The sequence below is a fragment of the Taudactylus pleione genome, unplaced genomic scaffold (assembly GCF_031769625.1).
Source record: "Taudactylus pleione unplaced genomic scaffold, aTauple2 ptg000451l, whole genome shotgun sequence".
Lineage (NCBI taxonomy): Eukaryota > Metazoa > Chordata > Amphibia > Anura > Myobatrachidae > Taudactylus > Taudactylus pleione.
Genome location: NW_028284853.1, coordinates 5,212,961 through 5,285,049, shown reverse-complemented (window position 1 = coordinate 5,285,049; position 72,089 = coordinate 5,212,961). Strand labels below are relative to the sequence as shown.

Sequence of the window (72,089 nt, the reverse complement as noted above, 5' to 3'; positions counted from 1 at the left end):
CAGCTGCTCACACCTCCTCTGTCAACGTGTTTCTTCTCATAGGAATTTTTGTCAAGAACTCCTACTACTGTGGGCCCTCTACCCACCAATTGCGTCCTCTGTTGAATCACCCTCTATGAAAAGTTCCTTCGCAGTCTACAGCCATTTTGAAACAGCTGTCCCGAAACCTTCTCTCTTCCAAATGCTAAGCCCTGTTTTTATTACCTCATACGGTCCATTTCCCCCCCTATAGTAATGCACTTATTTTATTGTAGCAGTATGAGAACATTGTAAGAGATAAAGGTACAGTAGCATAGATAAGATTCTGAGGTAAATATATTTAAGTTAAATTACTTCCTGTCTACTGTTTTGCATTATTCTTTACAATCAAATGCGATCTGTATCTGTACCCCAAGCCGAACAGAGCAGCGACATACTCCCCTGCTGTCTTCCCGGCACCTGGCGCTGGCTCCGCCCCCTTTTCCCAGCGTCCATTGCAGCAAGTCTGACCTGACCTGCTGCTCTTGCAAGCCGGTGTGTGCGCAGGGCTCCTTATATGTCTGTATTCTCACTGCGTCCAGGGATCACGGAGGTGCCGGACAGCGCCCCAAAGACGCCGGACGGGTAAGTGTACATTAATGGATACTAAACATCGTTGTGATGTGATAAATAGTGATGTTTATAGTGAGCCACTTCATGTTCTTTATGAATAGACCCCATACTCTCTTACTTTCAGATACATGTGTTACTATTTGTTGAAAATTAAATCAACATGGACATTAAAAATACTTTGTTTGAATAGGTTAGTGTGCTTAAACTATGGTAAAAAGTACTGCTGTTTCCTAAATTCACACTGGTAGCTATAACTGTAAAGGCACCTATCCACTACACAATTAAAATGAACGATTGAACAGTTACGACACCGTTATCATTCAGTTGTTCATTTATCGTGCAGTAATAATGCCGGCAACGACCAGCGATGCGCGCTTCTGCTGGTCGCTGTCAGCATCTGTGATCGCCTGAACATGCAGGCCAGTCTGCCGATATCGACAGGTTGTGCATGTTCGGGGATGAGGGAGGGTGCCTGCACTGACCAACATATCGTTCAGTGCTGATACATTATCCACTGCACAGGATGATGAACGATTATGATCTTGTAATCGTACAGTCATTCTACACTTGTGTAGTGGATATGCACCTTAACACATAGCACCAATTATGGCGCTGCTGTTTGTTAGTTATTAAACTACAATCTTTCTTATTACATTCAGTGACTACCTGAAATCCCCACCACCAAACATGCTTAGTATGCTCCCCTGGTGAAGCCTACTCACACACACCTCCTATACATCTCTGTTTAAATACAACTCTTTACTGTGTTATAAACTTAGGGGAAGATTTACTAAAGCTTCTAAAAATGAGAATTGGTGGTGTTGCCCATAGCAACCCATCAGATCCTGTCTATCATTTTCTAGGATGCAATAGATAAATGATAGCTATAAGTTGATTGGTTGTTATGGGCAACACCACCACTTGTCTGTTTTAGACGCTTTAGTAATTCTGCGTCTTAGGCCTCTATTTACTACAATCCGCGTTTAAAATGCAGTTGTAGTGTGATATTTTCGACTAAATTCGCATTGCAAATTTAGGAAATATCACATGGATGTACTAACATCCGCCTGCAGGGACAGAGCCTGCGATATAGCTCTGTCCCTGCGAATCCCATCCGCACACTTCTCCCTGTATTTATGTGTCTGCGCATGTGCCGCTGCCGGGATACCGCAACCATAAGTGCCCTCCCCCCGCGACTGCCCCCTCCATGGCCACTGTGTACTGTTTTCAGCTCTGTTGCCTCTGGACTATTCTTTTGAACAGCAGAGTCTGAGATGCCTCACGGTGTGGCAACACTGCCTACCATCTCCTTCCCACGTGTAAGACCTAGACTGACTTATGCTAGGGATGGCCATTGGTGTGTTCTCCATTGATGGTTACCATAGATGGTAAAACTGTAAGGAATCATCAATGGTAGTAAACCATGTAATGGTGGATCATCAATGGTTTCACCCACTGATGGTCAGAAGTGAGAGTGGGGCTTCACAAGTCCCGTTGGGGGCTGGTACAATGTAAAAAAAACATTGGGGGAGCTCTGTTCCATCGATGGTGGAGAACCATTGGATCTCCACCATTGATGGCAAAACCATCTAACATCGGATGTTAACCATCAATAGTATGCAACGAATGTTGGTCGATGGCCAACCCTGATTTATACTGGAGGTTGCTGTCTTGCTCCAGTCCTCTGCAGCAGTGTCTCTGCTGACTCCATGGATATCCGCTGCCTCCCCATCACTTCCCTCTCTAGTGCCGGTTCCTGCACTGAGCCGCACTGCAGGTGCCACCTCCAGAGCTGACCATGGCCAGGCTCTCACGCTGAGCTGCTACCACAGGTTCCTGGTAGCACTTTCTTACGTCCTCTCAGGCAGCACTTCCTGGCCATTGGTGCCTGCCTCCCTTTATATTCATCATTACTCCGTGGCTGTAAGTCTCTCAAGCCTAAGTCTCATGTTCCATCTCCTGCTGCCACACAAAACACAGTGTGGGGTTCTAGAAAGCTCTAATAAACTGCCTGCTGCTGTCAGTACTCAGGTGACCATCATTCAGAAAAGGGGGTTACATTACCCATTAAAACAAGATAATAAATTATAGGATTATAGTGATATTTCAAACTAATTGCATTCTTGAATTAGCATCACACATGTTTTTCATTAAGCTTATTTAAATTCAGAAAAGTAGTCTGAATTTGTAGACAAACATGTCAAGGGTAAAGGCCGCCCTGGAGGTGGCTGCAAAAGGAAAATCGACCCCAGATTATACAGAGGGATACTGAGAATTATAGGAAAAGAGCCAAGGAAAGCTTCCAAAGAGATACAAGCTGAGCTCCAAGGTCAAGGTAAGTCAGTGTATGATAGCACCATCTGGCGCTTTTTGAGCGAGAGTAGGCTCCATGGATGAAGACCCAGTAAGACTCCACTGTTGAAAAACAACATAGAAAAAGCCAGACTGGAATATGCTAAAATACAAATTGATGAGTCACAATGCTTCTTGGAAAATGCCCTTTGCCCTTCTTGGTAAGTCACATCAGCGCTAAGTTCACAGTCGAAAAAAATGAAGCTTTCAAAGAAAAAAGCACCATATCTACTTTGAAACATTGAAGAGGCTTGGCTAAGTTTTGGGGCTACATTTGGCACAGGATATGTTGAATCTGTGCAGGGCACAAAGAAATCTCAAGACTATCAAGGCATTCTGGAACAAAATATACTGCCCAGTGTCAAGGAAGCTATGTCTCAGTCACAGATCATAAGTCCTCCAACATAATAATGACCCAAAACACACAGCTGAAAGCACCCAAAAATGGATAAGAACAAGACATTGAACAATTCTGAAGTGGCCTCTATGAACCCTGATCTGAATCCTATTGAACAATAAATAATAATCCTCCAGGTCTTACGTTTGAAGACTTCATACAGTATTTACCGCATATTTGTGACACATCTATATAAAAAGTTTGTACATATATACTGTACCAGTGTATTTAAGCTGCAATTTAAGTATGAAGGTTAGAAATGCAAGATCTGAAGGTCTTGATTAGCTTGCAGGAAAGCCATTCCGTTTGGCAAGGCTACAACCCTAGTACTGTGACTTGTACCTTGGTTCAGAGCCGGATTTAGACCTCATGGGGCCCTAGGCAAGATACCGGTTTTGGGGCCCCTCTCAGCACAGACCCCTCTCTCCTCTCAGCACAGACCCCTCTCTCCTCTCAGCACAGATCTCCCCTCACCTCTCAGCACTGACCCCCCCTCACCTCTCAGCACAGACCCAGACCCCTCCTCACCTCCCAGCACAGACCTCCCTTACCTCCCACTACAGACCCCCCCTCACCTCCCAGCACAGACCCCCCTCACCTCTCAGCACAGAGCCCATCCTCACCTCTCAGCACAGAGCTCCCTCACCTCCCAGCACAGACCACTCCTCACCTCTCAGCACAGACCTCTCTCACCTCCCAGCACAGACACCCCCTCACCTCCCAGCACAGAGCTCACCCCCCAGCACAGACCCCCCTCACCTCCCAGCACAGACCCCCCCTCACCTCTCAGCACAGAGCCCCTCCTCACCTCTCAGCGCAGACCTCCCTCACCTCCCAGCACAGACCACCCCTCACCTCTCAGCACAGACCTCCCTCACCTCCCAGCACACACCCCCTCACCTCCCAGAACAGACCTCCCTCACCTTCCAGCACAGACCCCCCCTCACCTCACAGCACAGACCCCCCTCACCTCTCAGCACAGACCCCCCTCATCTCTCAGCACAGACCCACAAACCCTCTCATCACAGACCCTCCCCTTCCCACAGATACCACCTCCACTGACAACACAGACTCCTCTGCCCACATTAACAGAGACCCCCCTTCCTTTCTCAGAACTGATCTCCTCCCCTCACAGCTCGACCCCTTCCCATTCCCTCACAGCACCTTTCACCCCTCCCCGCCAAACTTACCTGCCGGGGACATTTGTGTTAGCACCGCTGACCTCCATGGCTCCTCAAGTGGCTCTTCCTCTGCCTCGGTCAGTGTAAATTGCGCTGTGACGTGATGACGTCACACCACATTACTTGGCAGTGCCTCCTGATAGCGCAGGGAGAGGGGATAGACAGCAGTAACATGTGACTCACCAGCGCTCTATACCCTGCCTAGTGATAGAGCCGGCCTGGACTGCAGCTCCTCCTCCTCCCCCATGCTGCTGCTTACAGATTGCCCATGTGTACGTCCTCTTCCCGGATGGTGCGCTCATAACAAATAGCGCAACCAAAAGCTACTTCTCCAGGGCCAGATTTCAGGGGAGCCCAGCCACTAGAGCAATACTGTACATAATAGTGTACACGACATACAATATATGCTGGAGATATTAAATCAGGATCTCAACAAATGGTCAGGTAACAAGCCAGGGTCAGCTCAGGCAACCATCAAGGTAGGCAAACAAGAATATAGTGGGAGATTCCGCACCAGCTATGGGAATTTAGTAAAATGCAAATAGTCAAGAAACCAAAAGTGACATAGATAAGATGAAAAATCCATATACTGTATATTCTATATGTTGGTGGTGGTCCTGAGAGTCAGTAGAATCAAATATGTATACAATGAGAGCAAAAAAGAAAAAAGACTCTTTTTGTGGTGCACTCTTAATAAATGAATGTAATAATACAATGTAAATGTGTATATGTATACATATGCCTTGTGACAGAGACTGAAGAGAGTAGTTCTGATAACAATGCAAATAAAAGAGTGTTGCTACTATTAGTTATACCGTTGAGCTTGTACTGGTACAATTAGGTTATTTTGTGATCGTAGAACCTGTCTCCACATAACCACCTGCCGTAACAGTGTTAATTCCCATTGTACACAGCAAGCAACACAATAAAAATGTAAATAAAATAATGCCTATCAAATAGATGTTAAATCGGGGGTACAAATTATCCAGCGAAGAGTCCAATATAATGCTACGTTGTTAGAAGGAAACAATAGTGTATTGTAAACAATGTAATAAAAGTCTAATAACAATACAGTTGTTAGAGTTTTTTCTGCTTATTTTCATCAAATGTTTTTATGCAGCATTAGTACTCCTGGAACCTCCGTATATGGTTATTACACATGTTATTACAGTATGTTTGTGCAATAGTTATCAAACTCATACAATGTATCCCAATATCAGCCTTGTATAGTAATACATACTATCTATTTAAATCTGAATCGGTATGTAATGCTGGCAGCTGAATAGATAAAATACTGACAGCGAAAGACCGACGGTTCGAAATCCCGATGGGAGGTGGTAAGTACCCTAACCCTCCTCTTTCCCTACACTAACCCTCCCTTAGTGGTGCCTAACCCTAACTTCTCCCCATTGGTGCCTAAACCTAAACCCCCTTCCCGCACCCTAAACCTAACCCTCCCAGGAGGGGTACCTAACAGTGACCTTCCCTGGGGATGCCTAATCCTAACCACCCCTTGCCCTAGCCTAACCCTAACCCTCCCGGGTTCCTAAAGCTAACCCTCCTAAAACACCTGGCTTACCTTCGTTCGGTATGCCGGGGGTCGGGGTTTCGTCGTAGGGCTAATGATAGGCGTCAGGATTTCCACACCTATCTTAAGTCCCATGTCGGTGTTAGGCTTTTAGTGTTGGGATTTTGGCGGCCGGGATAGCGGCCACCGGTTTCCTGGCTAACTCTGAGCTGCCTAATCGTCTTGTAGACCTATGTATAGTGCAAGACAGACAGACTCTCATTGGCTGCTGCACCCAAGGCCGGATCCGAGTTGGAGCTCAGTCATGAGCTCTGCCTTCTGGCTCCCGCCCTGGGTGAAGGGAGAGATGTCATGACGTCTCACCCATAGTGCCGAGCGGGCCGGGAGGACAGAGGAGTGAACGGCGGTTGCAGGAGATGGGATTCAGGTAAGTATTGTTTTTTGTTGTTGTCTGTGTCTATGTATATGTAAGGGACACCACTACTGGGGGCACTGCATAATGGGGACCACTACTGGGGGCACTGCATAGGGGGTACCACTACTGGGGGCACTGTATAAGGGGCACTACTGGGGGCACTGTATAAGGGACACTACTGGGGCACTACTACATGAAGCACTGCTACTGGGGACATTGCAAACGGGGCACTACTACAGTGGGCATTGCAAGAGGGGCACTACTACTGGGGCATTAAGGTGCATATGGAATGGAAAGGTATGTTCCCAGAGTGATGAGAAATGATGGTGTGTCATGTTGACATGCCCCCATTTTTCAGTGGTCACGCCCCTGGTGGAATGTGGTCATGCCCACTTTTTGGGCACGCGCACATAGGGGGAGGGGACTCCATTTTTAATTTTGCCCTGGGTTTCAAATACCCTAGTCACACCCCTGCTGGAGATTTGTGTATACCTCCAGATTTAGGGCCTGATTCAGACCCGGATGCTATGCTACGCTCGCTCGCATTGAGGCCCGGATTCAGAGCCAGACACTCTGACAGAGCGCTCGCTCTGAATCAGGGCCGCCCCTCTGAATTTAAGAGCGGCCTCCTGGCCGCTCGCATAGCTGTGGGTGGCCACCCACAGCTATAGCGAGCGGCCAAAATGATGGTCGCGATTGGTCAAGACTATCGCGACCATCGGGCTTGTGATGAGACCCTTGTGGTAGGGTCTCGTTGCCGCAAGCCCTGGAGTGCTTTTGGCTCTATCAGAGCCAAAAGCACTTCCACTGACATCACTAGTGATGTCAGTGGGGCCGGCCCCAGACGGTAGGCGTTCCCATGGGAACGCCTCCATCTGGGCAGCCACGCCCCCGGCACGCCCACCAAAGGGAGCGTTCTGTCAATCACCATCGACAGCACGCCCCCTTTGGTGTGAGACCCATAGCGATGGCTTGGCCGTGCGCATGCGCACTTGGCCAACATCGACCCGCTTGCGAGCGCTCAGCGCTCACGAGCAGGTCTGAATCAGGCCCTGAGTGATTTTTCGCAATCTGCACATGCGCATGAGTCGCAATGCACGTGCGCGATCCAGTCATTGCGACGGGAAAGTGCTCGCCTATAGCCCGCAGTCGGGCCGCTATTTTGAGTGATATATAGTGCCGTTTATGGGTGGTAACAGGGGAAGGTGCTTGAAAACGGGGGTGTGGTTGGGCCAACGCAGGCGTGCCCGAACGGCATTTAATGGGTGTGCATAATTAGCATATTAACATCATTACACACGTGACTGGGTTGTATTTTAGCCAGAACTGCTCGCAATGTTGTGGTGGGAAAAGGCTACCACAAGTGATGCGAGCAGCTCCGATGGCTCTCGATGTTCCCGATTAATCAAACAACTGCCAGAGATGACGTGTTTTGCGAGTGGCAAAGAGGCATCTTTATACAGGTGCGAGCGCATAGTGCGGCCGCTTGCTATTACTTAGTGGGTGGCTTTACGCGACGCAGTGCGAGCACGTGATTTAAATAGCCGGCCCCTTTTAGCCAGCGAGCGTCCGGGTCTGAATCAGGCCCTTAGACAGTAGATGACTGTTAGCGGCAGCTGGATAATAGTGCACCAGCGCTGATAACAGTTGCGGCATCCTTCTAGTAGCTGGATGGAATGAATCGGCAATGTCCTGGGCAGCAGTCTTTTGCAAACAAGGGTCTGACTCAGAATACAGCTACTGAACAGATCAGCAATACCCAGAGCATAGTCAAAATATTTACATTTCTTCATTTGAATAAAGTCAATTTGTATATTTAGACATGGACCATCAGGTAAGGAAAGGCAGGTGGTAGAGGTTTTACATGTACTTACATTATACTTAATGACAAATAGTACATTATAATGTGTATACTGAGGAATAGCAGGAGAAAACTAATGCCTATGTACCAGTGATATCATCGGCAAGATACAGGAATACAGGAAGGAATCCTGATTAACTACAGTACATCTGGACAAGAGCAACGAGCATAAGAAAGTTTACCATTGTGGTGTCTTGAAGCTGTCTGCACAAATATGCACAGGTGCCCCAACCCCGGGGACATGCTGGTGATAATGCTTACAGTCAGGGCCATAGAGAGCCGGCCCAGGATCCTTTACTATCAGGGGGTGTGGCTTAAGCATGGGAGGTGTGGCCACGGCCCCTTAGAAACAATAAAAATGAAAAACCTTATTTGCAGCAACACAGCAGTCTCTTTGGTCTCCCACTGCAGCCTAGCACATAGCAGCGTGTGCTGGGCTGTTGAAAGGTAAGAGGGAGATGGGCGGCATCAGACCCTGGCCCCTCCAACAAGCCCGGGTTATTAGTACCCATTCCCCCCTCTCTCGGCACCCCTGCTTATGGTAGCTGCAATACAAATCTCTCATCCTTGATCCTCCTGCCCATTCCAGCACATCCAAGTGGCCAGGCCCCAGCCAGCAGTATTGGTGCATACACACGGTCAGATTTTTCTTCAGATCTGAATGATAATGATTTTAAAAATCATTCAATCGTTCATATATGAAGGAAAATCTGACATATCTGACATGTTTGAACGATGAACGATGAACGATGCGCGTTCCCGATGGTCAAATAAAGATATCTGACATCTGATGTGTTTGCAGTCAGTTTTGGACGATTTCAGTCATTTTAATGCAGTCAAAAATCATTCATAGTTCAAATCGTTCATCAAATCATTCAGATTGTTCAAATCGGTCAATCATTCATCTGACACATCTGACAAATCCGACTGTGTGTATGCACCTTAAGACAGCATCAGGGGGTGGGGGTGACATTGGTGAAATGCAGGGGGCAGAAATGAGAAGCAGGGGTTGTGGTGTGATGTAGGGCAATTGCTAACCTCTCAAGAAGCAATTATTCAATAAGGAAGCACTGATCAACCAATAAACCTTCTGCCTAATGCAAGACTGGACTTTGGGCCTGATTCAGAGCCGGATGCTCTGACCAGAGCGCTCGTTCTGAATCAGGGCTCTCCTCCCTCAACTTGGAGCGGCCTCATGGACGCTCGCATAGCTGTGGGTTACCACCCACAGCTATAGCGAGCGTCCATGATGATGGTCGCGATGGTCAAGACCATCGCGACCATCGGGCTTGCGATGAGACTCTGCGGTAGGGTCTCGGTGACCGCAAGCCCTGGAGTGATTTTGGCTCTATCAGAGCCAAAATCACTCCTACTGATATCACTAGTGATGTCAGTGGGGCCGGACTCAGACGGTAGGCGTTCCCATGGGACAGCACGCCCCCTTTGGAGCGAGACCCATAACGACGGCTTGGCCGTTGTTATTCGGGTCTCGCGCATGCGCCCGACGGAGCTCCCTCCATCGTGCGCATGCGCAATTCGGCACCATCGACCCGCTCTCGAGCGTTCTGCGCTCGTGAGTGGGTCTGAATAACCCCCTTTGTGCTTTACTAATAAGCAAGAAGAATTATGAATGAATGTTGATTGTGTTATGCAGTATAAGATTTTGTATCTGTTTGTTTACGTTATAAACATTTTTAATTAAATATTGCCACTATTAATATGATATCATTTTTATTATCATTTTAGGTTGAGCAGTGCTTCCTTATTGAGAGACAGGGTTCCTCCCAATTATACAGTATATTGGCTGTGTTAAGAAGCAGGAGTGAGCAGAGACCTGTGGTGAGATGCAGGTAGCAGTAGTGAGAAACAGGAAGCTATTGTTAGATGCAGGGGGCTGTGGTGAAATACAGGGGGCAGTAGTGAGAACTAAAGCAGGAGGCTATTGTGAGATGCAGGGGGCTGTGGTGAGATGCATGGGCCTGTGGTGAAATGCAGGGGACAGTAGTGAGAAGCAGGAAGCTATTGTGAGATGCAGGGGACTGTGGTGAGATGCAGGGGGCTGTTATGAGATGCAGGAGGCTGTGGTGAGATGCAGGGGGGCTGTGGTGAGATTAAAGAGGCTGTGGTGAGATGCAGGGGGCTGTGGTGAGATGTAGGGGCTGTAGTGAGATGTAGGGGCTGTGATGATATACAGGATGCTGTGATGAGATGCAGAGGGCTGTGATGAGATAGAGGGGGCTGTGGTGAGATTCAAGAGGCTGTGGTGAGATGCAGGGGGCTGTCATGAGATTCAGGGGTCTGTGATGAGATACAGGGGGCTGTGGTGAAATGCAGAGGGCTGTGATGACATTTATGAGGCTGTGGTGAGATGCAGGGGGCTGTAGTGAGAAGTGGGGGCTGTAGTGAGATGTAAGGAGCTGTGGTGAGATGCAAGGGGCTATTGTCATGTGCAGGGGACTGTGGTGAGATGCAGGGGACTGTAGTGAGTTGCAGGGGCTGTGATGAGATACAGGGGGCTGTGGTGAGATGCAGGGGGCTGTGGTGAGATGCAGGGGTCTGCGGTGAGATGCAGGGGGCTGTGGTGAGATGCAGGGGGCTGTGGTGAGAAGCAGGGGGCTGTGGTGAGATTCAAGAGGCTGTGGTGAGATGCAGGGGGCTGTGGTTAGATGTAGGGGGCTGTGGTGAGATACAGGGGGCTGTGGTGAGAAACAGGGATCTGTGTTGAGATACAAGGGGCTGTGGTGAGATGCAGGGGGCTGTGGTTAGATGTAGGGGCTGTAGTGAGATATAGGAGCTGTGGTGAGATGCAAAGGGCAGTGGTGAGATGCAAGGGGCTGGGGTGAGATTCAAGAGGCTGTGGTGAGATGCAGGGGGCTGTGGTTAGATATAGGGGTTGTAGTGAGATGTAGGAGCTGTGGTGAGATGCAAAGGGCTGTGGTGAGATGCAAAGGGCTGTGGCGAGATGCAAGGGGCTGTGGTGAGATGCAGGGGTCTGGGGGGAGATGTAGGGGCTGTAGTGAGATGCAAGAGGCTGGGGTGAGATGCAGGGGACTGTGGCGAGATGCAGGAGACTGTGGTGACATGGCATAGGTTGTTATGAGATGCAGGGGACTGGTAAAATGCAATGAGCTGTGGTGAAATGCAAGGGGCTGTGGTGAGATGCAGGGGACTGTGGTGAGATGCAGGAGACTGTGGTGACATGGCATAGGTTGATATGAGATGCAGGGGACTGTGGTGAGATGCAGGGGGCTGTGCTGAGATGCAAGGCACTGTGGTGAGATGCAAGGGGCTGTGGTGAGATGCAGGGGCTGTGGTGAGATGCAGGGGGCTGTGGTGAGATGCAAGGGTATGTGGTGAGATGCAGGGGGCTGTGCTGAGATGCAGGGGGCTGTGGTGAGATGCAGGGGGCTGTGATGATATACAGGGTGCTGTGATGAGATGCAGAGGACTGTGATGAGATAGAGGGGGCTGTGGTGAGATTCAAAAGGCTGTGGTAATCTTTTCCTTCTCTTGTCTCTTGAAATGACTATGTACTAATTTATTTTTTAGGTTATCTGATTTCCTCCAACTGACATTGATCCTGCTCCCCAGTGCTCTCTCCAAATCCTTGTCCAGGGTAAGTATTCGCCAATGTCTTTGTAGGATTTCTCTTATTTGTCTCCATTCGTTACAATATGTGCCAATGAATCTAACTCCCCCATCTATCTCAGTTTTTGCTTTTCTCTTAGGTGGGAAATTTAAAGATCTCTATCTTTCTTCTTTGCTTCACTATATCCCCACTTTATAGTTTTATTGCCATATCCTCTCCTCTTCAATCTATCACTTAGTTCTCTCGATCTTCCTTCAACAGCACTTAGTTCTGAACAATTCCTCCTTGTTCTAAGGAATTCCCCTCTAGGTACTCCTTTTAGTTGTAGGGAGGTGGGAGCTATTAGCATGAAGGATGCTGTCGTGGCTGTCTCCTTACGGAACATTTCTGTTGTAATTCTCCTATCCTCAGAGACCATGATTTTTCAATCCAAAAATGTTATAACCTCCTGACTCATTTCACTGGTTAATTTAAGGTTGATATTATTATTCAGGATCCCGATGAATTCCATTAGTTCTTCTTTGCCTCCTTCCCATATAATTAATATATTGTCAATATATCTGAACCATGCAACTATGTGTTCAGTATATCGATCATGATCTAATGAGAATACAATCTCTTTCTCCCACCACCCGAGGTACAGGTTGGAATACATTGGTGCACATGTAGTGCCCATCGCTGTATCTCGGGTTTGGAGATAACATTTTTCATTAAAGGTGAAATCATTTTTTGTCAAAATGAAGTTAAGAAGTTGCAAAATAAAACCGTTAAATTCACTCCTACCTTCCATATCCAGGAAGTACTTAGTTGCTTTTATACCTTGTTCATGACTGATACTAGTATACAGTGACTCCACATCACACGTATAGAGCCACATATTGGCAGTCACTGTAATATTATGGACTTTACACAAGATATCTAGAGTATCTCTGGTGTAGGATGGTAATTCCTTAACAAATTTTCGTAAATGTTTGTCCACAAAGGTACTTGCTCTTTCTGTTAAGCCGTTAATTCCCGATACTATCGGTCTTCCTGGGGGTCGTTGGAGATTTTTATGTACTTTCGGAAGGGCATAGAAAGTTGGTACCTTAGGATGCTCTATATCTAAATAATCTTTCTCATTTTTTGTAATTATACCTTGATCATAGCTTCCTTGAATGATTTTCTTATATGCATTGAGAAAATTTGCTGTGAGATTGAACATCAATGCTTTGTAACATTCAGTGTTATTAAGTTGTGTATTAATCACTGTTAAATACTCTTGTTTATCCCACAGCACTATATTCCCTCCTTATCTGAGGGTTTAATCTCAATGTCATCTCATTTCTCAATTTCTTTTAAAGCTAGATATTCCAATTTAGTAAGATTATTCTTAATTTTATAATTTTTTCGTCCATATGGTTCATCCAAATCTTTTGAAACAAGATCTGTATATACCTTTACTTGGGGGCAGATATGTGGACTGGGGAAGAAGGTGGATTGTTTCCTCAGGGAGTTATCTCTAATTCTTGAGACTGATGTACCTTCACTATCCCCTAATAGATCTTCCAGGATTTCTAAATCTTTTTAATCTTCTTCATCATTAAGTATTGCCTCTCTCTGAGAACAGAGGTGAGCTCTTCTCTCATTTTCTCTTTGTTACAATAAATTTTTTTAAGGAGAATCTTTCTTGTGAAGAGATTCAAATCCTTTACTATTTCAAATTTATTCATGGTTTTACTAGGAGAAAAAGACATTCCCTTAGATAGTACTTTGATATGGTGTTCATTAAGTACTCTTCCTGAGAGGTTAAAGATCTGAAGAGTGTCATTATCTTTCATCTCCTGAACATTCTCTGATTATTGTATCTCCTCTTTCCCTTTTTTTTTATTTTTGCTGTCTACCTCCCCTCCTGATTTTTCTGACAGTCCAGGGCTGTCTACAGGTTCTTTGCGTCCTACCCCTAAAAAAGGCTGATCTCGTTTGCCTACTGGTATTGAATTTCTATATGAGCCATCTGAGTTTTCCCCTTCTGATGTCTCTACTTCAGAGGCAGAATAATTCCATGTTTTATTTGAATTCCTTCCATTTTGGGTACTTTTCCATTTAAAGATATTATCATTAATATAATCATTTTTATCCCGTAGGAATTTATGTTGCTTCTTTTCAATTATGTTTTTTTCAAATTGCTCCACTTCTACTTTATATTTATTATAAGTATATTAAAAGGATTCTAACCTTTCAAATTCTTTTAATATTTCTCCCGTATCTTTGATTTCTCTATTGTAACGTTCTAGTGTTTCCTCATCATGTTTAATAAGAATATTTATCAGTTCTTTTGAACATTTCAATAGGCTTTTTTCCCAGCACGACAAAAATATTGATTATAAGTTATAAACTTCAATAATAATGGTACAGAAAGAATATATGTAAATTTTGTAACATTCTGGTGCAACCTTAAAAATTTCCTATATACGTCATATCTCTATTTGACAATTAGGCTTAACAATTTATTACCTGATTCTGATAAATTAAGTGTAAATAAAATAATATTCTAACACATTATTAATTATTAACTGCAAGTGACATTCCATAGGTATAATATAAATCACGTAATTACCATTAGGAATTTAATATGGCAACCTTCAATCTCAGCCAAGAATTGGCTAATAGACAAGACAAATGGAGAACAGAAGTTAATTCTATCTTTGGAGGGGATCCATGTAAAAGAGATGAAATGACTGGTATGAGTTGGAAAAATTAACTCATCGAGTTAAAATATCTTCTTATGAAACAAACAAAAATGTTCTGGAATAAAACCATGTTTGAAAACTATCAACAGAGTAAAATGACTCCAAGGGGCCTTAGGCCAAAAATTTTCCCGGCTTTTGAACTGAGTGAACCCCTAAAAAGGGAATGGGAAAAAAGCCTATTGAAATGTTCAAAAGAACTGATAAATATTCTTATTAGACATGATGAGGAAATGCTAGAACGTTACAATAGAGAAATCAAAGATACGGGAGAAAAATTAAAAGAATTTGAAGGGTTAGAATCCTTTCAAAATACCTATCATAAATATAAAGTAGAAGTGGAGCAATTTGAAAAAAAAACATCATTGAAAAGAAGCAACATAAATTCCTATGGGATAAAAATTATTATATTAATGATAATATCTTTAAATTATTCTGCCTCTGAAATAGAGACATCAGAAGGGGAAAACTCAGATGACTCATATAGAAATTCAATACCAGTAGGCAAACGAGATCAGCCTTTTTTAGGGGTAGGACGCAAAGAACCTGTAGACAGCCCTGGACTGTCAGAAAAATCAGGAGGGGAGGCAGACAGCAAAAATCAAAGAAAAAGGGAAAGAGGAAACTGGGGATAAAATACTCAGAGAAGGAACAGAATGTTCAGGAGATGAAAGATAATGACACTCTTCAGATCATTAACCTCTCAGGAAGAGTACTTAATGAACACCATCTCAAAGTACTATCTAAGGGAATGTCTTTTTCTCCTAGTAAAACCATGAATAGATTTGAAATAGTAAAGGATTTGAATCTCTTTGCAAGAAAGATTCTCCTTAAAAAATTTTATTGTAACAAAGAGAAAATGAGAGAAGATCTCACCTCTGTTCTCAGAGAGGAGGCAATACTTAATGATGAAGAAGATGAAAAAGATTTAGAAATCCTGGAAGATCTATTAGGGGATTGTGAAGGTACATCAGTCTCAAGAATTAGAGATAACTCCCTGAGGAAACAATCCACCTTCTTCCCCAGTACACATATCTGCCCCCAAGTAAAGGTATATACAGATCTTGTTTCAAAAGATTTGGATGTATATATACTAATATAAGATGGTCTGGTGGCACCTCCATACAAATAAATTTTACTTGTTCAAGCTGCCAAAACTCTATACACAGGTTTATAACATATTCTATTGTTATGTACAGAATGCTGCTAATTTTTATTTTTCAAGCTGTCATGTCTTATGGTATATAATGGATATAATTCCACTTGATATATAGAAGTAGTGGTTATATTTGTTTTTATTTTGGATAGTGCATATAAGAGTCCACAGTGATACATGTATTTATGTTGTTTTTATTGAGACAATATATGATATGAATAAATATAATTGATTGTACTTGCACTCCAGCACAGAATTTCTTTCTTTTTTCCTAATTATGAATGTTATGCCACACTGCCCCCCGTATAAACAGTATACCACACAGTGCTCACATTATGCCACACAATGTCCCCATTAATAGTATTATGACACACTATACCCCCAGTATGCCACACAATGCCTCCAGTATTAATGTTATGCCCCAGTCCCCCTCACGATGCCCCACCATACCTTGAGTATTAATATTATGCCCCACAGTGCCCCCCACGATGCCCCACAATAACTCTAGTATTAATATTATTCCCACAGTGTCCCCAGTATTAATAATTTTCCCAGTGCTTCTCCAATAAGACATATAATGCCACCAATATTAAAAGTATTTCCCACAGTGACCAAAACTGCACTATGCCACACAATTCCCCCATTCTCTCACCTCACCCCCACTCTTTATATAATATATTTTATTTGTTTCTCTGCCCTCAAACCCCATCCCTTATATAATATATTTCATTATCTTCTTTATAGTTCTATTCACCCCTGCTGAGTAGGGTGAGTTGTCATCATGGCATTCCAACTGTGCTGTGATCCAGGCATCCCGTGTCCTGCTCCTGAGTTAATTGTGAAACCTCTGTTACCTAATCTAGGGATACAAATAATTATAGGCAACATTGTTTCCATGTACCATCCCTGTATATTCGGAATATAAACATACTCACTTACCATTTGAGACTGTAGAGAAAGATTTCTCAGTGATATAATTCTCCTGTTATTTAATTAAGACCATGTTTAGATATTAATGCCAGTATGAAATAGAACATAATTCAGGAGTTTTATATATATATATCACTAGAGTCTGATGGTCAGGGATCATGCTGCTTATATGTTCTTTTGGATTAATACTGAATATACAAATTAAATATCAAAGCACTATTAACTGCAGCAAAAGATCCTGGGACATTCCAAAAGGGGCTGTATCAACTATTGTGATTTTATGTAGTACCTTGCACAATGTTAGAAACCTTACCTATATGAGATCTGAAGGTATCTAATTAGAACATTAAATATATTACCTTTGTGACTCTCAGCTCAGTACGAATATATTATATTTAATGATGAAATAATAATGACACACAGCCAGCATATTCTTTATTGAATTTTAATATACATTTTCTTATAATATATTCTTTTTCACTACTTTTTACTTTTAATCCATTATTTCGCTGGCTATTATCCTATAATAAGGATATTTTAATGTATATCTAGTAAATGCTTAGTTTTTACATTTAATACAATAATTACCGTGTGCCTGTATATTGACAAAACCTTTTGCTTCTTGCACTTTTTTGTCTATCGCCCTTGTCAATAGGTAGCACCCCCAGGTCGAATAACAATTCAAATAAATACAAATATGGGGCCTCACAATAGATTGTGATTAATGTGCGCTGATGTGCCCATTTTCTGTATATAGAAAACTCATCCCCATATTTAATTCCAAAAGACTTTTCGCCTACGCGGAAAGTCAATGCATTGGTATAGGCAAAAAAGATTTGCCTATGAAACCAGGTGGAAAAAAGTGAAGAATTGCGGTTTTGGGGTGCAAAGGTGGGGAAACCACCCTGCACCATTGAGATAGGTCCCCAAAGGTTAGCTGCATAAAAAAAAAATTAAAAACACCCCAAAAAATTACATTGAAAAAAAGGGCGAAAAAAACCCAAAATTGGGGTACAAACTTAAAAACTAATGCTTGCTGAAGGTGCATTTTTCATGTTTTTTAAAACTTAACTGTTGCGATTTTTAGCTATGCTTGCACCCATTTTCATGTACCCCAAATTTGCTGGGACTACTTATTATCTAAAAAAACCCCTGCTAAATGCTATTCTTCACCACTTGTGCAAAGACACTAATTAGCAGCTATTGAGAGCCTTTAAGTAGCCCAAATAGCTTCAGCAGGGCTATTCGGGTGTATCTATATTGATCACTAATGTTAGTGCATCTTTTTGGAGATGTCAAGCTGATTTCCCCAAATCTGATAGCACTTTTCGCCTTTGTGAGTTTTGCCGGGTTGCGTTTTTGCGTCCTTTGGAATTAATTAGGGCGAATAGCGGGGCTGTACATTGAAAGTTTTCACCTCCAAAACACGTGAAGTCGGCGAAAAGTACAGCAGGTGAAACCTTTCCTACTTTTCACATCTAATTGAATATGCCCCTAAATTGGATTTTTTAACAGCCTTTTGTGTTGTTTGTAATTCCAATGGCCACACTGTGCAGACAACCACGCAGCAATGTATGCACCTCAAGGCTATCAATACTGCAGCCTATTCCAAGTCTGGGTTCCACTGCTTTGCATACAGCATCCAGGGGCCAAGTAGGTAACTCCAGCAAGTGTATGGTATCTTTACGCGTTTCTCCACCTCATATAAACCTCATCGTCTTCAGGTTTATATGAGTTGGAGGAACACGTAAAGGTACCTATTACACCTGCTTGAGTTGCCTACTCGGCCCCTGGATGCTGGATTAGATAAGATTTGGAACCAATATATTATACTTCAAAGATGATATATAATATACTCACCCTTAATTGGATGTACATGCGCCTGATGAATATCTGATAATTGAACACCAAAATATTTTAGGTTTTAAAAAATGGTCCATTTATTGTAAAATAAATAAAATAATATATACAATAAAATAATTTTATATATATATATATATATATATATATATAAAAACAAAAATATAAAAAAAAAAAATAATCTAGAAAAAAGCAGTATAGAGAAGGGATTAGTAGATAATACCAATATGCAGCAACATGTTTCACAGAACCTATGTGTTCTTCCTCAGGCTGGAAGACCTTTGTCGCCAAGTACAGAAACTTCTAGAATAGTGCCTTCCAGTGGGGATAAGCTAATATTGTGTGTTAAGGATAGTAACAACAGTATTAAGGGTGATGATGAGGATAACTGTGATGATGATTAACACTGTTAGCTGCTCTAAGCCTATTGGTAGCTTGTTTTGTGAGAACTCAAACAAACCAAGCACTCCAGCCTCAAAAGTGGCTGTCCCTGTCGCTGAGGTGATTAGTTTGTTAAACTGTGCATGTCCTTTTTAATATACAACATAAGGGTGGGTTGTAGGGCCAAAGGACAATTTCATTATGCACCAGTTTTCATTATGGGCTTTGCCAAGATTGTGTTTGTTTGAAAGGCAGCGTATATTATGGTACTTTACTGGGGCGTTGCCATTCTTTTGTATCTTGCAAGGCAATCCATCATCAGCTTTTCATCCATGTCTCCGACTAACTTTTCTTTATAGTTATTAGAACTATTAGTACTCAATCAATCAATCAATCAATCAATCAATCAATGCTTTACCTGGCTTACACTAAATACTCCATTTCCATTTACCTGTGCTGACCTCTGAACTAGTTCTTTCATATAGTGTATTAAACTGCAACTACAGAGCCACTTTGTTTCATAGATGTGGTATATTATTTTAAACTGCTATGTGGTGTCTCTGCTCTGTCACTTACTTTAGTCATTCAGCTCGCAGCCTTTGGCCAGAATTAGTGAAAACAATATTGTGAGCTGTGAGGTGGTCAAAATTGACAGGAAATTACTAGAACTAAATGTTATTAATGTTAATGATACTGCAGGAACAAAAAGAGGTCCAAATGACATGATTTTAGCTGCTTTTAAAATTGATTTGATAAATTTTAAAGAAATCCTAAACTAAAACATGTGAGTGTTTTTGACAAAACCAACACACGATGAAGATGTAGGAACCAAAACCAAAACATGATGAAAATATAGAACCAAAACATGATGATCTGCACACATCTTCAGTATTTTAATGAAAAAATGTAACACTGCAACATCATTTATGACTACTCACATTCAAAAGGGTTAATTATTTGCTCAATAATAAATGTAAAAACATTACAGTCTCTATTAATTGTATAACATTTTTTTTTACTGTATTACATGGTCAGATAACTAATCCTAACTAAGGGCCTGATTCAGACCCACTCGCGAGCGGCTGTCCGCTCGCAAGTGGGTCGATGTTCTGCACTGAGCATGTGCACGACGGAGGGAGCTCCGTCGTGCGCATGCGCCAGACGCGACGAGCGAAGGAAAGTCCTTAGCTCGTTGTGTCTGATCAAAGGGGGCGTGCTGTCGATGTTGATTGACAGCACGCCCCCTTTGGTGGGCGTGCCTCCCTGACGGGGGCATTCCTAAGGGAACGCCTACCGTCAGAAGCCGGCCCACTGACATCACTAGTGATGTCAGTGGGAGTGATTTTGGCTCTGATAGAGCCAAAATCACTCCGGGCCTTGCGGTTGAAACCTCAACCGCAGGCTCCGGCTCGCAGTTTCGATGGTCGCGATGGTCAAGACCATCGCGGCCATCAAACTGCATGCTCGTATAGGCTGTGGGTGGTGACCCACAGCTATACGAGCGTCCAGGAGGACGCTCCATAGTTATGGAGGACGGCCCTCATTCAGAGCGTGCGCTCTGCTCAGAGCGTATGGCTCTGAATGAGGGCCTAAGTTTACACTTCTTGGAAATAATATGACTTGTACTTATAAGAATATGTCCATATCATAAGTATTTTCCATATAAGCAACACGCAGGGTACTGTGTATTTTTGAATAAATGTAGAAATTAGGAACATTTCTTTGAGTATCTGTATTGCTTCAAGTTGAAAATCTGTCATGTAGTTTTATGCTGTAGAAAATTAGGGCCCCATTTAACAAAGAGACATAGGGTCTGAGGGCCAAGTCTGCAATTGCACGCACCCGCTCATAGCGAAAATATGCAAATGAATGTGATTGTAGATGCCCACCAGCTTATAAAGCCGCCCACTTCCCATTACATACATCCACAAGTCAGCAAAAACATCGGTAACATCGAGTAACATCGGACCCATACGCAGAGTTGTGGTTGAGCATGACATGCCTCACAACCTGCAAAGCTTCCTGTCACCATATAGAGCTCTGGCTGCGTATGCCGTCGCTGGGGCTTAATTATGCATGCCCCTGTAACCCAGGTACGCCTGCGTTCCTTTCACCTCCCCCCTCTCCACCCCCAAATGGCACTTCCTGTCACTCATTTCCTTGTGTCTGTGTATCCACTGCATTCGCATTCGCGATCGCAGCGGCTGGTTTGCACATGCGCACTGCGGTGCATACGCATACGCAAGACGCAACCATCAACCGGGTGCATGCGAACACAGACTAGCGACCCAGGCTGAATCAGGCCATAGCCCATTAGCACTCGCTTAAGGGGTTACGCCTCCTTTCAGTATTTATCAAACAGCAGTAAGCTGTACCGATTAGGACATTTAGAGATAAAGCTGCATACACACACAACGATTTTGTTACCAATGATTTTCTGAACGATTTACGAACGATTTTCTGTCAGATTATCTGTCAGGTTATCTGTCAGGTTATCTGTCAGATTTTCCAAAGTGTAATGAACGATTTTTTTGAACTACAAACGATTTTGCATGTACCCTTAATGAAAATCGTTCAGTTGGTCAGTCTGAAATAAAACTATAAACTACAAACTACAAAAGTGAACGCGCATGAACGATAATTGTTCATCGTTTTAACTCAGAAAGTGAATGATTTTTACAACAATTGAACGACAAACGATATCGTTAACGATAATCGTTCAAAAAATCGTTGTGTGTGTATGCAGCTTCAGAGGTAAGTAATGTTAAATACCAATATACGTTGGTATTACTGCAATACTAAATGAAATATGCCGCTGGTAATAAGGATCGTTATTAAATGTGACCTTTAATATTGTATTTTAATAACTAAAAACAAGCACCACATTTCTTTAACTGGACAAACATTTCTTACATCAGCGTTACAGTTTTGCAATGTTCCTCATACCTGAGAGAATCTCAGGGATGGTTCAGTTGCTCTCAGTCTTGGCAAACTTGTTCATTAACAAGCAAATGTGAATGTCAGACTCATAATACTTGCAAACGTGGTCCCTGGAGGATGTACAGTCGCTGTAGCTGATGCCACTGTCATGTCCCAAGCATCCACAAAGCCAATGTTTATCCCTTGGAAAACTTCTTTGAGCACCAGATACTGAGAATAACCATGGAAGTCACCAATTCTTTCAGGGGGGACACTGGTTTCTCTGGTGTTTTCGGTTTTGATGATGACTTTGGTGTCGGGGCTCCTGAGGAGCAGTCGTTCTATAGCTCTACGGATGTTGAGAGCCCGTTTAATGTAAAGTGTCAGGGGAAACTGCCTAAAGTGTTGTCCCATTGTAATAACGATGATAGTGTCCTTTCCACCAGCACGCTGGTCAATTTGACGACTTGTATACATGTCCTCCATGAAGTAGTAGAACATGAAACTCTCTAATGGGAACCCATGTCTTTTGTATGAGATATACATATCTTTATCCATGTTCATAGCCTCAAGTGTCTTCTCCCAACTATGCCATCCACCTTCATGGTGACGGAAATAGTTCGCTACTGTTGGAGACATTTTGTTTAAAAAAAGACATGCACTCAGTCCAAGCAGTATCTAAAAATATCTTATCTGTAACCTACTTTAGTTTAGACAGATCACTAAGCCAGATAGACTACATACTGTATTTGTTTATACCCAGTATGCATAACTTAACAGTTTTTATCATTGCTGTAGATTTATAAGGTGCTAGAGTGCTCTGCAACCATAGACAATGGGGAAACAAGGCATGCCATAAACAGTGACAAGGTAGACAAAATAAATGCAGACATGAAATGAAAGGATAGTGGGTGGGATGTACTAAGGTTGCGGTGACCATTCTATCGGTCACTGCAACCTTGCTAATCGCATATGTACTAACATAGTTAGTATGCGATAAGAGCTGCCCTTTATGAAGCAGCCGATGCCTGGTGACGGGGTCTCAGTGGGATCCCGTCCCTCCGAGCCCCGGGAGCTTCCTGCTGATCACATGTGCACCCGGAAGAAGATTAGGAGGAGATGGAGGACCCAGGAGGAGCGCGGGCCGGCGACCATGGACAGCAGGTGAGTGGGGGCCAGCACTGGGCGATGGCGGGGTGGCAACTGCGGGGTGGCGAGGTGGCGGCGAAGCGTCGGGTGTGGGGTACGGTAAGAAGCCCATAGGCTTCTATAGGGTGACGCCAGGTTTTTCTGGCGTTACCCTCCGCGCCGACAAAAGTGTGGGCGGGGCTTAGTACATAAAGAAATGCGGTAAAACCCTCGAAAACAGGTTTTTTACCGCATTTTTCCTTTAGTACACCCCGCCCAGGGAGAGCCCTGCTTATGAGGCAAGAAGAAGAGGGCACATTAGTGTGGGTAGTAAAGGAAGCAGTAGGGTAAGCTCTTATAATGTGTTTTTCAGGGCATGTTTTAAGATGTAAATGCTGTGGGAAAGGTATACCATGAGTTGGCAGCAGCACAGAAGGAGTCTTGCAAGAGGGAGTGAAAGGTGGTTACAAGAGATAAAGTGCAGATGGAGATCTGGAGGGTGAGCGGGACAGTATTTTGTTATGAGACTTCAGATGTAAGAAAATGTGTTGCTGTTAAGGGCTTTGTAGCTGTGGGTCATACTTACCTACTCTCACAGAAGTTGCGGGAGGCTCACATGCCTGGAAGAGTATCCAGATCTCCTGCATCCTTCCACCTTCCTAGTGAAGTGGGCAGGATGGGGAGATAATTGCCGGGAATCGTGGCTCTGCATGAAGGGGCGAGGCTAAATGACATGAAAAGGCATCATTTAGTCCTGCCCCACTCCTCACGGTCCTGCGATTCCCAGCAGTTTGTCATGATGGGGCGGGGCCTAATGACATAGGAACTGGCCCCACCCCCCGAAGTGCCCAGCTGTGTCTTCTCTCCGGACACCTCCCGGAGAGGAGTTAAAAAAAAAGTCGGTGATGCCAGTTACACACTAGACGATATGTTGTCTGATCCGGCAGGACCGACCGGGCACATCATTTAGTCAGCCCTAGTTTAGCCTTTGTGAGCAACATCGCCCGGTGGACCTGCATGTTGAATGCAGCGTGGCCCCCACACTCGTGCCGTCGCTCCCAGCATCGGCAACTGCGTGTGCACTTGCCGATGCCGGCACCCTGCCGGGACGTGTTGCTAACGAGGACGGTACACACTAGATATTGTCTAGTGTGTACCGCCTTAAGTATGATGTAGGTGAGTAATTCGAATTAGATTCCGAAGACACAAGGAGCCAGTGTTGTGATTGGCTGAATGGTGCGGTAGATGTGTAGAGGGGAGAGAGGACGGTCATTCTTGCTGAGGCACTTAGGATGAATTGAAGCAGGGATAGCTGGGTGGGGAGAATGTCAGATAGCAGGAAGATGCAATAGTCAAAGCAGGAGGAAATGAAAGAATAGATAAAAGGTTCGATAGCATCTTTGATAAGAAAATGGCACATTATAGAAATGTTTTAATTGTAGAGGCAACAGGACTGGGAGAGAGACTGGATGCGAAGAATAAAAAGAGCCAACTGTGACACAAAAGCAATGGACTTGGAGGACTTGGAAGGATAAGAAAATTAAATGGAGCTGTTATCTATCCAAACTCAACTGAATTTTCAGTTTTAAAACAAATTAGCTTTCAATACATGTTACATTCTATAGCAGTGTTTCCCAAACTTAGGAGCTCCTTCAGACCCGCTTGCTAAGATGCATACTCTCGCTGCTGCCGATGGTATGCAGTGTGTATACATTGTGCGCATGTGCATACCTTAGCGACAGTTTACAATGCATTTGCTCGCTGCGCATAGACAGCCCTGCAGAGTGAGTGACCGGGGAAGCCGTTTGTAGGTGGTAACAGGGGCTGGCTATTAAAAATGGGGGAGTGGAGGTGGAAACGCAGGCGTGCCTGAGCATCTCAATGGCGTTTTAGAGGTGTGCGTAATTGTAAGACAGCATCATAGTACACGTCACCTGGCTTGTTTTTACACTGAAGTGCTTGCGGCAGGGTATGGTCAACCTCAAGTGCTGCGGCTGCGATAGCATCCGATGTACCGATGGTTGCATACACGTCCTGGACATGACGTGCACAAGTGGGTGTCTTAAGACAGGCTGGTGGGTGTCTGCATACACTATGTGATCACTCTCAAAGAAATACTGGGCGTGTTAATGCCTACGCAATTTGCATACACATTGTGCGAGCGATCGCATCTAGCAAGCGGCTCTGAATCAGCCCTCATTCCTCAGGGAGCACTGACAGTGCATGGTTTCCATTCTTCCTAGTTGATGCACAGGGTTATTCATTACTGGCTGATACACTTTAAAATATCCACAAGTGGAGCTAATTATTTACATTTTGATTCTGGGCCTGATTCACTACAGATCGCAACTGCGTATGCAATTGCGATTAAGCCCGCAGTTCAACTGCGATGGTATGCTATTGCGATCGCTATCCTGTCGCAGCCCTACACAGGGATGCCAAATCTCTACTTAGCCAACATCCGTAATGTTTAGCAAGACTGCGAAACCATCGGTAACATGGAGTACCATCGCAACCTCACGCACACTTGCACAAGCTCTGACCTTACTCAGAAATTGCTAACTTCCACACACGATATGAGACCTCAGACTACGTAGGCCATCGCAATGGATTAGTTATGCACGCCCCTGCAACGCTGTCCGAACGCACAGGGACACCTGCGTCTCGCAGACCACCCACCCATCGCCTACCCCAAACGGCACTTCCTGTCAATCATTCTGCGATGGGTCTGAATAGTCGCTGCGACTGCAACGGCCAGTTCACGCATGTACATAACGACATAATTGCCCGTTTGCATGCGTAATCGCAGTTGCGTACGGTAGTGAATCAGGCCCACTGTGAAGAGACCTGGAAAACATACACTGTTAGTGCTCCCTCCCTATACAGGAGCACGTGAAATATTGCTATCTGAAAGTGAGTTTGCACTGGCCATAGTAACTAATCCGACAGGCTTCAGACATTATTGTTTAATGAGGCTTTATCAGAGATGTACACTAACCCGATGTTTAGTGCACATCTCCGATTGTAGCCACTCTGATTGACAGTGCTGCTTTTTCGGGGCGGGGAGGGGGCGGTGGCGGCCTCCATTTCCCCCAACGAAGGCGTGTTGTCACTGTTGGGGGTGGGGGAGGAAGAGTCCTGGCTCTCCATTAACTGATGGAGGTTTCCTAGCTTCTTTTGAGCAACTGCGATTGCTGGCTTGAGTGACCCCATATATTCATTCAGCCGGCAAAGGATCACGCAGATGTTCCGATGCTGTGTCCATGGACGCAGCTCGGATCAGTAATGCATGCAGGAGGCATGATGCCTCCTACTCCATTACCATAACAGTGCTATCGCAGCTGTACCATGTTAGCAACTGCGATAGCAAATCCTTCCAAGCCTGAATCACCCCCAATTTGCACAAGACTATCAAAACTAATTGCTGATTGGTAGCTGTGTTTCACTGCTAACTATAATGTTAGTAAATAAGCCCTTCTGTTTTCAATTATGAGCCATTTTAGTTACTGAGGAGGGACTCCATGCAAAGCCCCCCATTTGGGAGTAGTTATACATTATGCTTCATTATGGTTCTCCTATGCTCGCATCTTTAGCTCAAATATATTTGGTCCTACATTGTTATACCTCTTTTCCACCAAAAACCCGGGTCCGATCTGGGTTTTCAGACATGGTTCTAAGTTAACCCAGGTCAGACCCAGGTCAGACACCGTTTACACAGCACCATCAATCTGGGTTATTCTCAGGTCAGCCCTGTTCGCATTGAACCTGCTAAACTTGTGAGGTCATAAAAAGTGGGAGGTGACTGCTCCACAGCCACCAATCAGCTAATTTTAGGTTATTTTTCAGGGACCCTTTTACACTGAGCTGTGACCCGGGTAGATCCAGCAATAACCCAGGTTTTTGCTCTGGTGTAAAAGGGGTATTACTGAAAAAGTGACATGATGTAAAACTTACTTTTGATGCCCTCAGTGAAGTGCATGATATACTGACGTAATGTTGAGTCTCCGATGAGATAGAGTTTCTTCCCCTGTAGACACTTAGTGAAGTCTTCCCCAGTTGCATAGACCGTCATGTTGCAGTAAACAGGGTTCCAGATATTGTTAAGAAAGTATCCACTTGGGAAGGGAGAACCCATTCCTGTCTGACATTTTGGGTTTAGGGTAGATGGAAATTCTGAAGAAGGAACAAAACCAGATATGAATTTAAGAAGATAAGGAAAAAATAAATAAATAAATAAATAAATAATAATAATAAAAAATATATATATATTTTTAAAGAGCAAAGTATTTGATTGTCACTAATGGCCGAGCTAAGCGTGTAAGTGTGACCTGTGTTTTATGGATGGCTGTTTCAGTCTAAAACTAGAAGAGGCACAATTTTATTTACCCATGTAAGCTAGGGAAAAAAAAAAGTGGAGTCGATATACTAAGTGGAGTTGATGTATTAAAAAGCATGGATGGTGTAATGGCTATCATTGCTGCCTTACAGCACTGAGGTCTTGGGTTCAATTCCCTTTCATGGCACTAACTGTGTAGAGTTTTTATATTCTCCCTGTGCTTGCGTGGGTTTCCTCCGGGTACCTCCAAAAATATACTGATTAGGTTAATTGGCTCCCAACAAAAACTTAACCTTAGTGTGTGCATGTGATATGGAATATAGATTGTAATCTCCACTGGGGCAGGCACTGATGAATATGGGCCTGATTCAGAGGCGCACGCTATTTGCGTGTGCTCGCTCTGAATCAGGGCGTCCCTTTTTTTTAAAATTCCGGTCTCCAGGCCACAGCTTGTGCGAGTGCCTGGTGATGGTCGCTATTATCGCGACCATCGGAATTGCAAGGAGACCCTTGTGGTAGGGTCTCAGCACTCGCAATGCCAAGTGGACTTCCTGCTCTAATAGAGCAGGAAGTCCTCTACTGACTAGGGGGGACGATGGCACAATTATGATGTCGTAATCGTGCTGTCATCCCCGCATCTAGTAGTGGATGGGCAGCATTAGTCTTGCACCAAATCTGTCCTAGCATACCCACTAGCAGCTACAATTCTATTGTTTAAAAATCTTTTTTTTTAAAAAAAAAACCCTCTGCGCTGGGGCCCCCTCCCTCTGCGCTGTGATCCAAAGAGGAATAGAGACCACTGCTGCTGCTCAAGGTAAAAGGGTGGGGGGGGGTGGAGTCTAACCCGGGCCCCTCCAACAAGCCTGGGCCCGGGTAATTGCTACCGGCTCCCCCACACATGGAATAGCGACATCTGAAGATAGAAGCAACTGCCGGGTCCAAACTCCGGAAAGCTTCACATTCTATAACTAGGTAAATCTGATTGTTTAGCAGCCCCTATAGACACCTATGGGGGCTGCTTTTGCAGTTTAAAATGGAAGGACCATAGCAGATGTCAGAGAGATATCAAATTATTTGAAATGATTGTACAAACATTATAGCAGACATAGCTTTGAAGTTACATTTTTGCTTTTGTCCATGAAGATAATAAATTAAATAGTAGTATCCAGCGCTAACCTGCTCTAATGGTGTGTGGGAACGTTTTATGTCCAGTGGTGTAGTAGTGAGTACAAAATGCGAATAACTTTATATGGATTTATTAAAATGAAAAAAAGAGTTCAAGAAGTCGCTTGTTATTATAAAATATGCAATATAGCAGGTGTCCAATTTCAACACCATAGGTGGGGATGAAGTTCCTGAGCAGTGACACTAGTAGATGGATAAGAGAGCTCCTATAGGGTGCCTCTTTCCGTAGGTCACCAATGGGTGTCTACGTGTTCCTAGGTCAAAGTTACAGGGTCCTTGTTACGAAAGGTGTCTCTGGATAGGTGAGACACCTATGTCAAGGTGCAGGTGACATAAGGTAACCCCTATGTGAGGTCCCTTTCCGTATGGCTCCCCGTGCCTACGTATCCCTGATATCACCTGTCTGATTAGTCTGTAGTAAAAAGGATAGTGCTTATATGCACATGTGACGTATCACGTTGTTGTAATTATCCCCAAGGGATTTGTGATGGTGCAGGGTGTAGGTGTACCCTCATGCAGGGCTAACCTTCCGTATGAATAGTCATACGTATCCTCACTCAATAGTTAGTGTAATAGAGGAAAGGCACAGTGTGGAACAATCTTTAAATAGAGACAGGGGCGGCGTCCCGCACTCCTGCCCTTACCATGGGCGCAGTAATACACTGGTCGCGATGTGTTCTCCCCCGTCTGTAACTGACTGCCGATCACTGCTCTCCTTCACAGGGCCGGATGGGATGTCCGCGTGCACGATTCTTAAGGTGCGCCGGCGGCTGCAGGTGTTCGTCAGGATCCTCTGTGATCCGTATAGACAGCCTCCGGTGACTCCTTTCCTCTCCAGCACCGGTTGTCACGAGGGGTGTGGGCAGGCAGGCAAGTGGGCGGACACTCAGCCAAATGGGTAGATGGTCTGTTACTGATGCCCAGGCGTAGACTGTTCTATTGGTCCGTTGGATAACTGTGGTGCACGTGGTATCAACAACAACGCGTTTCAGCCTAATGGCCTTTTTCAAGTTGATATTCATTAGTCTCAATATGATATATATCCCTGGATCCTCCAATCAGATCCTCAGTGGGCGTGTCTGTCTGGCTCTCCTCCTTGGAAAAGCGTTTATGGTCTGCAGGAATGTACCTGTAGTTGTTTAAAATGTTCTTACTTATAGGCCATGAGTGTAGTTCTATAGGCAAATGAAATGATATATAGGCTTACAGTGTTGTATATATAGATTGAACCATGAATAAAGCAATAAAACAAATAAATCAATATCATGTATCGATATCTGTATGCGTATCTGGTGGAATCTTGTTTTATATGCATATATTGTTAATGTATGTTAGTGCAAAGAGAGGAATAAACTAAAATATTAAGGAAGAAAATGTAAACACGCATATACATATGTACACACGTATGTGCATACACACATGTGGTGTACACATTCACATATGTACATGCGTGCATTCCCACATACGTACATATATGTATATATGTATATCACACATACACACACGTACGGTCCATGTTCTTATGAAGGAGCAGATTGGCAAAGCGTCCAAGGAGATTCTCTCCTATAGGGAACTGTGTTCTTATGATGTAATGCTCATACAATAGTTGGAATAACATCTTTAAAATTGATGTGTGATGAACACTCTGATTTATATGGTAGTGTGTAATAATGTTTATTATTTATATTAGTGTCCAATAATTATCAATTGATATTGAATAGGTACTTATTGGGAACATCAGCCACAGCAAACACTCCTGCGGCCAGTGTCCAAGCCAAAGCACATACCCACATCCTATTATTCTTGTCCAAATTTGATAGAACATTGTCCTGAATGATGAACCTTCTATAATGTGTATGTCTGTGTCTGCGTTTATGCTTAAACTCACAGACCTATTTATTTATTTATTTATTTTTTTATCAGTATACTGTTGTTGAAATCTACATTCAAGCCTCTCGGTGCCATTGTTTTCAGATTGTATACCCACTTCATCTCCTGTTTATCTAGGTAATCCATGTGGTTTCCACCTCTCCAATTTCTCCCTGGTTGTTCTATAGCTATAAAATAGAGGTCCATGGGATTGGAGTCGTGTACCTCCTTGAAATGCCTAGAAACGCTGTGATTGTCATATCCAATTTTTATGTTTCGTATATGTTCATATATTCTAGTTTTTAAAGGTCTCATGGTCCTGCCTATATACTCAAGTCCACAATCACACCTGAGTAAGTAAATCACCCCCTTTGTGTCACATGTCATCTGTTGTTTAATTTTGAATGTTCTGTTCAGTGTATTCGAATGAAATTCTGTTTGTTTTTTTGTGCTCTTATTCCGTATATTCTTGCAACCTGCACATTTGTTGCAATAATAGAATCCACTGGTGTGTGTTAGGGAGGGTAGAGTGGTTTGTTTAAGACTGGTGGGTTTGATATGATTTCTCACTAGTATTTTATTAATGTCTGGGGCCTTTCTAAAGACGATGTCTGGTGTAGTATTTAGAAATTTGTTGAGATCATGATCCTGCAAGAGGATGTTCCAATGTTTATGTAGTATTTGTTTGATTCTATGGGCTGATCTATTATACTGCGTAATGAAAAATATTCATTCTGAATCTCCGTTGTCCCTGTTGGCCCTCTTTTCTAGGAGTGTTTGTCTGTTAAGTGCAGCAGTATCCGTGAAAGCCTCTTCCACAAGTCTGGGATCATAGTCTTTTTCTATAAATTGTCTACTGAGTTCTTCTCCCTGTGTCATGTAATCTTCCATTCTAGAGCAATTCCTTCTAATCCGTCTAAACTGACCCTTAGGGATGTTTTTGAGCCATGTTTTGTGATGTCCACTGGATGATAATATGTAACTGTTGACATCGACGCTCTTTCTGTAGGTTTTAGTATGTATCTTGTTGTTATGTATGAAAATTTCCAAATCCAGGAACTCTACTCTATCCTGACTACTGTTTGTCGTGAATCTGAGATTCCGATTATTGCTCTCCATGTGTGTTATGAACTCCTGTAGTGATGATTGTGTGCCTTTCCAAATGAAAATGATGTCATCAATGTATCTCCGCCACAGGATGAGGTTCGCACCAAAACCATGCCCACTCCATATGTGCTCCTCCTCCCATTGCCCCATAAAGAGGTTGGCATAGCTTGGTGCGACCCTCGATCCCATGGCGGTACCTGTTGTCTGTAAATAAAATGTGTTGTTAAACCATACATAGTTGTGATACAGTATAAACTGAATAATGTCCAAAATGAAATTAATCTGTAAATGATCCATGTCTGTCTTAGTTTGTAAATAATGTTTAGAGCTCTCCAGTCCTTGTGTGTGGTCTATGATGCTATATAGAGATGCCACATCACTGGTTACCAGCCAATAATCTGAATGCCATTCTATCTTTTGAAGGGTGGTGAGGATATCTGTTGTGTCCCTAATGTATGAGGGGAGTGATTTGACTAGATCTTGTAAATATGTGTCTGCATATTGCGAAAGATTTGCTGTAAGTGATTTTATACCTGAGACTATTGGACGTCCTGGTGGATTGATGTTATTTTTGTGGATCTTTGGCAGATGATAAAATACTGGTATGATTGGATATTCATTCTGCAGGAACGTATATTCTTGTTTTGTGAGAATTCCTATTTCTTGACCATATTTGAGTAATGTGTCCAGTTCAATTTTGTATTGTGCAGTGGGGTCATTCTTGAGTATACGATATGTCTGCGTATCACTAAGTATTCTATTGGATTCTGTCAAGTATTTAGTCTTGTCAAGCACCACTATGCCCCCCCCTTTGTCCGCTGGTTTAATCACTATATTGATGTCATTCTCTAATTCTCTTAAAGCTCTAATCTCCTTTTTGATCAAATTATGTCCATACTTTGTGTTATGTTGATCTAAATGTTCTATTTCACTCATCACCATAGATTCAAAAGTTTTGATATGATGGCTTTTGAGATGACTGGGATAAAATGTCGATGATGGTTTGAGTTGTGTGTGCCTAAACTTGGTATTAGTGTTTCTGTTATCATAATTCCTTATAACTGAGTTGTTACTAAAATATTTTTTGAGAGTTAATTTCCTTGTAAATGCCTGCAGATCACAGTAAACTTCAAATTTATTGGCTAATTTTGTGGGTGCAAATTTGAGACCTTTAGATAAGACTATTTCTTGTTCCTTAGACAGATCCCTACCACTGAGATTGAAAATGCCAATTTTGTCCTCTACTTTATTAGTATTTATGTTGGAATTGTGTCTTGCTTGTGCTTTTTTATTGTGTTTCCCCCCTCTACATCCTCGTCTGGTTCTGTATTCTTTCGTTTTGTGTTCGTTGTTTTCATGTATCCTATTGTTATACGTTCTAGTTCGCAGGTCTTTTGACCTGCTTCCAGGTCTAAAAAATTTGTATCCCATGTTTGTGTCTCTGGTATGGTCCGTACAACCAAATCCTGTATATTTGTATCCTCTATAGGCTTGCTTATTTCATCTGTCTGTAAGTGAACCTGTGAATGTTGTTTGTCCTGTTGTGCAGTGGTGTTGTATGACCTCTGCGTTGTCACCCAACCTTGGTCAAATGATAATCTTGCTAACTCGTCATAGACCACATCATCCTCTATCTCATATATTGAGAATGATGTATCATATGAATCCTCTGATGTTGAACTAATGCTTAGTGAAATTGTCCTGGAGGGTCGTGGTGTGGGCTGTCTATGAATCTTAGTCATGTATTGTTGGTAGGTAAGCCCTGTATCTTTGTACAAATAAGTGTTGTGGTTACCCCATTTCTCTCCTTCTTGGACCCTATCTTTGTCCCCTTTATTTTTGTCCATGAAGAGCATTTTCATTTGGGGATGTAGTTTGGAAGCTGACAGTCTAAATCCCGACCGTCGACTTCCAGACGTTCTAATCCCGGTGTGGTACTAATGACAGGCATCTAAATATAGATGCCTGTCATTAACCAGACGCCGGAAGACTGACGCCCGGCATCCTGATCGAAGGGGCGCGGAGAGCCGTGGGGGGGGAGGGTTAGGTTTAGGGCTCTGGGGGGGGCTTAGGGTTAGGCACCCCCGGGAGGTTAGGGTTAGGCTAGGTGAAGGGGGAGTTAGGGTTAGGAACCCCCGGGGAAGGTTAGGGTTAGGCACCCCCGTGGGAGGTTAGGGTTAGGCAACCCCAGGGTGAGGTTAGGGCTAGGCACCCCCCGGGGGACTTAGGCTTAGGTGGCGGGGAAGGGGGGGTTAGGTTTAGGCACTTAGAGGGGGGATTAGGGTTAGGCACTTGGGGAGGAGGTTAGGGTTAGGGGGGGAATTGGGTTAGCGATACTTACCTTAGGCACGATCGGGATTTCACCCTTGCTGGGCTGCCGCTATCGGGATTTGAACTGCCGTACATGTGTCTGGCGGTAATACCTACTACACCCTTCATCTGAACTAATTTTCCCCAAATGGTTGCGGCACAGCTTGGCATTTAAAAGCCAGGAAGCGGAGTTCAGAAAAAGCTCAGTATGAATTCCGGTGCTTTCCTGTCTTCCTCTAGACACAAAGAGTTTATTTGTTTATGCAAATACTATGTAGCTATACAGTAAAACTTAAGGTATGTAGGCATTACAGGAACATATAGAAACAAATACGTGCAAAGCAGTTCGCTGCAGTTCACCTATTCTGTGATTAGTAAGTGAACCTTGGAGCTGTAATGGGTGAAAGATAGACAGCTATGTTTGGCAGTGGGAAAAGCAGGTGAAAGACAAACAAAAAAATGTGGTTCCGGCAGATCTAATATTAGTCATGAGACACAAAACTTACTAGCGATAGCAAACATCCAGTGCAGATGTAGGCAACACTTTTCCCTCTGAGTTCCAGGAGTTCAAGTGATGGGAGCACCATGTGTAGTTGCAACCCAGGTGTAAACTACACATGGAGCTCCCATCCTAGAACCAGCAATGCAGCACTTTGATTTATCCTAATTGAAGGGCACAGGTACAACACATACCAGGGGCATTTTAAGAGAGGAGGAGGCCCGTGTTTAGCCTTCGTTTGGGCCCCCTCCTCTCTGTCATCACACTGAGGACCTCATTCAGAGCCGGTCGCACAGAGCGTGCGGTCGGTCTGAATGAGGGGAGGACGTCTTGAATTTTCAAGACGTCCTCCTTTGCGGTGGTAAGGCTGTGGGTTAACACCCACAGCCTTACGACCACCTAAGGTGATGGTCGCGATGGTCAAGACCATCGCGACCATCGGGGCTTATGACGAGACCCTAGGGTAGGGTCTCCCTTGTCGTAAGCCCCGGAGAGCTTTCGGCTCTGTCTGAGCCGGAAGCTCTCCACTGACATCACTAGTGATGTAAGTGGGGCCGCCCCCAAACGGTAGGCGTTCCCATGGGAACACCTCCGTTTGTGTTGCCACCCCCCCGGCCCGCCTTCCAAACGGGGCGAGCTGTCAATCAACATCGACAGCTCGCCCCCTTTGGATCGAGACCCGCTACGACCGGCACTGTCGGTCGTAGCGGGTCTCACGCATGCGCAAGACGGTGCCAGCGCCGTTGTGCGCATGCTCTGTGGGGGGCCATTGACTCGTTCCGAACGCATCGCCGCTAACGACTGGGTCTGAATGACCCCCTGAGTGGATTAGATTCTGGCTTCAGCGGAAAGGTGAGTATTATTAACTATGGGTGCTAGGCGTGCGGTGTGGGCCCCCTGGACCCAGGGGCCCGTATGCACCGCACACCTTGCACCCATTATAAAGACAGTATAGATATATTCCCGCACCAGACACTCACTTAATCCTAAAATTGTACAAGTGGTGTTAAGGAGATATTTCATAATATATAGAGGTAATTATTTATTTTCCTCAAATGAATCCTGTTATTATGCCGGAGTGCCACCTATACCCCTATTTGTAATTAGTTTTAGACAAAAAAGAAGAAAAAGAAAAGGGGTTTCTTTCCTTGGTGCACTTATGCCCTATTTACATACATAATTTGTTTTCTATTAATGTAATGATTAGTTATAATAAAACATAACTTTCATTTAGTTCAATTTAATATAAGTTCCATATATAGCGAAATAGTAAAATAATAGAATAGATTGACAGTGTATAAAGTTTAGAAATTGTGTTTTAAAATCTTCCAATAATGGAGGAGTACTCTCACGTACCTGGTTAATTTATCAATGTATTTATAGATTGTAGTCACTGCACATATCATGGTCAGCTATTTCATTCTTATGGGACACGTTTTCTAGTAACATGCAGTGGTTTCCCCAGTTACTAACATGCGGTGCATACATGAATATTGATCTCTGCAGGTAATATAGTCAGCTCACAGATCTAGGGTTGTTATAGTATATGTTTGTTTGACACAGTGTACTTATTCTCCCCAGTCTGCTGACATGCGGTACATTCATAGACAATAATCACTGCAGGTATTACAGTTTGTCAGTTTGCCGACCTAATGATTATTCCCCCACATTGTTTGCATACAGTGTATTCATAGATTGTAGTCACTGCACATATCATGGTCAGCTATTTAATTCTATTGGGACACGTTGCCTAGCAACATGCACTGGTTTCCCCAGTTACTGACATGCGGTGCATACATGAATATAGATCTCTGCAGGTAATATAGTCAGCTCACAGATCTAGGGCTGTTTGTTTGATGCAGTGTACTTATTCTCCCCAGTCCGCTGACATATGGTACATTCATAGAGAATAATCACTGCAGGTATTACAATTTGTCAGTTTGCCGATCTAATGATTATTTTGATATGCACGCTACTTTAACAGTACATTTGTTTCCCACAGTCTAATTGACATGCAGTTCTTTGTTAGATAATGATCATTATCTAGACTGTACTACCTGCAGAGATCTATATTCATGTATGCACCGCATGTCAGGAACTGGGGAAACCAGTGCATGTTGCTAGACAACGTGTCCCAATAGAATTAAATAGCTGACCATGATATGTGCAGTGACTACAATCTATAAATACACTGTATGCAAATGATGTGGGGGAATAATCATTAGATCGTCAAACTGACAAACTGTAATACCTGCAGCAGGGCCGTAGCTAGGGTAGTGTGGCCGGTGCCAGGGCACAGGGCACCACAGGTCCGCTGTTTGGGCCTGTCAAATTTCTGTTTATTATCATTCTTGTTTGTAGCTTCCTCTTATTTCATCCCAGCATCCCCTGGCCTCTCCTATTTCTTCCCTGGCCCTTCCCCATGAAGCCATGGCCCTTTTTTTGGTGCATTATGTCCCTTTGAAAAATGAGGGGGGCGCCAACGCTCTTTCTGGCACAGGGCACCAAAAAGTCTAGTTACGGCTTTGGCCTGAAGTGATTATTGTCTATGAATGTACCGCATGTCAGCAGACTGGGGAGAATAAGTACACTGTATCACACAACATATACTATAACAGCCCTAGATCTGTGAGCTGACTATATTACCTGCAGAGATCTATATTCATGTATGCACCGCATGTTAGTAACTGGGGAAACCAGTGCATGTTACTAGAAAACATGTCCCATAAGAATTAAATAGCTGACCATGACATGTGCAGTGACTACAATCTATAAATACACTGTATGTAAACGATGTGGGGGAATAAGTAAACTATGCACAACAATATGTACAGCTGAGGAATTTGGTGACGAACGTATAGTGTGTGAATCACTTTGTCAACTGACAATATAGTGTCAGAGAGTAATTGGATACATTGTATCAGAGTAAAGAGGCACAGTGTGTCAAATAAATAAGATACTTTTGTATCAATCACAGCTACCCAATTCAATAGAATGAATTAGAAGAACAATTCCTTGTATATGCTTGACGGATGAAGTCACTTAATATGAAATAACATCTTATTAACATAGACTGATTAATATCAATGCGGATATAATAAAATAAGATAGAATTATTTATCAATCTCATACTAACTTAATTAGGAGATAAATATTATATCTCCCACACAAATAAATAATTAATCATCACTCCTAATAAGCTTGATAAATTAACCAGGTACGTGAGAGTACTCCTCCATTATTGGAAGATTTTAAAACACAATTTCTAAACTTTACACACTGTCAGGTCTATTCTATTATTTTACTATTTCGTTATATATGGAACTTATATTAAATTGAACTAAATAAAAGTTATGCTTTATTATAATGAATCATTACATTAATAGAAAACAAATTATGTATGTAAATAGGGGATAAGTGCACCAAGGAAAACCCCTTTTCTTTTTCTTCTTTTTTGTCTAAAACCCATTATAAAGACGCCTATGACACATACGTTTCTTCATTCTAAGTGGGACGCAGGAATGTCCTGGGTGCATTTTGTCCCTGCAATACCAGTGGGCACCAGGGACAACCTAACTCCCCAAAGAACCTACCAGTGACCACTGTAACTATCTTTTCAAGGGAACACAGGGCCCGATTCATACCCGCTAGCTAGGCTACGTTCGCACATAGCCTGCCGATGTTTGCAATCTGCACATGCGCATAAGATGTAGGGCACGTACATGTGTGCGAACCAGTCCATGCAATCGCGAAGCAATCACCCCTTGTACATAGAGGTCTCACAAGAATGAGTGACAGGGCGAGTCGTTTGTGGGTGGTGACATGGGGTGGTCGATGGAAATGGGGGTGTGGTGGTGAGAACGCAGGCATGTCTGTGCATCTGAACGCCATTTCAGGGTCATGCGTAATTAAGACGCAGCGTCATAATACACGTCACATAGCTGATTTACGCACTACAGCACTCACAGTGCTTGCGGTAGGGTATGGTCACCTGCAAGTGCTGCGTATGGGTCCGATGTTACTCGATGTTACAGATTGTTTGATACACTTCCTGGAGATGACGTGTGTTACTAAGGGAAAGTGGGCATCTTGTGACAGGCTGGTGGGCGTCTAAATACATACTGCGATCGCACGCCAAAGCATAGTGGGCATGCTAATGTCTTGCTGTGCGATTGTGGGATTTGCATACTTTGGCAGCTGACGGCTGTGTGCGAATGCATCTAGTGAGCTGGTCTGAATCGGGCCCACTGTCCCAATATTCTCTCCTCGTCCAATCCTCAGGAAAACAGCCAACTGTAGAAGTAAAAAGACCCCTTAGTGCCCCTCTATACTTTACACTACCAATTCCATTTGGTTTAAATCTGTATAGCAGCAACCAGTCCTAACTACAGAAACCCTTAGTACATAGGACTAAGCAAATTTATTGATAAGCACATATTGAAGGTAGACAGGTGACACCCATTATTCTAACAGATGATTTATGCAATGTATTGCATTAATGTATTTCCTTTGTGTTTCTGTTTAGAAATAGTGAAGTTCATATGATAACTTGGGTCTTTATGAGAACTCTGAATGTCACTATATTGTAATGGCAAGCATATGATAACACATGTAAATGCATTTCTACACTTGAACATTGAATATCACTCTTTATTGTTAGTGTGGGTTGCAGCACATGACTTGCGCACAGCAGTTTGCAATCTAAATGCAGGATTTGATTTTTTTCCCCTTAAAAGGAGGAGAATTTATTTCCTTGGAATGGTTAATCAAATATGATTCTACAATTATGGTTCTACAACTATAAATCTCATGATTACTCAATTATCCTTGCATATTGTTGTTCATATATGAATTCAAAATCCAATAATATGGATATTTTTATGATAAAAGTGTGTGGTACCCTGCTTTAATTAATGAGAATTCCACTGCATTAATCAATGGAGGCTTTCTCCCAACTAACAAGATGTGCTTATAAACAGGGCGGTAATTGTCATATAAAAACAAGCCAATTAACATGATACATGACAGCATGTTCACAAATATTATTTGAACATTTATATCTGTGACGTTGCTTTGGATGTTAAGAATATATTTTCACCTTGATGCTAATTTTACTGATGGAGGGAGTAGACGATAACTTGAATATTCTGTGGATACATATACTCCAGTCCATTTAATATATTTTCTGTATTTACAGTGTCTAATTCACTCAAAACCTGTATCAAGATTTACAGAACACTTTTGTTTTAAATAGACGAGTTAACATATGTATGAGCTTGTTTCAATATTTTAACTATTTCCACTATTAGTTATATTTTAATTTTAAACAAAATACATTAAAGAGTGCCCCTAAAAAGAGTCATTTTGTTGCCTGTACTTTGTGGTATTAGAAATACAAGATACGCCCCCAGGGTGGGAGTAAGTGGCACAAAATGTCTGGTGGTGGTTAAACTGGCCAAGCTTGCCACTGCTTGCAGGGTGGGTGTCAGTGCTGCCCCATAGTTTGGTCCTAGGTGCCACCAAAATTAGTATTGTGTGCTACCTATGGTGCACGTGCCAGTGGTTGACTGCAGATCTAGAGTTCAGTCAGGGTCAGTGGCGTAAGTTCATTCCAGATGCCCGGAGGGAAGTTATAACTTGGTGCCCCCCCCATCACAGCCGCTGACACTGTAATGTAGCAATTCGCATGCAGACAGGCTATAGATAGATGAAGGCAGCAGCTGATGGTCTGACATGGAGCTCTCCACTAGTGTATGGTGGCTTCTCAGGTGCCGGGAAGGGGTGCCATGTATTGGGCAGCCGTGATGGTACACTCCGGGTACATAGTTACAGCCCTAAGTGGGATGAATATGTTGTGGACAATGTAGGAGGTGCCCCTTCAGAGCTGGAGTCCGACGGCAGGTGCCTCCGTTGTCTCCCATAGATCTGACCCTGGTCAGGGTAGTCAATCATGGGCTCCATTTATAAACGAGTTTCAGCTATTTAAACTCGTTGCACATGAAAAACAACACTTCATCCTATTTAGTAATGCATGTTTAGGGTTTGGACATAAGACCGCTGTTTGTTAGCGTTTTATCATGAAAACAAATGGTAACCTTTATTTACTAACGAACAGTAATGATAACTTACCATTCATTTTCCTTAAATGAACTCTCCAGGTGCTGGCTTCTGTTAAACAGCACTCACAAGTGCTGTGGTCCGTCCTGTCCAATCAGTGTACAGCACCCGGCACCCGCCCCCTCTCTCTCTCTCCCCCTCCCCGTGGAGTGTACAGCACCCAGCACCTCTCTCCTCCCCCCCGTAGAGTGCACATCATCAGCCGGGGCCCCCTTTCCCGAGTCCCATAGTAGAACAGGCGGCCCACTCCCTCCCCAGTCCCATGGTATCAGCAGGTGGCTCCCTCCCAAGTCCCATAGTAGAACAAAAGGCTCCCCTCCCTCCCGCGTCCCATAGCAGAACAGGCGGCCCCCCTCCCTCCCAAGTCCCATAGAATAACAGGCGGCCCCCTTCCCTCCCGCATCCTATAGCAGAACAGGCAGCCCCCCTCCCTCCCGAGTCCCATAGTAGAACCTTGTTGCCCTCTCCTTCCCGAGTCCCATAGCAGAACAGGCAGCCCCCCTCCCTCCCGAGTCCCATAGCAGAACAGGCAGCCCCCCTCCCTCCTGAGTCCCATAGTAGCACCATGTGGCCCCCCTCCCTCCCGAGTCCCATAGTAGAACAGGTGGCCCCCCCTCCCTCCCAAGTCCCATAGCAGAACAGGCAGCCCCCCTCCCTCCTGAGTCCCATAGTAGCACCATGTGACCCCCCTCCCTCCTGAGTCCCATAGTAGAACAGGTGGCCCCCCTCCCTCCCGAGTCCCATAGCAGAACAGGCGGCCTCCCTCCCGAGTCCCATAGCAGAACAGGCAGCCCCACTCCCTCCCGAGTCCCATATTAGAACCATGTGGCCCCCCTCCCTCCCGAGTCCCATAGCAGAATATGCGCCCCTTTTCCCTTCTGCAGTAGCCCAGCACACAGCTGGTTACCTCTTCATCCCTGCACGGCAGCAGCAACAGACTCCTTCCCAGCCCAGCACACTGCACGCTGGGCTGGGGGTGCCGCTGCTGGCGGGCAGAGATCCTAGAGGGAAGCCAGACTGTGCTGTGAATGAGAGCACACGGCACATGCGCAAGTTACAGAAAAAAAAGTCCATTTGTCAGCGCTGTTTGAAGCGAAAAAACAGCGCTGACAGGTTATTTAGCATTACCGCTCACCGGGGAGCAAACAATACATACATTCAAGTAGAGAAAAACCTAAAGGCCACGGCGAGCGGTAATGCTAAATAACATACCTACACAAACTCGTTTGTAAATAGCAGCAATCTCCCTGTCTCCCTGACAAGTCCAACAATCTCCCCGATTGCACCTTACCCCCATTATGAAACTGTTATATAAGAAAAAACAGAAAAATGGGATCATTAGAATCATTTCTCTGTATTGGTTATAATAAGGCACAATGGGGCCGATGTATGAAGCTGTGGAAAGTGATAAAGTGCAGAGTGATAAATGACCAACCAATCCGCTCCCACCTCTCATTTTTTCTAACACAGCCTGTAACATGACAGTTGTGAGCTGAGTGGTTGGTCGTTTATCACTCTGCACTTTATCACTTTCCAGAGCTTCATACATCTGCCCCATTGATCCCTATGGCTACATGTATTTTCTGAAAAGTATTAGTGTGTTTTCATCACCAAGTAGATCTTACTAACTGCTTTGGGGCTCATTTACACTCGGATGTAAATCAACTTTATGACACACCTCTCAGATATAGCAGTACACGCCCACTTTACCACCGCGCTCATAGGTGTTGCTTTCACAATCTCCCTGAAATGCTTTTTCAAAGGTAGGCACGTATGGGTTTCATACACCTCCCCCTTGGAACCTCAAGTACATACCCACAATTTTGGGGAGTGCCCCAGGTCCCTGGAAGAGTGGGTAATCTTTAAGTCATAATTCCAGCTTTATGAGAGCTGTTCTAAAACAATGGTTATATAAAATGCAAAAACACATTAACATATAATACATGTGCGCAACTTACTTCCACAATTTGTAACCATTATCTCCACATTTTGGGCAATCTCCACACCAACATTTGACCTTAAAGAAAGGGTAAGAAGCCTGTTATAGTCATGTGACAGATAAAATTAGCTACAACCAAAACATAGTGCTAAAAAAACTCCCAGATAACATGGTGATAACTAATCATTGCCTTGTGCATGATCACTAAACAGTAGTTTGGCCCAAGCAATACTGGGTATGGCTGAAAACGTGGTTGATTTCACATACTGAATGTACCACCATGATCCAGGAGAACTAGACCTGTGGTATTTGGACCTCTTTGGACAAACTGGGCACAGATCTAGTGCTTTGACGAATAGGCAAAACTGCTATATTGTAGCCCTCGCTGACAGCTATACACTATATAATGGAACACTTAAGGGCAGATGTACTAAGATTTGGAGAGAGATAAAGTACCAACCAATCAGCTGCTAACTGTCATTTTTCAAACACAGCCTGTAAAGTTACAGTGAGGAGCTGATTGGTTGGTATTTTATCTCTAACCAAGACTTAGTACATCTCCACCTTGAATGCAATGAGTCATGTGACAGAAGTGACATCACTGCCCAGCAAGTGGAAAGATATATTTTACCTTTATCGTACCTCCTAACTTTTTTCACAAGGCAAACGTTTCAATAATTACCACAGACTCTTTCCGGCTGGGCAAGTATGTCATGTCATCTGATACACAACCCTATCTAGATGGATCTGGCTGCCCTACATTGCCCATCACTCAATGTTTCCCGCCAGCTTCCTGAGGTTGACAATATTATCATTGTTTGGTATTTCAAATGTTCCACTTCAAAGAATGCACAGATAGCGAGAATTACTATCTGTTAGAGCAGGCAGTGGCGTAACTACAGCCCCCGCAGACCCCGCGGTGGCTTGGGGGCGTGTGGGCTTGTGGGGCGAGGTGGCCGCAGATTCCATGCGGACTAGGCGTCTGCATGGAATCTGCAGAAAATGGCCCTCCAAAAATGGCCGCCACCTAGGAGGAGACAGATGCTAGAGGTCCTACTGGACTACTACTGGAGGCACTGGTGGGACCACTACTGGGGGCACTGCACTGGTGGGACCACTACTGGGGGCACTGCACTGGTGGGACCACTACTACTGGGGGCATTGCTGGGGGAGGACTACTACTACTGGGGGCACTGCTGGGGGGTTAGTACTGGGGTCACTATTTAAGGGGGTCTACTACTGAGGGCATTATATAAGGGGCACTGAATAGGGGGATGACTACCTGGGGCACTGCATAGGGGGACCACTTCTGGGGGCACTGTATAAGGGCACTACTGTATACTGTAAATTGTCAAGGGGGGGTGGGAGCAAATTTTTTACTTTTGCACTCGGGGCCAAATTGCGTATAAATGGCCCTGTAATTATTTTACCAAAATGCCGAGGGGGGGTTATATGGGGGGGGGGCAACAGAAAAGATATTGGCAGGAGGGAGCAAAATTTATAGTTACGCCACTGAGAGCAGGGGTTCCCAACCACAGTCCTCAAGGCACACTAACAGTCCAGGTTTTAAGGATAGCCATACTTGAGCGCAGGTGACTTATTAGTACCTCAGTTATTTTGATTTAACCATCTGTGCTCAACCATGGATATCACTAAAACCAGGACTGTTACTGTGCCTTGATTACTGAGGTTGGGAATCACTGTGTTAGAGAATAGCAGATATCGAGAATTACATCTTATATACAGAATCAAGGGAAGAGAGGTATGTTAACGAGGGGACACATATTTTCAGGGAATGTCCCTGGAAATTGTATGCTAGCAGGTAACCAGAAGTACAACATGCGTGCCAGATATGCAAAGGCTTCTAAATCCAGGGCTTGATCTGAATCCTTTAAAATAATTTTTTTTTTTTTTTTAATTTTTGTCAATGGTCATTTTTAAACATGGAACTTCCAGAACATTACACTGAAGAATATATCATATAATACTTCACCACTACTCAACTCCCTCCTCTGTCCACCCCAACTCTACCCCCTTCACACTCTCTGCCCTTGACTTTGCCACCTACTTTACATCTAAAATTCAATCCATACATCAATACATCATGTCCCACCAAACCCCCAGCACTCCACCCCCTCCCTTCCCTGATCATTTCTCCCCATCCATCTCACCTACTCTGACATCTTTTTCCCCTGCTTCAGGAGAGGAAGTCATGGCCCTCAACCGGCCCCCCCTTCCACCTCCCCCCTTGACCCTATCCCCACCCAGCTCCTCCACTACCTCTTTCCTTCTATCTGCTCCCATCTTGTCAATCTCGCTCCCTCTCATCAGGCACTGTCCCTTCTTCATTCAAGCATGCCCTTGTCGCCCCCATTCTTAAAAAACCTTCCCTTGATCCTAACACTCTCTCTAACTACAGACCCATCTCTCTCCTCCCTTTTGCCTCCAAGCTCCTGGAGCGTATTGTCTACAACCGCTTTGCTACCTTTCTTTCGCATTCGGTATGGGATCCCAGCTGCCGCATGACCGGCAGTTCGGCAGCCCGACAAAAGAGCAGAGCCCGGCAGCGGAAGCCCGACAGTGCTGGAAATCCCGATCGTCCCTAAGGTGAACTAACCTAACCAACCCCCTAACCCTAACCCTCATTAGGGGTGCCTAACCCTGACCTCCCCCCCAAGTGCCTAACCCTAACCTCCTCCCTATAAGTGCATTACCCTAACCCCCCCTTCCCCGCTGCCTAAACCTAAGTCCCCCGGGGGGGTGCCTAACCCTGTCCCCCCCGGGGTTGCCTAACCCTAACCCTCCCTCCCCCTAGCCTAACCCTAACCCACCCGGGGGGGGTGCCTAACACTAATTCCCCCCCGGGTGTCCTAAACCTAACCCTCCCCCCCATGGCTGTCTGCTCGCTGCACCCGGCATCCCTTCGATCGGGATGCCGGGCGCCTGTCTCCCGGCATCGGGAAAATGACAGGCGTGTAGATTTTAGATGCCTGTCATTTAACCCTAGGCGGGATAGAGGTTTCAGGAAGCGGTCGGGATTGCGGCAGCCGGCTTCTTAAACATATCCCCTTTCTTTCCTCCGACTCCCTGCTTAACCCACTTCAGTCTGGCTTCCGTTCTCTCCACTCCACTGAAACTGACCTTACAAAAGTCAGTAATGACCTCCTTACTGCCAAATCCAAGGGCCACTATTCTCTGCTCATTCTCCTTGACCTCTGCTGATTTTGACACTGTGGACCATTATCTCCTCATGCAACATCCTTCACTCACTTGGTCTATGTGATACTGCCCTCTCCTGGCTGCTCCTTCTCTGTTTCCTCTCCCCACCCATTTCCACTAACTGTAGGTATTCCCTAAGGTCCTGTTTCTGGACCTCTCCTATTTTCCCTCTATACATTTTCTTTAGATGAACTCATCAGCTCTTTTGGCCTCCAATATAATCTTTATGCTGATGATACTCAGATCTACCTATACTCTCCTGACCTCTCCCCCTCTTTCTTGACCCGTATCTCCACCTGCCTCTCTGTTATCTCTTCCTGGATGTCCCAGTGCTTTCTTAAACTTAGCATGTCTAAGACTGAGCTGATCATCTTCCCACCCTCCCACGTAACCTCACTTCCCACAATTTCATTATCTATTAACGGCACAACTATCTCCTCTAGCACCCAAGTGCGCTTGTCTTGGAGTTATCATTGACTCCTCCCTCTCCTTCAAACCACACATTCAGTACCTCTTACAGTCCTGCCACTTCCATCTCAAAAATATTTCCAGGATCAGACCCTTTCTCACCCTGGGGGCAACTAAGGCCCTCATACACTCACTGGCTCCCCTTCCCCTTCAGAACCCAATTCAAACTTCTTACACTCACTTACAAAGCCCTCACCCAATCCTCTCCCATTTACATTTCTAATCTCATCTCACGTCACACTCCTGCCTGAACACTTCGCTCACCAAATGCATGCCACCTCTCATGCAAACTGATTACTTCCTCCCACTCCCGCCTCCAAGATATTGCCTGTGCTGCTCCCTACCTCTGGAACTCTCTCCCTCTCCCTATCAGGCTCTCCACCTCTCTGCAAATCTTTAAATGGGCTTTCAAAACTCACTACTTCATCAAAGCCTTCCAGCTCTCATCCTATCCTGCCGCTCCATGATTCTTCGTGTCTACCCCATCTGTGTCACCCCTGTATGCCTGCTCCTCCCCTTTAGAATGTAAGCTCTAATGAACAGGGCCCTCTTCCCCCATGTGCTTCTCCTTCCCTCATACAATCATCTACTCCAAACTTCCCACAAGGGCCCAAACACTTGGTAGCTGACATCCTGCTGCTTATTTTTGTGTTTTATGATCGCTATTGCAGCAATGTATAAAAACTATATCCTTGTCCTGGATTGTTTTGTACTGTAAGTCACTGTTTTTGTGTTTGCACATTTGTTTATGTACTTTGTGATGCGCTGCGGAACCCTTGTGGAGCCATATAAATAAAGGATAATAATAATAATAATAATAATAATAATAATAATACTTAATTAGACTGAAATTCATACCCTTGGAATAGTTGCCTTTCTGCAGGAGTAAGAAATGATACTTGGAGATCCACTGCTCTCATGTTTATTAAACAGTCGCACGGGAGGTTGTGAGGTTTGATACAGTAGAAGACCTCTTCATAAACTTCATCTTTGTACTCACAGACCTCCTCCTTTGTGTTCAGCTGAAAGCCACAGTTAGTGATGGCTTCCTTACCAAGGCTTACATATCTTCCATTGAAACCTAGAACTCCCAAACTAGAATGTCTCGCTCTCCAGAGAGCTGCGATCCCTTCGCTGGGGTGCCACAACAGAGAGGAGACTTTGGCTTTGCCTGCCCAATACAAAGGAAAGTGGACATGGTATGACCCATTGTTGAAGTCTGCCACCCTTCCGGACATAGAAGCTCCGAGCTCTGGGGAGAACAATCTTGGCCTAATGAAGTCTCCTCCGTAGGTCTTCCTGTTGCCCAAGTAATCGTACATGTCGAGCTGTACCACAAAGTCCTCTCCAACACAATACTGTTTCCTGGGATTTACTATGAAAGCCTTACTGTTTCTTCCACTTGTAGTTTTATTAAACTGAGTAAATATGACATTGGGGATGAGATTTTGCATTTTGTTGAACAAGTCATCTATCTGAGATTGCAGATCGCTCTTCCTTGGTGACACTGTCATCACTTTAATGTCCTGAACAGTATTGTTCACTTTGACTGGCACAATACAATGTCTCAGAGAATCCTGCAATATAAAAAGGTAAGACATTTATTACATGTTGTTACTTTTTACCATGAACAAAACCACCCTATACACAATGATTGTCCTATTTAAAAGTAGGTTTAGAAATTTACTTTAGAGTTTTGCTCATTTTGGGATTTACCATATCTTCTAGCTATCATTTATCTAGCAATCTATTATTATTATACAGATCCAGCTTCAATCATTATTATACAGATCCAGCCACCCATTACGGACTTTTTGGGACATGTATCAATCCTTCTAAAAAGTGGAGGAGTTGTTCCTAGCAACCTACCAGCTAGCATTTATCAAGTACATTCTATGAAATGATAGGAAGAAGCTGATTGGTTGCCATGACAACTTCTCCTCTTTTTTGAAGGCTACATCTTCCTTTACTATATATTATATCTATTCAACTAATGGGTAAAGATATGCGAGAATCTCTTTAACGGCTGTTTACCAAATACATCCTGTGTTTTTTTTAGTAGCAACAAGCTGGTATGCAGACATGGTCCAATGAGCATGGAGAAAGAATAGAGAGGAAAGGCATCTGAGGAATTCCTTCATTGTATTTCATTCGTAAAGGAACAAAGAAGAACTAATGCCACCACACCCAGGGGTGCCGAGGCGGGTGGACCATGGAAGGGGGAGGGATACCATAAGAGTTTTATTTCCTCTTCTGAACTTATACATAATTAGCCGTATTATTAGACGTACTTTTAAGAAATTGTATTATTACTACAGAGTCCAAAAGCACTTGGCTAAGGGGCATATTCAGTAATTGCCATGATCGCACCAAACATTCTGCGTTACTTTGCCGATGTCTGCGGTGATATCATAAAATGTTTCATCAGATTGTATTAAATGTCTTCTGTCGGGACAGCTCTCCCAATAAAACGTCTGTCCAGGCCGTCTATGGATCGCATATGCGATCCAGTATTATAAAGCGCGCATGCACCCAATCTTCTTCGGGCTTGCGTATTTACCAAACAAGGCTGGTGGTGTCCTCTTGGCTAAAAGACACATAGTAAAAGATACTGTTTACCAAAACCTATAAAAGTTATTTTATAATTATTATAAAATATGGTGGTATTTAGGCACATCTGTTATTGTGGCTGGCATTCTCCTCCTGCCATTCTGAATCATGTGTGCCGCCATATTGGATTAGATCGCTTTACCTGCCAGCTTCCAGCAACTGTAGTCACATGTTCTGCCCAGCCTCTCGGCACATAGAGAGCCCTATTTACACCAGGGACTGCTGACAAGACATTGCCAGAATCTCAGTACCCTGGCTCCTGGTTCAGTACATGCTCCAGTTTTGCGTCTTAGCATTCTGCCTCAGCATGTTCCAGCAAACCTGCTACAGTATTTGCTTCACAGCAATCAGCCTCAGTGTTTTCCAGCACACCTACTCTAGTATTTGATTCACAGCATTGCAGCCTCAGGCCCTGATTCAGACCCGCTCGTGAGCGCTGAGCGCTCGCAAGCAGGTCGATGTTGGCCCAGTACGCATGTGCACGACGGAGGCGGCTCTGTCGTGCGCATGCACGAGACCCGGATAACAACGGGTAAGCTGTCGCTCCGGGTAAAAGGGGGCATGCTGTCGATGTTGAGTGACAGCATGCCCCCTTTGGTGGGCGGGCCGGAGGCGTGGCTGCCCAGACGGAGGCGTTCCCATGGGAACGCCTACCGTCTGGGGCCGGCCCCACTGACATCACAAGTGATGTCGGTGGGTGGACTTCTTGCTCTGTAAGAGCAAGAAGTCCACTGGGACTTGCGGCAACGAGACCCTACCACAAGGGTCTCGTCACAAGTCTGATGGTCGTGATGGTCTTGACCATCGCGTCCATCATCCTGGCCGCTCGCACTAGCTGTGGGTGGTCACCCACAGCTATGCGAGCGGCCAGGAGGCCGCTCTAAAAATACAATAGGCGGGCACTGATTCAGAGCGAGCGCTCTGAAAGAGCGACCGGCTCTGAATCAGGCCCTCAGTGTGTTTCAGCACACCTGCTCCGGTATTTGCTTCTCAGCATTTTGCTCCAGTATAAACCAGCAAATCTGCTTCAGTATTGTTTCACATCATATATCATTGCAGCCTGTACTATTAGTGCTCCAGCACCCAGTTCTAGTGTCTATTGCAGTTTGTTTCAGTTGTGCTTCAGCACCCAGTTCCAGTGTAATCCTTCAGCCTGCTTCAGTTGTGCTCTGGCATTCATTTCCAGGGTTTCCTGCAGCCTACTTCAGTTGTGCTCCCGACACCCAGTTCCAGTATAATTGCAGTCTGTTCTAAGATATCCTACATACTGCTTCAACCATAGGCTATCCAGCTAGCCTGCACCTGTTATCTATATCTGACCTACCCATTCTAAAGCATCAGTCTTCCTTTACCTGCAGCGGCCTGCTTCACTCACACTCCAGCACATACAGCTAGCACAAGGGGCCCCTACATGGATCAACTAAACCTTAGTGCAGTGACAAAATAGACACAAGATCCTTTGATTTAATCTTAATTAGGATGTTAATTAGACAAACCAATGATAAATGGGTAGTGTGTCCCTGACTTGGGAACGGAAGTCATCCACTTGGGTTGGTGGTGCACACAGAGGCCCTCATTCAGACCCGCTCACAAGCGGGTCGATGGCGGGGCACTGTGCACGCGCTGCTTGCGCAAGCCCTGGAGTGAGAGAGAAATTCTCTTTCTCCGGGGCTCGCTACAAATGGGGCGGCTGTCAATGTTGATCGAGAGCTCGCCCCGTTTTGTAGTCAGGGAGGGGGGGTGGCTGGCCATACGGAGGCATTCCCGAAGGAATGCCTGCGGTTTGGGGGCGGCCCTGCTGACATCACAAGTGATGTCAGTAGTGAGCTTCCAGTAGTGAGCTTCCGGCTCACAGCTTAGCGAGCGGCCAGGAGGTCGGCTTTAAAAAAAAAATTGGCCGCCCTCATTCAGAGCGAGCGCTCGCTTTTTGCGAGCGGCTCTGAATGAGGGCCAGAGTCAGTTAATATGTATGAATAAATACAAAAGAAAAAGAAAGACTATTTTGTGGGGCACTCTTTAACAATAGATAACTTCTAAAATATAACTTTTATTTAATTAGTTAAAAAAACAGTTACTAGTTTAAAAAAGAGAAACATTTAAAATATATAATATAAAATATATCTCTTAAGCTGATTACACACTAGACGATATATTGTCCGATCCGGCTCACGCGCTTCGTCTGCGACATACTCCATCAGTCCTACATGCAGGGACGACGGGGGATGTCATTAGCGAGGGCCATGTTGCCGAATACAGCATGGCCCCTGCCGTCGCTCCATCACTGCCTTCATCGGCAAGTGAGTATACATTTGTCAATGCTGGCCCCCCTGCCGGGTCCCATCACCGGCGATGTTGGATTGGGCACACATCGCTAAGTGTGTACCCAGCATTAGATAACTCCTATTAATTCATAACATCCAAACAGGGGAGAAGCGAGGGTGGTTCCGGTGGAGCATGAGGTCCGGGTGCCAAAATGGACAGAGGGCGCCATCCAGGGTTCCGGAATTCAAGGGCACTACTCAGTATGAAGGCCGCCTGCTAGTTTTATCTCGGTTTGTTTGCTCTATATCCTAAATAAGTTACGGATCTGAGATCTGTTTCTACATTTCATGCTACCTCAAGCTGCTCAGATTGCCGCCCCTCCGGCCCTCCCTCCTCTGTGATCATCTTCTGTCACCTCCCCTTACCTGTCAGATTGATTACATTCACCTCTCACCTCTTTAATTGCCTCCGCTCTCTACCCTGTAATAGGTTCCTTGCCTCTCCCCTCTCCTTTTCTTATTGGCTTCTGTCACCTTCCCTCTATGAACAGCACTTTCCTCTCCCCTCTCCGATCCCCTCCCTCCTTCTCTCCTCTTGCATTTATTGTGCTTCAATGGACTTAAAAGTGACACATCTGAGGTCAAATCCTAAACTTCAATTATAAGGTATTAGATTAAACAAAGTCACTGCTTTGCTATTTAAGTAATTAGGTGTACCCAGGCATGACCACAAATTGTTATTTGAAAGGTCTTTTAAAAAATATTAGGAGACCTGAAATAATAATAATGGTGGTAGACAGAACATGATTAGTAGCACTCACATTAATATAGGTGCAATGTATATTTGCGAAGTAGGAGCATAACTAAGGGAGCTTCCCATAGGTGTCCCCACTCCAGTGAAAGATGTGGCATTTCACTCTTGCACATATATTTTGTCAATTTAAGTTAAATGATCAGAATATATAATACAATCTCCTCTATTGACTGATAACAATGATTCAAAGGAGATAAAAGTCAGATCCTAGGTGCTATGCATAAATAAAGCAGTACCAAAGGAGCTACCCCTTAATGCATTCTATTCCCCTAATGGGACATCAATGCCAAGTGTCATACTGCCGCTGTTTGCTCTTTTTTTCTTCACTTCAGTATTCCCCCGCAGGCTGGCCATACCCCACTAGCACCGTACAGTACATGGAGGGGGGCGCTGTGACATACACTTTCTCCGGGCGCCATGGTTCCACGATACTCCTCTGCATCCAAATATATGGTTATTACTTAGCCATGGGATCATCATTAGTGTGCGTTAAAATAGTGGATGAAATAAATTATTTTGTTCATCCTTCTGCGGTAAAAACACTTTTAAGCTATAAAAAGAAATCAGTTCAGCATACAGTATAAAGAAGGCTACATTAATCCTAGCTTGTACAAAATTGTTGTACTTTTAGGTACTACAAACACCAGCAACTAATAGCAATCTCCAATTGTTTTATTTTTGAATTTTTGCATAGAAAATTGCAATGATATAAATATTTTGCCATTTTCACTATAAGATGTATGAACAAAATGATTAAATTCTTTCATCCACTATTTTACTGTAGCTCACACTAAAGATGATCCCATGGCTAAGCCATAACCATATATATTATAGGATAGTCCCCTGTCCATACACATATAGTATCTGTATGGTATTAAGTAATGGGATTTATTTAAGAAATCAGGGGGAATGCATATAGAATCTATTGGGTAATGCCATATAAAGATGGCGCTGCCCACCGCATCCAAGCTCTAGCATGTGCTGGGCTGCTGAGCGGTAAGAGGGAGGGGGGCGTCAGACCCGGAGATTGAGTCCGGTGATCTTTTCCTGAGAGTAATTATAGATTATATGGTTAGCGCAGGAGCCTTAATGAGGCTTGGAGTAAAGTGCTTCTGTAATGTGCCCACATGTAGTTAATGGCCTTTGGGCCTGGTTCAGAGTTATACGGTTGAGTGATTGCTGGTGGTCTGCCCAGCCGCTAGGTGCACGAGCAGCAATTGAATTGCGATTACGGTTGCAGTGAGGATTCAATCGCAAGCGATTGACAGGAAGCAAACATTTTGGTGGAAGATAACGGGGAGTGCAGTGCGTTCCGACAGGTCATGTTTCCGGCTGTGTCTGCGATCCTCTACACATAAAACATGGCTCCAGTGTCTTAGGTATGGTGACCATACACTCACTCAAGGATCCTATGTTTGCCTGTCCTGCCTCCGATGCTGTGTATGTGACATAGCATGTTACCAGTGAAACGTGCGTCTGCGGCAATCCCGCTGTCTATGTGAATTATGTACATGTCTAATGCTAAAACCTAATGTGTGAAACTCTAGCTGTCCTATCTAAAAATACAGGCGGGGAATTGTTTACTATAATGCTATGTTCACACATTGTTTCTGCCTGGAAGGTGCTATGCAATAGTGACAGCCTGTATGCCCGTCTCCTACAGGGTTACTTTTAAGACACAAGTTTAACAGTCTGAAAATGTAACAATCCTGGTAACTGTTACTATGTTGCTGGTAATAGGCGGATGATAACCTGTGAATACATACAAATGCACTGTTGAATTATTTCAAGTCTGCTGAGCTGAACAGATACCGACAGCTCAATTATACAGAATTTATATAGAAACTTGCAAGTAGATAGAACAATGCATTAGCAACTTGCAAATTAGGAGCATACACAAGCGGTTATGCGAGTGAATCTATAGCATTCTAAGAATTTCACTAGCCGGAGGAACCACATTTTTAGCTGTAGTAATAATTATACTGTATACTCCTCTGAGGCCAAACTAAATTCCTAAAGTATATGAAGTGAACATTATAATGACTAACCACATTATACAATGGGTATATTTTATATAGCAATAGACATTTCTACCTCTCATATAAGGGTGAGAAGACTAATGAATGATAAAAGGTATCGATGTAGCAATGAGAGTGACGGTCCCGGATCCCTGAATTACAGAGATTATTACCCTCTTTGAGGGCTCATTAGAAGGGAATAAAGCTAGGATTAATCACCAAGTAATATTTAAGGCACACATCCACTAGACGACAGGCAAAAGACTGCACGATTATGACATTGTAATTGTGCAGTTGTTTGTCTGTCTGTGATGAGCCTGCACTGAATGAGCAGTCGTTCAGTGCAGGTTCATCAATCATCTGCTAACATGCTGAACCTGACGATATCGTCAGGTTGTACAACATATTTGTACAATGATAGATGTCTAAACGACCAGCAGGAGCGCTGGTTGTTTTTGAAATTTTTTAAACAATCTGCAAACGATTTTCAAACGATTGTCGAACGATTATCGAATGATCGAACAATATCTTTATCGTTCAATCACTCAATTTAATCGTCTAGTGAATGTGTGCCTTTAGAGACTGTAAACTGCATTTGAAATGGTAAACTTGGACCTCACTATAACCAGTACATGTGTACATATGTTTTTTGGACTGAGTGAGAGGGAACTCAACTTAATATATTAACTCGCCAATAGTGCACTTGATATAAACGAATTATTATTTATACACAGTCTGTCCATCAATCCGTGCACGGTGTCACTAGGATATAAACACCAGTAGCACATGTACATATTTGATTTTTTATTATTTATGAAGTGGATCTAATCAGTGGATATAATATACCCTAAAACTTATTTAATTCTCACCCGAATATATTGCTATAATATACCTTGATACACACTAGAGGTAAATATGATTGTCAAGAATTGAAATAAAGACACAGTGGGACATTTCAGTTTTAATTATCACAATTTTTATTTTTATTTGTATTCACAAATGTATGTTTGTTTGTGTAAATTTTAAATATTTCGCTGTACACATTTACATTTTATGGATTCATAATAAAAGTTATATTTTAACTAATATCAGTGCGCCATCAAAGACAACTCCTATCCATTCTTTTTGTTGTGACCATAAAAAGTATCAGAAGATCAAAACAGCATACACCAAAAACATGACAGTGTAATAATAATATTAAGAAGAGCAATTAACCAAAATAACATATAGAACAATAAGAAATTAAAATAAAAATAAGACATGAAAATAAAATAAGAATTTAAAATCAATAATAATCTCACTGTGTGATGTCCAAAAGTTTAGTCTGTGTACTGGATCATTTAGGGGCATATGTATTAATAATCACAGCACCGCCACGATTATATTAGTCTGTAACGCGGCTGATATTTTCATTTTGAATGAAAGAATCCCTGCTATTATTATTATTATTATTATTATCGTTTATTTATATGGCGCCACAAGTGTTCCGCAGCGCCTTACAAGGTACATAACCAAAAAGTGACTTACAGTAAAAAACAATACAATGAAGGACAAGGACATGGATAATATACATTGATACATAGGTGGCCATAACACCCACATAAGTAACAAAACATAGGGACCAAGTGTTAGGTGTCCTAGTGGTGAGTAAGAAGTAGATGAACATAAAGTAAGGAGAAGCACAAGAGGGTAGAGGGCCCTGCTCGCAAGAGCTTACATTCTGAAGGGGAGGGGCAGACAGATGGGCATGATACAGATGGGGAAGACAGGGAGGAGGGGGCGTGTGGTAGCAAGTGAGGATGAGAACTGGAAAGCAGTGATGAAGTAGTTGGTCTTGAGAGCCCGTTTGAAGGATTGTAGAGAGGTGGAGAGTCTGATGGGGAGAGGGAGAGAGTTCCAGAGGTGGGGAGCAGCACGGGTAAAGTCTTGGAGGCGGGATGTACTGCTATGTACTAAACTGAACCCGCTGTCCCTGCAAGTTACTTTCCCGGCATATAGTAGGAGTTTCAACATTTGTGAAAGACTTCTCCGGGGGAATCTGACACTGCACCGTGTTAGATCCGAGATCCGCCCGGAGGCTGCAGGATAGGGATTGTTAGACCCCTCTCCTGCATGATTGTCTCCATAGGATTAAAGCACTTTACACCAACTGAGGATGGCTTAAACCTACAGGGCCAAACTCCAAAAAGGGGTCAGACTGTAGTCCCCATTGATAATAATGGGGATTGTGATCTGCAGCGCTATTTAGCCTTCTGCAGGAGATTCCTGTGATGAGTTTTTGTGAAATAAACTATGAACTCAAGATAAATGTAATTCCTTTTTCCACCTTTAGCCAACAAAATGCAAGAGAAAAACAAGTAGACTATTTTGCGCAAGTGTTCATACCCTTTGATAATGTGGCTATACCTGTGTTCAGCGTTAACCCATCACATTACCCTCATCGCCCATCCCTGAGAAAGACAGAAAAATAATATCAATTTGCTGCCGTGTTCAGACACAGCTGCTTTACTGCACATGTCCAGCTGTCCAGCTGCGTATCTGCAGCACAAAGTACAGTAGTTGCAAAAGCAATAAGCATTGGGTTCAGCTACAGCATACTAGGAAGGAAAAGCAAGATCCTTCTCTGGCTGAGCTGCTTTAAATTGGACAGACCGCAGTCTGGAAACTGTAGTCTTCTGAGTTACTCAGCTGATGGCAGGAGATAGCTCTGGTATAGTATTTCATGCACTCATAGCTTAGTAATTTGCCCCGATACTGCTTTAATCATGAGGAAACAGCCATTTCAACATAATGTTGGCTTGATAATTAGGCACCATAATATATTATTCATAGGTCTGTGACTATTTTAATTTTCAGCCTTCCTGTCCGTGCTTCATTTACCAGTGGCCTCATCAACATTTCCGCCATACCAGCGATCTGCAAACCCGAGCAGCAGAATGGTAAGCCAATACACACTTACCAATCTGCAGCTAGATGTGTCTGCGCTGACATCACAACTGGGAGGGCATTTAAATTTGCCCTCTCAGTTGAGATGTTAGTCACTGGCGGGTCCCTGCAGCCAGTGTAAGGGCGGTCGGTGGATTGCCCGTGCACACAGCCAGACATGCCAATACATTGTCTTTACACACCCGACGATGCACTAGGCAATACGTTGTTGTTGCTGATTGAAAGATATATCGCATAGCAGACCTCCAAAACTGTTCCGCTTTTCATAGCCCGTCCCACCTGCGAGCTGCAGTGTCCCGCAGTGGGGGGAAGTTGTGTGCATGATTAGATGCATGCGCATGGCATGACCACAAAGTGTTATTTGAAAGGTCTTTTCCAAAATATTAGGAGACCTGAAATAATAATAATGGTGGTAGACAGAACATGATTAGTAGTACTCACATTAATATAGGTCATTAATATACATCTCTTCACTGTGCAGGGAGAGCATGGGGCAGCTCAGCATCTCGGGGCGAGTTGGGCTCACCCCCAGAGTGATGAAAATAGTGGGGCGTGCCACGAGGCCACTCCCCTTCACAGCAAGGACACTCCCCCTTTACAGTGAGGCTAAGCCCCTTTTTCGGGTATGTGCATCTGCATCACGCAGATTTCCCGATTATGATATTAAGAATGTTGGGAGTGTGTACCCAGCCTTAGAGTATGATAACTGCATTATTGCTTTCAGATATTTTTTTTTACACGTCCAAACGTCAAACAATAGCAAGAAGTGTTGAGAGTATGAAGTGTCTTATGGGGTCTATTTACTAAGCAGTGTTAGAAGTGAAAAGTGATAAGAAAGTGATAAGGTGCCAGCCAATCAGCTCCCAACTGTAATTTTTCAAACACAACCTGTGAGATGACAGTTGGGAGCTGATTGGCTGGCACCTTATCACTTTCTTATCACTTTTCACTGTGTCTCCTAACACTGCTTAGTAAATAGACCTCTAAATCACCAGAACCAGTTTGTCTGGTTGTCTTTTGTCTTGATATGGAGATGGCCACTGATCCCTTATTGTGGGTCTGATTACAGATGCCAGATAAGAGACCTGTACTGGACTAGACTGCACTAGAAAGATTGGATTTGTCTATAAACAAGTACATATCTACACAAACACAAGGACGTCCTAGGAAAATAAATTTTTTAGCTTTATACAGGAGCCTGGAATCGGTCAATGTAATGTAACTTTATCAACTCCAGTCCAATCATGAACTATATTATTATTAAAACAATAACTGATATGACCATAACCCCTAGCAATGTTCAATACCACCCTCTCAATTACCTTACTTGAGATCCCTTCCCTTTTGAACCTATAGTTTCTTAATATGCAGCACCTGTGGTCACAGAACATTAATCTCATAAAGGGCCCCATTTATCAGTGATCACATACTCAATGCCACCTGGACAAGATATTAGCACCCATGATGGCATTGCAGTATGCAATCATACCGGCCAAATGTATCAACGAGCACTCGCAGGGCAGGAACAGGGGCACTGAAAGAAGCCCACCCTGCAATGTGTTTGGAGTGAAGAGACTGAGTCAGCTGTTTTTGGACCTTTTCTTTTATAAAAGGTCAGTTGCACTACCTGATGACTACCAGCAATCTCCAGCCATGTCCTACAGTGGGAAAATAGAGTGGCAGCCCCAATACAGCATGGCTTTTTAGTAGAGAATCAGTATATGGGCTAGCTACCGACACTTGCCTCAGTTAGATATACTAAGCCTTGCAGAGTGATAAAGTGGAGAGAGATAAAGTACCAACTAATTTTCTCCTAACTGTCACTAGATAGGAGCCGATTGGCTGGTAGTTTACCTCTCTCCACTTTATCACTCTCTAAGGCTTAGTACATCTCCCCTAAAAGATAATTCAAAGACTAATTCAACTTTTTACAAATGTATGTAGCAATGAAGCCAACACCTCCTTTCCTGACTCATTGATAAGTCCCCTCCTTCTTTTCTCCTAAACTCAGGGGCCTGATCAAATAAAGTCCCTGCATAGGTGAGCTCGAAAACCAATATTTGATAAGGATGGCTAGAGGTCCAACACAAGTCTCTCACCTGTAATATGCTGCGGTGGCTTAGAAAGCTCAGCAAAAACACGATGGCGACTACTAAAATCCCTCTGTTTCTTGTTACAGCCATCGGTTTGTATGTGATGGTCACACTGTGAAAGAAAGAGGTATTTACCAAGGTGAAGTGATATTCTATGTAGCATAGAAGCTGTGTGAATAGCATACAAGTGAGGAGGTTGATATCTGTATTATGATTAGAGATGTGCGCCGACCCCCGTGTTTTGGGTTCGTTTCTGGTTTTGGATCTGTATCTCCTCGTGTTTTGAATCTGGATTGGTTTTGCCAAAACCACCCTTCCGTGTTTTGTTTTTTGGTTTAGGATCTGTATTTTTTCTAAAAAAATCATAAAAACAGCTAAAATCACATAAATTGGGCCTGTTTTTGTTCCTACAGTATTATTAACCTCAATAACATTTATTTCCAGTCAATTTTGTCCACCTCACAGCTCACAATATTGATTTTTTTCATCTAGTTTAGGGCCAAAAGGTTGCATCGTGCTAGCTGGCTGACTAATCTAAGCGACAGCAGTGGGCGGCACTAACATGTGGCAGCTCAGCTTTGAACATGGCAGATTGGCATTGCAGGGGTAAACAGGATGGCAGTTTAATAAAACTATATGACCCTTAGGAGTTTTAAAAACCAAGAATGATTTGCTTAACTAGGTCAGAGGCCCGACGGAGTTGGAATGTTTATGAACTGAAGACAGGGAAAGGAAAGAAGGATTGATTAGTTTATTTATTTATTTAATTTAATGTTTTGATTCTTAAAAATTTTTTGTGAGGGAAGATCAATCTAGCATCAAGTTTTTCAGTTCCTAATAGACATATTTGATCTGGAGGAGGTTTTGTAAGTTTTAATACATCTTGATCTAATAAAAAAAATAAAGTGGCCTTGCTTGTGGAGGTGCTGCTAGAACATACTGTAAACAGACGTTTACAAGTTTGAACTCAGGTAGGTTGTTAAGGATAATGGGACCAAGACTTGCTGTTTACATCAGAGGAAAGCAGCCTGTAGTTCTCCGGCTGAATTAGAACTCCCAGCATCTATGATGTTTGCTGGGCCTACTGGAAGTTATTTCTCAACAACAGGTGGCATGCTTCAGGTTACCTCAGCCTGCTTTATGCACTGTATGTACAATGTAAATATATTTGTATGTGACCAATATACACAACTAATATTTGTATTAAACGTATTTGCAGTGCACTTTAATGCATACATCCTGGAAGGAAGATGCTCTGTGCTGCTGTTGCTCATATTTACCCACCCCATCAATTTGTGGTTCAGAATTTTCTTTAAAAAAAATGAAAGGGGCATGCAGGAGATGCTGTCTGTGGCCATTACAATTTCTGGACATTTATAAACCATAAAATTAAAAATGTCAGGCAGCAATTCCTGAAACAGCACATAATGCAAAGAAAAGAGGTGCAAAATGGAATTGTTTTTAGGGCCTCCAACCCACTGTTATGTTGTGTATATGAAACAGGACATTCACAGTTTAACAAACCAATCACTTCAGCGACAGGGACTGCCACTTGTGGCTGAAATGATTGGTTTGTTTGGACCCCCTACAAAACAAGTTGCCAATGCGCAGTAGACATTGGTGGCAATGATCCCATACACAAACTGGCTTTACAACATAGGTAAGTTCAGATGTCATCATAGTCATCATCATCGTCCCCATCAATGTGTACATCCTCTTCTTCACACAATATTAATTCGTCCCCGCTGGAATCCACCATTATAGGCGCTTCTGTATTTGGTAAAGGTCTTCCTCGTGGAATTTGTAATTCATTGTGATGAACATCATCTTTTCCACATTTTGGGGAAGTTATCTCCTACGCCGATCACTGACAAGGTTCCCGGCTGCAATGAAAACTCTTTCAGAGTACACACAGGAGGGTGGCAATTTAGGTACAGCAAAGTCAGTTTGTGTAGGGGACTCCAGATTGCCTCTTTTTCCTACCAGTAGTGAAACGGACTGTGGCACATGCCTATTTGGATGCTATCCCTAAAATAATCCACCCATCTCTGAATGGTGACCGCATCAGACAAAGTCGCAGTAGACATGTTACTCATTGTAGGCAGTTCTTTCAGACCCAACCAGATGTCATTAGGTTTTGCTGACTGTTCTGCATCACCACCAGCAGTGGGTCTCTTAGGAAAAATTTTTTATTCCTGGCTGCCGCAGAAATTGAAGGAGAAGATGCTGCCGTGTCACGTGCCACTTGAGCTGACAAGTTTTTTCACCACCAGCTCTTTGCATCATTTATGTTCATCGGAAAGAAAGACACAAGGTATGACTTAAACCTAGGATCAAGTATAGTCGCCAAAATATAGTGATCTGATTTCAAGAGATTGAAGACCCTTGGATCCTGGCGAAGCAAATAAAAGGCTTGATCTACAAGTTCGACATACTTAGCGGAATCACTGCGTTTCAGCTTGTCCTTCAGTTTCTTCAGCTAATTTTGCAAAATGTCTGATGAGGGGAATGACCTGACTCAAGCTGGCTGTGTCTGAACTAACTTCACATGTGGCAAGCTCAAAGGGTTTGAGAACCTTGCACAACATGGAAATTATTCTCCCGCTCCTCTCCCTATGTCATAGGCCGTAGAGTAACCTTGGATGGCCTTTTTCTGCTCCTCTATCCGCTGAAGCATATAGAGGGTAGAATTCCACCTAGTTACTACCTCTTGCTTCAGTTGATGGCAGGGCAAATTCAACAGTACTTGCTGGTGCTGCAATCTTCGACACACAGTTGCTGAATGTCAGAAATGTCCCGAAATTTTTCGGGCCGCCGAGAGCATTTCCTGCACGCCCCTGTAATTTTTAAAAAAATGTTTCACCACCAAATTAATTGTGTGAGCAAAACATGGGTTGTGTTCAAATTCACCCACATGTAATGCTCGCACAATATAACTGTCATTGTCAGAAATCACAAATCCCGAGGAGAGTCCAAGTGGGGTAAGCCATTTTGCCATGAATTCCCTGAGTATTTTTAAGAGGTTCTCAGTGGTATGTCTCTTACTGAAACCGATGATACACAGAGTAGCCTGCCTCTGAATGAGCTGGCATTTCTTAGATGCTGCTGCTGCTTCTGCTGTTTGCACTGTTGGAGGCAATACACCTACCCAGTGTGTTGTCACAGTCATGTAATCTTTAATTTGCCCTGTCCCACTTGTCCACATATCTGTGGTTAAGTGGACAGTGGACACAACGGCATAGCGGAGGACATTAATAAGGTTTTTTTTAATGCCCCTGTACAGATTGGGAATTGCTATTCTAGAGAAGTGGAATCTAGAAGGGACATGATAGCAGGGACACAGGACCTCAATTAACTGTTGAAAACTCACTGCATTAATGGCGGATACTGGACGCACATCTAATACCAGCATAGCTGTTATGGCATCAGTAATCTGCTGTGCAACTGGGTGTCTGCTGTCATACTTGTTCCCCATTGCAAAGGATTTTTTGACAGTCAATTGTTTGGTTAAACTACTAAAATCAGTCTTCTTTCTGGTCCCCTTCTGGGATGAAGATCCACTCACAGCAGCAGCAGCAACAGGCCTAGCACTCAAGGATCCTTCTGAGGAACCATGGATATGAGAGGAGTCAGTCATTCTTATGAAATTGGATGCAGGACTACTTCCGATCACGATTGAGGATGTTGATGATGATGCAGGTGTTGGTGGTGGAGATGGCAGGCACTAGGATCCAGAGAGAAGGGAGTAGCTAGGTGACACTGGACTGATTGTTATTACGTTTTTTTTTAACCAAAGTTTCTAAATTTGAAAAACACTTTTCAATTTGATGAATGCACTGCAAATGACATAACAGGGAGGAGGTTCCTAGATGGTTAAGATCACTGTTATTTGGCAATGGTTACAGATGCCTTGACAACTATTGTCCAGATTTGGGTGGAAATGATTCCTCACATGAGAAGTGGATTTTTTGGTCCTTTCTACAGGCATGACAACAATGGGTTTTTTCCTTCCATGGGCAACAACTGTTGCCTGATTTACAGTTTTTACACAAACATCCTCGGCATCAACATCCTAATCATCATCAACATTCTCATCATCCTTGTTAGCGCCAACTACAGAAATATCCTCCTCATCCTCCTGGTGCAATTCCACAGAAGCATTCTCAATTTCAAAATGTTGTTTTGTGCTGCTCATCCCCACATTTGCAGAGGGCACACAAATGGTGGATGGAGGATCCTCTTCAAGTACAGTATTAGAAAGGTCAGGCTTGCACATGGCAACTGCGGACACACTTGGACTCTCCTCGGGGATCAGCAACTTTTCTGAGCACACAGTTGGTTCATGTGCTTTAGCGATTTTCATATTTTTGACACTTCTACAGGGAGAAGGGCTTACATCATCATAAGATGCAGAAGCACCAGTCATAACTAAAGGCCAAAGCCTTATGCTTTCCTTGCCACTTTGTGTAGTAAATGGCATATTGCCAATTTTTTGTTTCTCTGCAGCTAACTTAACTTTGAATTTTTTTTTCTTTAATACTGTAAAACTTTGCTTGCTTGATTTTAGATGCCTTGACTTAAGCCCTGTATGCCCTTGGGCATCGGCTTTAGTAGATGATGTAGATGGACTAGTATCGTCATGACTGGTGGCACTGGCAGCAGCTCCACCACTAGTATGTGGTTCCTGCTCCTCTCAACTGATCGCTCTGCATATTAATTAAGAAACACGAATGAAGTGGGGTACAGCACACACGTCAATTTGTATCAATTTTAAATATTATACTGCGGTATCAGTTACCTGCAGTGTGTCAATATTTTTTACGAATACACTGCATTTTCCACTTAGTGCGACAAAATTTTTTATGAATACACTGTATTTTCCGCTTACACTGTTACAATATTTTTTACGTATACACTGCGTTTTCCACTTAGAGCCGTATTAAATATGGGAGCGAAAAGTCCATGCTGGACTTTTCCTGGGATAAAGTATTGGGCGCGTGCCCGCTTTATCCCTGTATTCAATTTAAAACCAGCGAAAACGGGACCCGGCAAATTGGGATCGGCAAAAAAAAAAAACGGGAATTTTCAGGAAATAATTGTAGGACCCCCTAAAGATGTCCAGACCTCAGAGATCACTATGGGTACCCCAGAAAGTCGGGTTTTTAAATAGCCGCGCAAGGTGTTTTTTCCCGACATTGAAGAAGTGATGCAGAAGAGCCCTTAGGTTATTTTTTTCATTTTTTAAGTGGTCCCATCAAATTTGGGGTACATGAAAATGGGGGTAAGCATTTTTTTAAGCCTCTAAAATTCTGCAAAAATGCACCTGCATTCTAGAAAACACTTGCCGCATACATAGGGACACCCCCTGAGGCTATTCCGCTAGTTTAATAATTTTTTCAAACACTTTTTTTTTTAAACCCCAAAATTAAAGTAAATTTTTTGGGGTGTCCCGATTTTTATTTTTTATTTTATTTGACACAGTTTATTTTTAAATGACATTAGCAGGGGTGCAGGCTAATTTTTTAAGCTTGCACCCCTAAACCCAAATTCTGCACTTTTTTTCGCCATGTAAAACATGGTGAAAACTTATCCCCGTTTTTTTTCAAATACTTTTCGAACCTGCGAAAAGTCTTTGAAATTGAATACGGGGATAATTGAAACATGCGAAAATGACATCATCGGCGATAAATTATCACCGATTCTGACTTTTCGCATGCAAATTGAATACCCCCCTTACAGTGTGACAATATTTTTTACGTATACACTGCATTTCCACTAACAGTGTCAACATTTTTTACGAATACACAGCATTTTCCACTTACAGTGTGACAATATTTTTTATGAATACACTGTGTTTTCCACTTACAGTGTGACAATATTTTTTATGAATACACTGCGTTTTCCACTTACAGTGTGACAATATTTTTTATGAAGACACTGCGTTTCCACTAACAGTGTCAATATTTTTTACGAATACACCCCTGCAGCCCCTGTCCCTGGATGGACACAGTCAGAAACCCCTGGATGGACACAGTCAGAAACCCCTGGATGGACACAGCAGCCACTGCCCCAGGATTGACACAGCAACAGCAACTCCTGGATGGACACAGCAGAGATGGACACAGCAGATCCTCGATAACTGAAGCCCATGCCTTTGATTGACACAGCAACACCTGGATGGACACAGCAGCCCTTCTTGGATAAGGAACAGCCCTGACAGCCCGGTACTCAGCAAGCAAATTGCGCGATCACCACGGGGGAGGGACTTTTATACTATCCAAAACCCGCGAGAATCCGACACAGCGGGATTATGGCGTTTTGCCTCACTTTGAGATGCGAATCAGGTGGGAAAACCAGAGCCGGACTCAGATCTCGCCTCAGATCTGCAAGTTCAGGTGGGTCTGGTTCTCTGAGAACCTGACCCGCTCATCTCTAATTATGATGACTGCAGGAGTAAAACTGTGGGCCTGATTCAGAGCCGGACGCTATTTGCGCTCGCTCGTTCAGAAAAAGGGGCCGGGTATTTAAATAGAGCGCTCGCTTTTTGCGGTCTGTTGACGCCTCTATGTCTGAACGAGCGAACGAAACATGCGCTCGCTATTTTTAAAAAAACGCCCCCTGGCCGCTCGCATCCTACATCATCTCCGCTATGTATTAGATTAATCGAGTACATCGAAAGGTGTATGAACTGCTCGCAGCGCTTGTGGTAGGATTTTCCTACCGCAATCATACGAGTAGTTCAGGCTAAAAGACAAACAAGTGACGTGGTCGATGACGCTGCTTTGTTAATTATGCACCGCCTTAAAACGCCCGTTTTGACCGTTTGGCACGCCTGCGTTCGGATCTCCACTCCCCGTTTTCAAACACCTTCCCCTGTTACCAACCACAAACGCCTCATTCTGTCACTCAAATTAGCAGGCATTCGCTATTTTGCGAGCACACAATTTCCGACCGCAATGACTGGTTCACGCATGCGTATTACAACCCATACGCAAGCGCAGTTGTGCGAACATCGCTCGGAGCGAACGAGCGGCCGCTTACGAGCGGCTCTGAATCAGGCCCTGTGTACACACTGACAGATATATTGGGTGATCAATTGATCGGCCATTATATCTGTTACCCGTCGGCCAGTGTGTACCTGCGATGTCTGTGAATGTCATCGTTTACAGACATATCGCATTGGCTGTGCTGCACAGCCAATGGACAGATACAGTATGTCTGCAGACATATCTGTCCATTAGCAAGTGTGTACGGGCGGTCTGCACACACACAGCAGCAGCCACGGGGAAGGGGGCGGGACACACCACTGACCCGTGGCCAGAAGCAGATGATGGCCGTTCAGTGTGTATGAACAACCATCATCTGCAGATATATCTGTATAGTGTGCACTCACCTTTAGAGCTCATACTGGGGGAGATGTATTAAACCTGGGGCCGGGATGCACCAAAGGCAGAAATGCGGCCAAACTCCTGAAAATTTCATTTTGGGGGTTTAACCGCATTTCTCATATGCACCAAGCCCCAGAATGCAATACATTCCGTATTGTATTCTGCAGTGGGCAGCGACATCTTTAGATGGCATTGCCCAATAGAAGCCTATGGGTTTCTATTCGCGATGCCCCCCTGAGACGGATCCACTTGGATCCCTCCCAGCATGCCCTGCAGTGCATGCGTCTTTCTTTTTGCGCAAAGCAGTATGACTCCAGAGGGAGTTCTTTGCAATTTTCTTCATGCATAACGGCATAATTAACATGGACATGCATGCGATGAGTGGTGGGAAGCAACCAATCAGCATCTAACTGTCATTTAATAATCACAGTCTTTGAAATGGCTGTTAGAATATGATTTGTTGCTTTTGGCAACATCCCCATTTTATCTGTCTCCAAGCAGGGCCGCCATCAGGGGGGAACCGCTGGGCCTCGAGTCCCAGGCCCGGAGAGAGTAGAGAGAGGGAGAGGGAGACAGCGGCAGCGGCAGCCAGGCATGGTAAAGAGAATAGCTATACATCGCCGGCAGTAGTTCAACTATTAGGCGCTGCGGCCGACTGCAAGCCAGCCAGAGCTTGCGGAGCGGTATCCAAACAGGCGCGGAATGGCATCCAATCAGGAGCGGCCGCTCCTGATTGGCTGCCGGTTCGCGAGCTGTGATTGGCTCATGGCCAGCGTCATAGTTGAAATGCAGTCGGCGATGTATACTTAGTCTCTCTGCCATTCCTTGCTGCCGCTGCCACCTGGACCTCCATGTCTTCTACCTGCGCCAGCTGAAGAAAAAAAGTTATTCCTTGACCTTGCCTTGTGCTTCCCCTAGTCCAGCCTCTCCTTCCCTGCCCTATGCCTCCCCCCCATAGTCCAAGCCAGCCTTCCAAGTCTCTCCATAGTACAGCCAGCCTTCCCTGCCTAGTCCCCCCCCCAGTCCAGCCAGCCTTCTCTGCCCTGTGCCTTTTCCCCCTAGTACAGCCAGCCTCCACCCCCCCAAGTCCAGCCAGTGTTCCCTGTCCCCCCCCCAAGTCCAGCCAGCCTTCCCTACCTAGTCCCCCTCCAGTCCAGCCAGCCTTCTCTGCCCTGTGCCTTTTCCCCCTAGTACAGCCAGCCTCCACCCCCACAAGTCCAGCCAGTGTTCCCTGCCCCCCCCCAAGTCCAGCCAGCATTCCCTGTTCCCCTCCAATCCAGCATGCCTTTCCTGTCCCCCCAGTCCATCTAGCCTTCCATGCCCTGTCCCCCCTGGTCCAGCCAACCTTCTCTGCCTTGTGCCTCCCCCCACCCCCCCAGTCTAGCCAGCCAGCCAGCCAGCCTTTTTCTGCCCTGTGTCCTGCACTTCCCCGTCCTTTCGGCTTTTTCAGTGTAGGGAAACGTTGATTTCCCTATATTTTAGATTTTTTGAGAATTTTTAAACTGGTTTATAAACCAATTGATGTCCCACCCCCGGTGTAGCTCCGTCCACCTTTGCCCCATCCCCCCTGGGGGGTCCTGCCTATTTTGACAGTACCGGGCCCCACAAATTCTGATGCCAGCCCTGTCTCCAAGGCTTAATACATTTCCCCATGTCTCTTAACTGAAATGTCAGATTCATTATAAGAAATACTGTAAGTAATCGGCCATCATAAACCCATAAGAGAGAAATTTACAAGTAAAAACACAAATAGAAACTTGCTTGCAAATTGTCCGGGAATTTTTTTTTTGGAAGGAGGGGGGTATGGTACCCCCAAAAGAGTCAGTCAGTTCACTTACTGAGTGATGTCTGCAGCTGGCGGTTTTATGACACAATTCGCATTGAATCGTCTCATCATGGCCCTCCCCCCATCCCAGTGATAAATGATGCAAGTTATGGCTTTGAATAAAGGGGATGGAGTCACAATGGCAATATCACAACACACTGCTCCTAACCCCCCAATCCCCCCGGCAACTCTGACAATTATGACTAGGCTCAGAACCCCTCATTCAATTCTTTTACAAAGATAATAATGGGGCAGATGTACCAAGCTCTGGAAAGTGATACATTGGAGAGTGATAAACTACCAGCCAATCAGCTCCTGTCATTTTTCAAACACAGCCTGTAACATGACAGGAGCTGATTGGTTGGTAGTTTGTCACTCTGCAATGTATCACTTTCCAGAGCTTAGTACATCTCATTTCTTGTCACACATACAGTATCACAAGTAGCTCTCACCATCTGCGAGCTGCGTCCATACATTTTTCATAGCAATTAAAGCAGTATAATCCTCCAATACTGTCACAGTTCACCATAGTAAGTACAGTCCACAGGCAGAAGTGCCCCGCAGGTGGTCGGGAGGTTGGGCACCCCCCCGCCACGGCAGTGCCGAACTCCGGTAAAGCTGTACGCATTCAGTACAGGGAGAGGGTTGGGGGCAGCCCAGCTAGTGATGGAGTTCTGGGCTCGACCACAGCCTGATGTTACATGAGAGGGATGCCATGCAAGCTCGCCCCCAAATAACGACATTTAGAGGGGTGTGGCCTATGTTAATTAGGCCGCAGCCCTTTCCGGCCACAGGGACAACGGGCGCCTCCATCTCATTCGGCACAGGGCGCGGCTCCTACCATGGGCCATTGGGCAACTGCCCAACAAGCCCAATGGTAGCAGCTCCCAATGGCAGCTACTACCATGTTAGCAGTTGCGATAGCACTTGCATCCTCTGCTGTAGCCTGTATCACCCCCTATGTGCTGTGCCTACAGTATTTCATTGTATGTTTGCTAAAGGTTTGTAGTGGTGTTTGGTGAGTAGTGTATGTCCCTGGCCTGGGGTGTACTCTATGTCGAGGGTGCCAGGGTATATTCTGGAGGCCGGGGGATAGGACGGGTTATGGGTATGTTCCAGAGGCGGGATGGTAGTTAGGGTGGGTGCTGTACTGTGAAGCCAGGGGGTAGGGCTGGTGAGCCAATCGCCTCCATCGGAACTAGCACCAGGAGGAGAAGCTTCATAAACTCCACCGCTGGGTCAGGATGGGAGTAGCAGTAGTGGGAAGTAGGATGGGAGTAGTAATAGTAGTGGGATGCAGACGGCAGGATGGGAGTAATAGTGGGAAGTGGGGGCAGGATGGAAGTAGTAGCAATGGGAAGCAGGATGGGAGTACTAATAGTAGTGGGATGCAGAGGGCAGGATGGGAGTAGTAGTAGGAATTGGGGGCAGGATGGGAGTAGTAGCAGTGGGAAGCAGGTGTTTGAATGGGAGTAGTAGTTGTAGTGCAGATCAGGGGGGCAGGATGGGAGTAGTAGTAGTGGAGAGTGGTGGCAGGATTGGAGTAATAGTAATGGCAGAGCAGGGGCAGGCTTACAGTTGCAGTAGTGTGGGGCAGGCTTTGAGTAGTAGTAGTTCAGATCAGGGGGCAAGATGGGAGTAAGTGGAAAGCAGTGGCATGCTGGGAGTAGTACTGATGAGCAGGGGACAGGTTGGTTGTAGTGGTGGGAATAAGCGGGCAGGACAGGAGTGGAAGGGACTCACTGGGAAGAAGCTGAACAAGAATCACCTCCACTCAAGGGTCACCTCAGCCCACTGCAACGCATGGGTCCCAGCCGCTGTCCCTCTCTCAGTGTCAACAGCAGCATCACACAATGAGTATGTTGGGAAAGCATCTGCCATCCATGTCCCGTTCCTCCTGCACCAACTCAGAGTCCAGCCCAGGCACAGCTGCACACACTCCACCCCCTGCGTGGTCCACCTCATCTCCAGCAGCCCTAAGGGATGGGACGGCCCAGCCCGGCTCCAACCATCGCACTGACGGCCAGCGGCCGGAGACAGAGGGAGAGGACACTGCACAGTGATAGTGGAGCCGGGAGCTTCCAGTTTGCGTTCCATAGCAGAACGCAAATCTCGGAAGCACGGCAGCTGGCAAGCAGTGTCTGCCAGTCCAGCAAAGGGGTTCATGGGGCCGGCCCAGCTGTAACGTTCCTGCTTTCCCGGCAGCCCAATCTGCCCCTGGCCTGAAGAGACTACTTGATCCAGAGGTGTAACTAGGGTTGATGGAACCCAGGACAAATAAGAATTTGAGAACTGTTCTGGATGAATTCTTATATTGGTACTCAAATACACACATATGCACATACGCACGCACACACACACACTCTCTCTCTCTTTCTCTACTGTGATCTATGTTTCTTGGGCAGTAAAACCAGTGTAAAGTGTTTGTTTAGTGCAGGCATAGTGCAACAGACAGACACCCCAAATGCCCCCTGTTGACAGCTGCAACTATTAGCAATGACTGACAAACACCAACCGAGCCTACTGGGACAGCTTGGAGATGAAGTTGGGTAACCGCAACATGAGCAATATTCAATGTTGTGCGCAACGATCTGTCTTCTCTTTTGATCAACCAGAGTTTGTGTTGCTAAGCCACATTCCGAAATGGCATGACTGTGATCAAAATACAGTTCTTTCTTTCCTAGTTATTAAAAACACCACTGTCTGGATGCCTGCTCTGTGGTGGGACCTGTTCTCTGGAGTCTCGTAGAGGATGATGATATCGGCGTAGCACTCGCAAACTGTGCACCTATTATACCTGTGGCAATTCACAGTGTAACATTATACACACTGTAAGCAATTTTATTTAATGCTAGCGTTTGCATACAGCTTCGCTTGTGTGGATGTCTGTTATTGCTCAGCAGAATTTATTTTAGACAGTAGTGCCATCTAATATTGTGATGTATATTTTTTATTGTAGACATTGATCACAAAATGTCTTTGAAAACAATAGTTGCAGTTTTTCTTCAGGGATTAACACAAAAAATGCTTGCAGCTACTATCTCGTGAGCAAGCTACTGTACGTAAAGCTGCCCATGGGAGAAGCAGCAGGTCCTGAGTTCTACACCTGTAGCCCTGAGCGTTTGTGCCTGCGACTTGTTGATCATCATAGCAAAGTAGATGCTTACAGAAAACGGCAAACCCTTGAATTGGAAAGGAAAATTGTTACTGTAGGTTAAGTAACAATGGATTTGGAATATACAAGATAGTACAGATGGATTTCCAGCGCACAGCATTGCACTGAAAGATGGTGTTCCAATCATGCTTCTGCGAAACTTGACTCCGCCCAAGTTATGCAACGGAACCTGACATAGTTGGATTTTCCAGCGAAATAGATCTTGAGATATATATATATATATATATATATATATATATATATATATATATATATCAATGCATTTATATATGTATACATATATAACTGCATTTGGGGTGTGCAATATATGTATATATAAACTTGTATACATATAGTCATTTTGAACTTGAGGAGTCTGCAAATTCCGCCCAAAAATTTTTTGTCTCCTTAGTTCATAAACAGTCCCTAAAAGTATATTTGTCCCAAAAAATTTTCACTTATATACATCTAGTAATTTTTAGTTTAAGGAGCCTGCACACTGCACACGCCGTCAAGCGTCTGGTTATTCCTTCATTGCTCCTCTCCCTGATGACACATTGAGACATACCTCAGTTTCTTTCTAGGTGGCTAAGCTATACAATATTGAAAACGCAATCCAAATTCACCCCGTAGTTTTTGGGTGATGCCGGAATGGAAAGACAGACGAATAAAAATTCAGAAAATAAAAAGATTTTTTGTCTCCAAAGTTCACACACAAGTACATTTCTCCAAAAAATTATTCTATGTACAGATACAACCATCACAACTTTATCATAAGTACAGTATAAATAAATTAGAGCTTAGTATTACTGTGCTCTGTAATTAAGTGTTGAATGTCTTGTCTGTATTACATATTGAAATCCAAAATATTAAAGCAAAGAGATTTGTTTTGTTTTGTTAGGTAACGTGTTTAC

The 72,089-nt window shown here is 44.1% G+C and overlaps 1 protein-coding gene across 1 annotated transcript; it reads right to left on the bottom strand.

Moving 5' to 3' along the window:
• Positions 1-21,821: 21,821 nt before the first annotated feature.
• Positions 21,822-58,907, bottom strand: LOC148505530 (NXPE family member 1-like). Its single transcript, XM_088448088.1, has 5 exons — positions 58,815-58,907; positions 46,925-47,643; positions 42,399-42,457; positions 26,972-27,190; positions 21,822-22,515 (listed from the first exon to the last, which is right to left on the bottom strand). The coding sequence occupies exons 1-5, from the start codon at positions 58,896-58,898 to the stop codon at positions 21,971-21,973; spliced, it is 1,626 nt and encodes a 541-aa protein (XP_088304214.1). The 5' UTR covers positions 58,899-58,907; the 3' UTR covers positions 21,822-21,970.
• Positions 58,908-72,089: the final 13,182 nt, after the last annotated feature.

Bases quoted from the DNA above. Each gene is read 5' to 3' on its own strand.
- LOC148505530 (XM_088448088.1), bottom strand. From the start codon at position 58,898: ATGGCTGTAACAAGAAACAGAGGGATTTTAGTAGTCGCCATCGTGTTT. The intron at 47,644-58,814 runs GTGAGAGACTTG...TTTATATTGCAG, and splicing joins GCCACCGCAGCATATTACAG to GATTCTCTGAGACATTGTAT. The intron at 22,516-26,971 runs GTAAGTTTTACA...TGTCTCCAACAG, and splicing joins CTTCACTGAGGGCATCAAAA to TAGCGAACTATTTCCGTCAC.